The following is a 72,089-nucleotide window of genomic DNA, read 5'->3' on the forward strand; positions in this document are numbered from 1 at the left end:
AGCTGGTTGGAGTCCAACATGACACCAAGATACCTGAAGTTAGACACAACATTCAGATTCTCCTCCATTAACCAGAACAGCTGGTTGGAGTCCAATATGACACCAAGATACCTGAAGTTAGACACAACGTTCAGATTCTCCTCCATTAACCAGAACAGCTGGTTGGAGCCCAACATGACACCAAGACACCTGAAGTTAGACACAACATTCAGATTCTCCTCCATTAACCAGAACAGCTAGTTGGAGTCCAACATGACACCAAGATACCTGAAGTTAGACACAACATTCAGATTCATCCCATTAACCAGAACAGCTGGTTGGAGTCCAACATGACACCAAGATACCTGAAGTTAGACACAACGTTCAGATTCTCCTCCATTAACCAGAACAGCTAGTTGGAGTCCAACATGACACCAAGATACCTGAAGTTAGACACAACATTCAGATTCTCCTCCATTAACCAGAACAGCTAGTTGGAGTCCAACATGACACCAAGATACCTGAAGTTAGACACAACGTTCAGATTCTCCTCCATTAACCAGAACAGCTAGTTGGAGTCCAACATGACACCAAGACACCTGAAGTTAGACACAACGTTCAGATTCAAACAGTTGAATTCTGTTTGTCATATAGGAATACATCCAACTGATGGCTTCAGTGGACACATTAAAGGAGGATAGTTTGGATAGGAGGACTTCATGATTCACAGAATCAAAGGCCTTTTTAACATCCAAAAAGATTGACCTAACAACCTACGTCCAGGTTAGATTTAATGCATTTCATAAAATAGCAATTGGCTGTTTCGATAGAATGGTTGGTTCTGAATCCAAATTTCTTTTGTTGTATGGAGTTGCCCTGAATGAGGTGATCAGTCAGATGATCAGCCATCCGTCTTTCAGCTACGTTTCATACCACTGGAGGAATGCTTATAGGTGGGTCAATTCCCACCCGGGTCCCCAGATGGTAAAACAGGTCCCACTGGAGGAATGCTTATAGGTGGGTCATTTCCCACCCAGGTCCCCAGATGGTAAAACAGGTCCCACTGGAGGAATGCTTATAGGTGGGTCATTTCCCACCCAGGTCCCCAGATGGTAAAACAGGTCCCACTGGAGGAATGCTTATAGGTGGGTCATTTCCCACCCAGGTCCCCAGATGGTAAAACAGGTCCCACTGGAGGAATGCTTATAGGTGGGTCATTTCCCACCCAGGTCCCCAGATGGTAAAACAGGTCCCACTGGAGGAATGCTTATAGGTGGGTCATTTCCCACCCAGGTCCCCAGATGGTAAAACAGGTCCCACTGCAGCAGACTTCCAAGCATTGGGGGAGAATCTCTATCTGATGGACAGATTAACTAGATGTACCATGGGATCAATCAGAGAATATTTGTGTCTCTTCAGAAATACAGTGTCCAGACCAAATTCATATTTTGTTCCAGAGCTCCTGAAGCAGCTAATAATACTGTCAACTGCTGACACTGAGATTTCAGAAATTCTGAATATTGGTTTAATATTATCTATGGGAGTGAGACCTTTAGGTTTACTATAAGACCTGTTAAACAGAGTTTTGGTTGATAAACTTTTGATCCAGTTCCCTGGCTGAGTCAACAACAAAAAGGGTTAAAGGTGGTGGATTTGAAATCAGAGTTTTGAATTAGAATCCTATTAACCATTAATTCGGGATGTTTTCAGCTCCTCTCCCTGTCAGTTTGTTGAGATTTTCTCAAAATAACTTTTCCATTTCCTTTGGCTTTATTGATCACTCTAAGAAAGAACTCTGCTTTTGATTTTTTTATATTCCTATCCACCTTATTTCTCAGGGATGCAAATGTACATCTTTCAGGGTAGCCTAGTGGTTAGAGCGTTGGGCTAGTAACCAGAAGGTTGCAAGTTCAAATCCCCGAGCTGTCGTTCTGCCCCTGAACAGACAGTTAACCCACTACTCCTTGGCTGACATTGAAAATAAGAATGTGTTCTTAACTGACTTGCCTAGTAAAATAAAAATTCTGACCGGACTTCAGTTTTTTTTTTTCAAGGAAAGATCCCGTTCTCTCATCTGCCTCCAGAGGTCCTCGTTGATCAATGGTAGAGGGATTTTCAATATTGGTTTACACTGAAATTTCCTAGTAAAAGAGGTATCCGCTATGACAATAGCTGACAGAAATGTTCTGTATCGAGAATCTGGGTCTTCATTGCTTAACAGATCAGCCCAGACAATCCGACTTAAATTTGTAACGTAGTTACTCTTCTGGATTTTTTTTATACCATACTGTTGCACATTAATACGGTTATTAAATCTCTTTTTAGTGATTTTTCTAACCACCAATGTGGTCAGATATGCCAGTTAGTAAGTTACTGGAGTTAGTTATTCGATCAGGTCTGTTAGAAAACACCAGATCAATTTGAGTCTGGGATGACTGTCTTACTCTGGTTGGTCCTTGCATTATTTCAGTCATATTGAAATAATCTGTGATCTCTTTTCCTGCAAGTTTTATTTTCCCAGTTTATATTGAAATCACCCAAGATGATAATCTCCTTCTTAAGATCACATTCTTTAATTATGGCATTTAGATGGTCATAACACAAGATATAAGATGTTGGTGGTCGATATAATCTGATAATAGTGAGAGAGGGGGAGAGGAAGAAGGGAGAGGAAGAGGGGAGAGGAAGACATTCAGCCCCATACATCCAAGGTCATGTTTCCATATGATACGATTGCATTTAAAGTTATCTTTCATGTACATAAGCAATCCACCTCCTCTGCCCTCTCCCCTGTCCCTCCTGAATATGGAATATCCAGGGACATTAAAGGCAGAAAAAGGAGAATATTTCTTTAGCCATGTCTCAGAGAAACAGAAAAAAAATCAAGATTAAAGTAATTTAATAAATGTTCTACCTGTTCACTCTTAGAAATAATGCTATGAATATTCAGATGACCTCCCAATATTCCCTGAGGCTTGGAACGAGGTTCCCAGAGCATTTTAACCTGATTAATGGTTTGAAGAAGTTTTATGGTACAAGGTTTTCTAATACCTGGGTTAAAGGGAACTGAGTTTCTGTTCCGGAGCTGCGTTTTGTTTGGGACATGTATCAAGAGTTTGCATTAATAAAATGAGATTATATGCAGATTGCTAATTCTCTTGAAAAGCCATGCTAGTGACAGAGGTTATGCTCACGTACACATAAATTCTTTGTCTGCACCAGATAGTATAGGATACTCAAATAACGAGATTATTTCAATCATTCATGTCCCACCATTCATCAATGACTTGGGTCTAGATGGCTAATTTAGGGGGGACTTTTCTCCACTTCTCCCAGCATGACATCCTCCATATCAGCAGTTCTGTCTGCAGGTGACCTAACTCCTCTCTGATGGGGGCTTGGTACCCTGGGCTGCTTGGTGTTTGTTGATTGCAGATTGTTTGACTGAAGGCCAGTATTGATGTTAGGCTGCCTTCTTTTGTATTCCCCACAGAGTTGCACCACCTTCAGGGTCCCTTATTATCCCCAGAGGTTTCTATTGGGTTATGATTGTCGCTGGTCTCAGTAGCCACTTTCCCAGCTTCATTTTTAACATTTCTTTCTCTTATTCTTATTCTTTTTCTTGGATGGAGAGGTCACTGTTGCAGACTCCGGCTCACCACCAAGTCCAATGTTTCATTCACTCCGTCTTTGTCCTTGAGAGCCAAGGAATTATCCTCTTCAACCTCAGTCTCACGTTCAGCCATTTCAGCTGAGATATGTGATACGTCTGCTCTACTCAAGGGGACAGGATTGGTGTCCTGCACATGGGGTGAAAACATGTCCTCTATGCACCTTATGTTGTCCAGTGTAGTAGGAGAGTACTCTATCATCTCCTTACCCCTCCTCTAGTGTGGGACTGTACTCTATCATCTCCTGACACCCCCTCTAGTGTGGGACTGTACTCTATCATCTCCTTACCCCCCCTCTAGTGTGGGACTGTACTCTACTATCTCCTGACCCCCCCTCTAGTGTGGGACTGTACTCTATCATCTCCTTACCCCTCCTCTAGTGTGGGACTGTACTCTATCATCTCCTTACCCCTCCTCTAGTGTGGGACTGTACTCTATCATCTCCTGACCCCCCCTCTAGTGTGGGACTGTACTCTATCATCTCCTTACTCCTCCTCTAGTGTGGGACTGTACTCTATCATCTCCTTACCCCTCCTCTAGTGTGGGACTGTACTCTATCATCTCCTTACCCCTCCTCTAGTGTGGGACTGTACTCTATCATCTCCTTACCCCTCCTCTAGTGTGGGACTGTACTCTATCATCTCCTTACCCCTCCTCTAGTGTGGGACTGTACTCTATCATCTCCTTACCCCTCCTCTAGTGTGGGACTGTACTCTATCATCTCCTTACCCCTCCTCTAGTGTGGGACTGTACTCTATCATCTCCTTACCCCTCCTCTAGTGTGGGACTGTACTCTATCATCTCCTTACCCCTCCTCTAGTGTGGGACTGTACTCTATCATCTCCTTACCCCTCCTCTAGTGTGGGACTGTACTCTATCATCTCCTTACCCCTCCTCTAGTGTGGGACTGTACTCTATCATCTCCTTACCCCTCCTCTAGTGTGGGACTGTACTCTATCATCTCCTTACTCCTCCTCTAGTGTGGGACTGTACTCTATCATCTCCTTACCCCTCCTCTAGTGTGGGACTGTACTCTATCATCTCCTTACCCCTCCTCTAGTGTGGGACTGTACTCTATCATCTCCTTACCCCTCCTCTAGTGTGGGACTGTACTCTATCATCTCCTTACCCCTCCTCTAGTGTGGGACTGTACTCTATCATCTCCTGACACCCCCTGTAGTGTGGGACTGTACTCTACCATCTCCTGACACCCCCTGTAGTGTGGGACTGTACTCTACCATCTCCTGACACCCCCTCTAGTGTGGGACTGTACTCTATCATCTCCTTACCCCCCCTCTAGTGTGGGACTGTACTCTATCATCTCCTGACCCCCCCTCTAGTGTGGGACTGTACTCTATCATCTCCTTACCCCTCCTCTAGTGTGGGACTGTACTCTATCATCTCCTTACCCCCCCTCTAGTGTGGGACTGTACTCTATCATCTCCTTACCCCTCCTCTAGTGTGGGACTGTACTCTATCATCTCCTTACCCCTCCTCTAGTGTGGGACTGTACTCTATCATCTCCTTACCCCTCCTCTAGTGTGGGACTGTACTCTATCATCTCCTTACTCCTCCTCTAGTGTGGGACTGTACTCTATCATCTCCTTACCCCTCCTCTAGTGTGGGACTGTACTCTATCATCTCCTTACCCCTCCTCTAGTGTGGGACTGTACTCTATCATCTCCTTACCCCTCCTCTAGTGTGGGACTGTACTCTATCATCTCCTTACCCCTCCTCTAGTGTGGGACTGTACTCTATCATCTCCTGACACCCCTGTAGTGTGGGACTGTACTCTACCATCTCCTGACACCCCCTGTAGTGTGGGACTGTACTCTACCATCTCCTGACACCCCCTCTAGTGTGGGACTGTACTCTATCATCTCCTTACCCCCCCTCTAGTGTGGGACTGTACTCTATCATCTCCTGACCCCCCTCTAGTGTGGGACTGTACTCTATCATCTCCTTACCCCCCCTCTAGTGTGGGACTGTACTCTATCATCTCCTTACCCCCCCTCTAGTGTGGGACTGTACTCTATCATCTCCTTACCCCTCCTCTAGTGTGGGACTGTACTCTATCATCTCCTTACCCCTCCTCTAGTGTGGGACTGTACTCTATCATCTCCTTACCCCTCCTCTAGTGTGGGACTGTACTCTATCATCTCCTTACCCCTCCTCTAGTGTGGGACTGTACTCTATCATCTCCTTACCCCTCCTCTAGTGTGGGACTGTACTCTATCATCTCCTTACCCCTCCTCTAGTGTGGGACTGTACTCTATCATCTCCTTACCCCTCCTCTAGTGTGGGACTGTACTCTATCATCTCCTTACCCCTCCTCTAGTGTGGGACTGTACTCTATCATCTCCTGACACCCCCTGTAGTGTGGGACTGTACTCTACCATCTCCTGACACCCCCTGTAGTGTGGGACTGTACTCTACCATCTCCTGACACCCCTCTAGTGTGGGACTGTACTCTATCATCTCCTTACCCCCTCTAGTGTGGGACTGTACTCTATCATCTCCTGACCCCCCTCTAGTGTGGGACTGTACTCTATCATCTCCTTACCCCTCCTCTAGTGTGGGACTGTACTCTATCATCTCCTTACCCCTCCTCTAGTGTGGGACTGTACTCTATCATCTCCTTACCCCTCCTCTAGTGTGGGACTGTACTCTATCATCTCCTTACCCCTCCTCTAGTGTGGGACTGTACTCTATCATCTCCTTACCCCTCCTCTAGTGTGGGACTGTACTCTATCATCTCCTTACTCCTCCTCTAGTGTGGGACTGTACTCTATCATCTCCTTACCCCTCCTCTAGTGTGGGACTGTACTCTATCATCTCCTTACCCCTCCTCTAGTGTGGGACTGTACTCTATCATCTCCTTACCCCTCCTCTAGTGTGGGACTGTACTCTATCATCTCCTTACCCCTCCTCTAGTGTGGGACTGTACTCTATCATCTCCTGACACCCCCTGTAGTGTGGGACTGTACTCTACCATCTCCTGACACCCCCTGTAGTGTGGGACTGTACTCTACCATCTCCTGACACCCCCTCTAGTGTGGGACTGTACTCTATCATCTCCTTACCCCCCCTCTAGTGTGGGACTGTACTCTATCATCTCCTGACCCCCCCTCTAGTGTGGGACTGTACTCTATCATCTCCTTACCCCTCCTCTAGTGTGGGACTGTACTCTATCATCTCCTTACCCCTCCTCTAGTGTGGGACTGTACTCTATCATCTCCTTACCCCTCCTCTAGTGTGGGACTGTACTCTATCATCTCCTGACACCCCCTGTAGTGTGGGACTGTACTCTACCATCTCCTGACACCCCCTCTAGTGTGGGACTGTACTCTATCATCTCCTTACCCCCCCTCTAGTGTGGGACTGTACTCTATCATCTCCTGACCCCCCCTCTAGTGTGGGACTGTACTCTATCATCTCCTTACCCCTCCTCTAGTGTGGGACTGTACTCTATCATCTCCTTACCCCTCCTCTAGTGTGGGACTGTACTCTATCATCTCCTTACCCCCCCTCTAGTGTGGGACTGTACTCTATCATCTCCTGACACCCCCTGTAGTGTGGGACTGTACTCTACCATCTCCTGACACCCCCTCTAGTGTGGGACTGTACTCTATCATCTCCTTACCCCCCCTCTAGTGTGGGACTGTACTCTATCATCTCCTGACCCCCCCTCTAGTGTGGGACTGTACTCTATCATCTCCTTACCCCTCCTCTAGTGTGGGACTGTACTCTATCATCTCCTTACCCCTCCTCTAGTGTGGGACTGTACTCTATCATCTCCTTACCCCTCCTCTAGTGTGGGACTGTACTCTATCATCTCCTGACACCCCCTGTAGTGTGGGACTGTACTCTACCATCTCCTGACACCCCCTGTAGTGTGGGACTGTACTCTACCATCTCCTGACACCCCCTCTAGTGTGGGACTGTACTCTATCATCTCCTTACCCCCCCTCTAGTGTGGGACTGTACTCTATCATCTCCTGACCCCCCCTCTAGTGTGGGACTGTACTCTATCATCTCCTTACCCCTCCTCTAGTGTGGGACTGTACTCTATCATCTCCTTACCCCTCCTCTAGTGTGGGACTGTACTCTATCATCTCCTTACCCCTCCTCTAGTGTGGGACTGTACTCTATCATCTCCTGACACCCCCTGTAGTGTGGGACTGTACTCTACCATCTCCTGACACCCCCTGTAGTGTGGGACTGTACTCTACCATCTCCTGACACCCCCTCTAGTGTGGGACTGTACTCTATCATCTCCTTACCCCCTCTAGTGTGGGACTGTACTCTATCATCTCCTTACCCCCCCCTCTAGTGTGGGACTGTACTCTATCATCTCCTGACCCCCCCCTCTAGTGTGGGACTGTACTCTATCATCTCCTGACCCCCCCTCTAGTGTGGGACTGTACTCTACCATCTCCTGACCCCCCTGTAGTGTGGGACTGTACTCTATCATCTCCTGACCCCCCCTCTAGTGTGGGACTGTACTCTATCATCTCCTGACCCCCCCTCTAGTGTGGGACTGTACTCTACCATCTCCTGACCCCCCCTCTAGTGTGGGACTGTACTCTATCATCTCCTGACCCCCCTCTAGTGTGGGACTGTACTCTACCATCTCCTGACCCCCTGTAGTGTGGGACTGTACTCTATCATCTCCTGACCCCCCCTCTAGTGTGGGACTGTACTCTATCATCTCCTGACCCCCCCTCTAGTGTGGGACTGTACTCTACCATCTCCTGACCCCCCCTGTAGTGTGGGACTGTACTCTATCATCTCCTGACCCCTCCTCTAGTGTGGGACTGTACTCTACCATCTCCTGGCCCCTCCTCTAGTGTGGGACTGTACTCTATCATCTCCTGACACCCCCTGTAGTGTGGGACTGTACTCTATCATCTCCTGACCCCCCCTCTAGTGTGGGACTGTACTCTACCATCTCCTGGCCCCTCCTCTAGTGTGGGACTGTACTCTATCATCTCCTGACACCCCCTGTAGTGTGGGACTGTACTCTATCATCTCCTGCCCCCCTCTAGTGTGGGACTGTACTCTATCATCTCCTTACCCCTCCTCTAGTGTGGGACTGTACTCTACCATCTCCTGGCCCCTCCTCTAGTGTGGGACTGTACTCTATCATCTCCTGACACCCCCTCTAGTGTGGGACTGTACTCTACCATCTCCTAACACCCCCTGTAGTGTGGGACTGTGTCAGCCAGTCCTGTCAACACGCAGAACCTTGTCCATCATAAAATACTTTGATCCAGTGAGGGGCCCATCTTTACAGACCGTGTTACAGGAATGATGGATGCTGCTTCAACAACAAAACCATCTCCATTGGAGCAGTTTGTAAGTTCACCTTTGTATCTTATCATGGCCTCATCACTCTCCCCACCACCGTACAGCTTCAGCCAGAAACTCAGTCACAACACTATCATCTGATCATGGCCTCATCACTCTCCTCACCACCTTACAGCCAGAAACTCAGTCACAACACTATCATCTTATCATGGCCTCATCACTCTCCTCACCACCTAACATCTTCAGCCAGAAACTCAGTCACAACACTATCATCTGATCATGGCCTCATCACTCTCCTCACCACCTTACAGCCAGAAACTCAGTCACAACACTATCATCTTATCATGGCCTCATCACTCTCCCCACCACCTTACAGCTTCAGCCAGAAACTCAGTCACAACACTATCATCTTATCATGGCCTCATCACTCTCCCCACCACCTTACAGCTTCAGCCAGAAACTCAGTCACAACACTATCATCTTATCATGGCCTCATCACTCTCCTCACCACCTTACAGCTTCAGCCAGAAACTCAGTCACAACACTATCATCTGATCATGGCCTCATCACTCTCCTCACCACCTTACAGACAGAAACTCAGTCACAACACTATCATCTTATCATGGCCTCATCACTCTCCCCACCACCTTACAGCTTCAGCCAGAAACTCAGTCACAACACTATCATCTTATCATGGCCTCATCACTCTCCTCACCACCTTAAAGCCAGAAACTCAGTCACAACACTATCATCTTATCATGGCCTCATCTCTCTCCCCACCACCTTACAGCTTCAGCCAGAAACTCAGTCACAACACTATCATCTTATCATGGCCTCATCACTCTCCTCACCACCTTACAGCTTCATCCAGAAACTCAGTCACAACACTATCATCTGCTGATTCAGGTAGTTCTTTAATTGTAATTTGATTGGAGTTCTGGTCAGCCATGCGCGACATCAAACTGAACAGATTATTATCTTTGAACACAACATGTTTTCCTCTGACTGTTACTTCTCTGATCAGAAGCTTTGCCCTTGTTTCCTTACTGAGAAGATATATATACGCCAGAGAGCACCTACTCTCTGTACTGACCTCAAGAGGTCTGGATGAATGTCCTGTATGAGACTGTGGTAGAGCTCCTCCTCTTTAATGGGATTGGCTATGCCTTCCTGCTTCCTCCTTAGTCAGGATTTCTCTCTCCGTGATAAACATAGGTAAAACAGTCTCCTTAGTCAGGATTTCTCTCTCCGTGATAAGCATAGGTGAAACAGTCTCCTTAGTCAGGATTTCTCTCTCCATGATAAACATAGGTAAAACAGTCTCCTTAGTCAGGATTTCTCTCAGCATGATAAAAATAGGTAAAACAGTCTCCTTCGTCAGGATTTCTCTCTCCGTGATAAAAATAGGTGAAACAGTCTCCTTAGTCAGGATTTCTCTCTCCATGATAAACATAGGTAAAACAGTCTCCTTTGGGGCATTTCACAAACTTGCTCCAGGTCTCATTTTCCTTGACATCAGTTTTTGCATCGCTTTAAAAACCCACAACTCCAGCTGTCATTTTAATTCTAATGATTGAACCAATTTGTTATAACATTGTAATATATCAACCGAACTATTCAGCATTATACATTAAGAATACTTTTTGAGAAATGATGGATGGTTGATCCTCAAATAGATATTTTCTGGATAAAGTGTTCTCCAGCAATTTAAGCTTCCCAGCTGGGCCGAATACACAAACAAAAGGAGATGTAAAAATATGGACACATCAGTCCGGACCTTACAGACCGTCGGCCGATCAACCCCAAAATAATTTAAAATATGGACATATCAGTCCGGACCTTACAGACCGTCGGCCGATCAACCCCAAAATAATTTAAAATATGGACACATCAGTCCGGACCTTACAGACCGTCGGCCAATAAAACCCAAAATAATTTAAAATATGGACATATCAGTCCGGACCTTACAGACCGCCGGCCGATAAACCCCAAAATAATTTTAAAAAACAAGCAAGCAAGCCGTCTGGTGAATCAATTGACCTATTTACCACATTTAATTATCTGGCAACAGCTACGACCCCAAACCTTAATGAGCATTCAGCTACGACCCCAAACCTAAATGAACATTCAGCTACGACCCCAAACCTAAATGAACATTCAGCTACGACCCCAAACCTAAATGAACATTCAGCTACGACCCCAAACCTAAATGAACATTCAGCTACGACCCCAAACCTAAATGAGCATTCAGCTACGACCCCAAACCTAAATGAGCATTAAGGCTATTCAGCTACGACCCCAAACCTAAATGAGCATTCAGCTACGACCCCAAACCTAAATGAGCATTCAGCTACGACCCCAAACCTAAATGAGCATTCAGCTATGAGCCCAAACCTAAATGAGCATTAAGGCTATTCAGCTACGACCCCAAACCGAAATGAGCATTAAGGCTATTCAGCTACGACCCCAAACCTAAATGAGCATTAAGGCTATTCATTTAGGTGTCCTGCATCCCAATTCCATGTATTTGGAGATACAGTATCAACACAGAGCACACAGGTAGTTTCCACATCACCAGTCTCCATGACACCAGTCTCCACCACAACAGTCTTCACATCAACAGTCTCATTAACACCAGTCTCCACATCACCAGTCTCCAAAACATTTGCTTTATCTTGGCCAGGTCGCAATTGTAAATAGGAACTTGTTCTCAACTTGCCTACCTGGTTAAATAAAGGTGAAATAAAATAAATAAAAAATAACGCCAGTCTCCAGTCTCCATAACACCAGTCTACATATCACCAGTCTACATATCACCAGTCTCCATATCACCAGTCTCCAGTCTCCATAACAATTCAGTCTCCAATACACCAGTCTCCATAACACCGGTCACCTGTCTCCATATTACCAGTCTCCAGTCTCCATATCACCAGTCTCCATATCACCAGTCTCCAGTCTCCATATCTCCAGTCTCCATATCTCCAGTCTCCATATCACCAGTCTCCATATCTCCAGTCTCCATATCACCAGTCTCCATAACACCAGTCTCCAGTCTCCATATCACCAGTCTCCATATCTCCAGTCTCCATAACACCAGTCTCCATATCACCAGTCTCCATAACACCAGTCTCCAGTCTCCATATCACCAGTCTCCATATCTCCAGTCTCCATAACACCAGTCTCCATATCTCCAGTCCCCATATCTCCAGTCTCCATAACACCAGTCTACATATCACCAGTCTCCAGTCTCCATAACACTTCAGTCTCTACAACACCAGTCTCCATAACACCAATCTATATAACAACAGTCTCCATAACACAGGTCACCAGTCTCCATAGCACCAGTCTCCATATCACCAGTCTCCATAACACCAGTCTATATAACAACAGTCTCCATAACACCAGTCTCCATATCACCAGTCTCCATAACACCAGTCTATATAACAACAGTCTCCATAGCACCAGTCTATATAACACCAGTCTCCATAACACCAGTCTATATAACACCAGTCTATATAACACCAGTCTCCATAGCACCAGTCTCCATATCACCAGTCTCCATAACACCAGTCTATATAACAACAGTCTCAATATCACCAGTCTCCATAACAGCAGTCTCCATATCACCAGCCTCCATAACACAAGTCTATATAACAACATTCTCCATATCACCAGTCTCCATATCACCAGTCTATATAACAACAGTCTCCATAACACCAGTCTATATAACACCAGTCTCCATAACACCAGTCTCCATATCACCAGTCTCCATATCTCCAGTCTCCATAACACCAGTCTATATACCAACATTCTCCATATCACCAGTCTCCAGTCTCCATATCTCCAGTCTCCATATCACCAGTCACCAGTCTCCATATCTCCAGTCTCCATATCTCCAGTCTCCATATCACCAGTCTCCATATCTCCAGTCTCCATATCACCAGTCTCCATATCACCAGTCTCCATATCTCCAGTCTCCATATCTCCAGTCTCCATATCACCAGCCTCCATAACACCAGCCTATATAACAACATTCTCAATATCACCAGTCTCCAGTCTCCATATCTCCAGTCTCCATATCACCAGTCTCCATATCGCCAGTCTACCGTCTCCATATCTCCAGTCTCCATATCACCAGTCACCAGTCTCCATATCACCAGTCTCCATATCTCCAGTCTCCATATCTCCAGTCTCCATATCACCAGTCTCCAGTCTCCATATCTCCAGTCTCCATATCACCAGTCTCCATATCACCAGTCTCCATATCTCCAGTATCCATATCACCAGTCTCCATATCTCCAGTCTCCATATCACCAGCCACCAGTCTCCATACCCCAGTCTCCATATCACCAGTCTCCATATCCCAGTCTCCATATCTCCAGTCCCTATACCTCCAGTCTCCATATCTCCAGTCTCCATATCACCAGTCCCCATACCTCAAGTCTCCATATCACCAGTCTCCATATCCCCAGTCTCCATATCTCCAGTCTCCATACCTCAAGTCTCCATATCTCCAGTCTCCATACCTCAAGTCTCCATATCACCAGTCTCCATATCTCCAGTCTCCATATCACCAGTCACCAGTCTCCATATCTCAAGTCTCCATATCTCCAGTCCCCATATCTCCAGTCTCCATATCTCCAGTCTCCAGTCTCCATATCTCCAGTCTCCATATCTCAAGTCTCCATATCTCCAGTCCCCATATCTCCAGTCTCCATATCTCCAGTCTCCAGTCTCCATATCTCCAGTCTCCATATCACCAGTCACCAGTCTCCATATCTCAAGTCTCCATATCTCCAGTCCCCATATCTCCAGTCTCCATATCTCCAGTCTCCAGTCTCCATATCTCCAGTCTCCATATCTCCAGTCTCCATATCTCCAGTCTCCATATCACCAGTCACCAGTCTCCATATCTCAAGTCTCCATATCTCCAGTCTCCATATCTCCAGTCTCCAGTCTCCATATCTCAAGTCTCCATATCTCAAGTCTCCATATCTCCAGTCTCCATATCACCAGTCTCCATATCTCAAGTCTCCATATCACCAGTCTCCATATCACCAGTCTCCATATCTCCAGTCTCCATATCTCAAGTCTCCATATCTCCAGTCTCCATATCACCAGTCTCCATATCTCCAGTCTCCATATCTCCAGTCTCCAGTCTCCATATCACCAGTCTCCAGTTTCCATATCTCCAGTCTCCATATCTCAAGTCTCCATATCTCCAGTCTCCAGTCTCCATATCTCCAGTCTCCATATCTCCAGTCTCCATATCACCAGTCACCAGTCTCCATATCTCCAGTCTCCATATCACCAGTCTCCAGTCTCCATATCTCCAGTCTCCATATCTCCAGTCACCAGTCTCCATATCTCCAGTCTCCAGTCTCCATATCTCCAGTCTCCAGTCTCCATATCTCCAGTCTCCATATCACCAGTCTCCAGTCTCCATATCTCCAGTCTCCATATATCCAGTCTCCAGTCTCCATATCTCCAGTCTCCATATCTCCAGTCTCCATATCACCAGTCTCCAGTCTCCATATCTCCAGTCTCCATATCTCCAGTCTCCATATCACCAGTCTCCAGTCTCCATATCTCCAGTCTTCATATATCCAGTCTCCATATCTCAAGTCTCCAGTCACCAGTCTCCATATCTCCAGTCTCCATATCTCCAGTCTCCAGTCTCCATATCCCAAGTCTCCATATCACCAGTCTCCAGTCTCCATATCACCAGTCTCCAGTCTCCAGTCTCAATATCTCCAGTCTCCATATCTCCAGTCTCCAGTCTCCATATCTCCAGTCTCCATATCCCCAGTCTCAATATCTCCAGTCTCCATATCTCCAGTCTCCAGTCTCCATATCTCCAGTCTCCATATCCCCAGTCTCCATATCTCCAGTCTCCAGTCTCCAGTCTCCATATCTCCAGTCTCCATATCCCCAGTCTCCATATCTCCAGTCTCCATATCACCAGTCTCCAAAACACCATTCACAGTGCTTTTGTCTCTGTCTGAAGCTGAGCGATAGCACCTCTCCCTCAGACAGTAGATTAGAGTACACCCCACAAGGCACCTGATTCCCTAAGTATCGTTGAGCCCTCTTGCTTCACTCGAAGATGACAGGAAAAAGTAAAGTTACTTGGGCCCTGGTCTAAAGTAGTGCACTGTAGAGGGTGCCATTTGGGCCCTGGTCTAAAGTAGTGCACAGTAGAGGGTGCCATTTGGGACGTAGTTATAGCATGTGTTTCTGCTCTCTCCCATCATAAATCAGGGTGTGTTGGAACGGAGGAGAAAGGAGATGATTCATCTATAGCAGGGGTGGGCGAACATCGGGATTTTGAAATTCAACGGAGGGACGCATTTTTGGGGGGACCAATTGTTTGTTAAAATCAATTTGCGGGGGCCTCCCGAGTGGCACACTGGTCTAAGACACTGGTTCGCAGTGCTTGAGGCATCACTACAGACCCGGTTTCAATCCCAGGCTGTGTCACAGTTGGCCGTGACTGGGAGACCAATGAGGCGGCACACGATTGGCCCAGAGTCGTCCGGGTTAGGGGAGGGTTTGGCCGATATTTCCTTGTCTCATTGCGCTCTAGCGACTCCTGTGGCAGGCCGGGCGCCTGCACTCTGACACGGTCACCAGGTGTATGATGTTTCCTCTAACACATGCTGGCCTTCTAGGCAGAGTTCCTCTGTCCAGTGTCTGTGTTCTTTTGCCCATCTTAATCTTTTATTTTTATTGGCCAGTTTGAGATGTGGCTTTTTCTTTGCAAGAAGAAGAAGAAGAAGGCCAGCATCCCTGCAGTCGTCTCTTCACTGTTGACGTTGAGACTGGCATTTTGCTGGTACTATTTAATGAAGCTGCCAGTTGAGGACTTGTGAGGCGTCTGTTTCTCAAACTACACACTCTAATGTACTCTTCCTCTTGCTCAGTTGTGCACCGGGGCCTCCCACTCCTCTTTCTATTCTGGCTGTGCTAACATAACTGCACAAGGGTTTTCTCATGATCGATAAGCCTTTTAAAATGATAAACGTGGATTAGCTAACACAACGTGCCATTGGAACACAGGAGTGATGGTTGCTGATAATGGGACTCTGTACTTGTATTAGCTAACACAACGTGCCATTGGAACACAGGAGTGATGGTTCCTGATAATGGGCCTCTGTACTTGTATTAGCTAACACAACGTGCCATTGGAACACAGGAGTGATGGTTCCTGATAATGGGCCTCTGTACTTGTATTAGCTAACACAACGTGCCATTGGAACACAGGAGTGATGGTTCCTGATAATGGGCCTCTGTACTTGTATTAGCTAACACAACGTGCCATTGGAACACAGGAGTGATGGTTCCTGATAATGGGCCTCTGTACTTGTATTAGCTAACACAACGTGCCATTGGAACACAGGAGTGATGGTTCCTGATAATGGGCCTCTGTACTTGTATTAGCTAACACAATGTGCCATTGGAACACAGGAGTGATGGTTGCTGATAATGGGCCTCTGTACTTGTATTAGCTAACACAATGTGCCATTGGAACACAGGAGTGATGGTTGCTGATAATGGGCCTCTGTACTTGTATTAGCTAACACAATGTGCCATTGGAACACAGGAGTGATGGTTCCTGATAATGGGCCTCTATACGCCTATGTAGACATTCCATAAAAAATGTTGCCGTTTCCAGCCACAATAGTAATTTACAACATGAATAATGTCTACAATGTACAATGTACAAGGTATCTGATCAATATGATGTTATTTTAATGGACAAGAAATGTATTTTTCTTTAGAAAAACGAGGACATTTCTAAGTGACCCCAAACTTTTGAAATGGTAGTGTACATCAGAGCTGAGTCCAACAGTAGCATGTGTCTCTGCTCCTTCCTGTCAGAGTGTTGGAAGGGAGGAGATCATTCATCCACCCAACAATGTGATGTTAAATTACGTTTCAATCCCCCAGCTACTCTTCTTCTCCTCACTGATTACAATGGCTTGGATTATCTGCTGTGTGTGTGTGTTTTAATTAAAGTCCCAAGAGGACAACTGGGGTATAAAGTATAATTGATCCACGGAAGGTACAATCCACTGGCTTTCCCTGTCTTCGTCTCTCTTATCTTCCCCTGAGCTCGGCCACCACTCAGGTTATGTCCCAAATTACCAACACATCTCATTCATTCTCCAATTTAGTTCCTGGGAGGAGGTGGAACTGATGATTCCATGTCTCTTTGTTGTTTGGGTAAGACATGACAAGCCACCAACAACGCCCATCCATTCCGAGCAGCAGACACGAGGTATTTGTTCCAAATGGTCAAAGGTAGTGGACTATTTAGGGATTAGGGTATCATTTGGGATGGAGTGACTAGACCTCAGACTGACCAGGATCACACACTTCAATCAGACAGCACTCCTACTCTCCTCCTGCTTTCTATCTCTCTCTCTCTCTCTCTCTCTCTCTCTCTTTCTCTCTCTCTCTCTCTGTCTCTCTCTCTACATCTCTCTCTACATCTCTCTCCCTCTCAGAGACAGAGAGGGAGAGCCAGAGAGAGACAGAGAGAGAGAGAGAGATTGAGAGTGAGAAAGAGAGAGAGAGGGAAACAGTCCCTTGTGCTGTTGAATGCTATTCTCCTCGTCTCCCATCCCCTCATCTCCTCTTCTTCATCCCCTCTTCTCCCCTTTATCCTCCTCATCCCCTCTTCTTTTCCTCCTCCTCCCCCTGATCCCCTCTTCTCTCCCTTATCCCACTCCTTTCCCTCATCCCCTCTTCTTCTTCTTCTCTCCCTTCCCTCCCCTTCATCCCCTCTTCTTCTCCCTCTTTCTACTCCATCTGCTTTCATTTTCCCCAGCATGTATTAAAAACTGCAAAGAAATTCCACACCACAGTCCCCTCCCCTCATCCCCTCTTCTCCCCTCCTCCCCTGTCTTTCTGTTGGCAGGATGGCTCATGTCTCAAAATTAATCCTGATGACTTTGCCAGGCAGTGAGGCCCAGGCAGAGAGAGGGAGGGGGAAAGAGAGAGAGAGATAGAGAGAGAGAGAGAGAGAGAGAGAGAGAGAGAGAGAGAGAGAGAGAGAGAGAGAGAGAGAGAGAGAGAGAGAGAGAGAGAGAGAGAGAGAGAGAGAGAGAGAGAGAGAGAGAGAGAGAGAGAGAGAGGGGAGGAAGAGGTGAGGTGAAGGAAGGGGAGTTGACAGATCTGTCTCTATGTACTGTGGTAGCAGAGAGGGGAGAGATGAGGAGGTGGTAGGAGAGAGAGAGAGACCCATGGGATGTATAGAGGGGAAGCAGGTCACTGGAACATAATCTGGAGAGGCAGAGAGAGAAAAAAGAGAGCGAGACAGGCAGGATGAGAGAAGGAGAGAGAGAGAGAGAGGGAGAGACAGAGAGAGAGAGAGGGAGAGAGAAGGAGAGAGAGAGATAAAGAGTGAGAAGGAGAGAGGGAGAGACAGAGAGAGAGGGAGAGAAAAAAAGAGAGAGAGAGAAAAGGGGAGAGAGGGAGAGCGAGATAAAGAGTGAGAAGGAGAGAGAGACGGAGAGAGAGAGGGAGAGAGAGAGAGACAGGGAGGAGGAAGAGGGGGAGAGAGAGAGAGAGAGAGAGAGAGAGAGAGAGAAAAGGAGAGAGCGAGCGAGAGAGAGAGAGAGAGAGAGAGAGAGAGAGAGAGAGAGAGAGAGAGAGAGAGAGAGAGAGAGAGAGAGAGAGAGAGGGAGAGGGAGGAGGGAGAGGGGGGAGAGAGAGAGAGAGAGAGAGGGAGAGAGAGAGAGAGAGAGAGAGAAGGAGAGAAGGAGAGAGCGAGAGAGAGAGAGAGAGAGAGAGAGAGAGAAGGAGAGAGCGAGAGAGAGAGAGAGAAGGAGAGAGCGAGAGAGAGAGAGAGAGAAGGAGAGAGCGCGAGAGAGAGAGAGAGAAAAGGAGAGAGCGAGAGAGAGAGAGAGAGACAGAGACAGGGAGGAGGGAGAGGGGGAGAGAGAGAGATAGAGAGAGAGAGAGAGAGAGAGAGAGAAGAGAGAGAGAGAGAGAGAGAGCCTCTGCATTGGGCCTAGAAGAGCCAGAACATATGACCAGCGATGTTCTGGTAACTCGGCCGCAGGTTCCATTCCCTCCGAGAGGATCGTTGCCAGTGCTGCCACACTGCTGTGTTACTCTGTGGCATGAAACCATGGTTAAAGGCTATGGAAAACTCTGTGGGCTATTAGGCACTGCAGCCCTGCTGACAAATGAATAAACCACATGGAAACACATCCCTCTAAAGCACCCTGAAGAGTATAAGGCTGTGTCTGGAATGGCACACAGGACTCTGGTCAAAAGTAGTGCACTACATGTGGACTAGGGTGACAGTGGTTATTGTCAAAAGTAGTGCGCTACATGTGGACTAGGGTGACAGGGGTTATTGTCAAAAGTAGTGCACTACATGTGGACTAGGGTGCAGGGGTTATTGTCAAAAGTAGTGCACTTCATGTGGACTAGGGTGCAGGGGTTATTGTCAAAAGTAGTGCACTTCATGTGGACTAGGGTGCAGGGGTTATTGTCAAAAGTAGTGCACTACATGTGGACTAGGGTGCAGGGGTTATTGTCAAAAGTAGTGCACTTCATGTGGACTAGCAGGTGCAGGGGTTATTGTCAAAAGTAGTGCACTACATGTGGACTAGGGTGCAGGGGTTATTGTCAAAAGTAGTGCACTACATGTGGACTAGGGTGCAGGGGTCAAATGTAGTGCACTACATGTGGACTAGGGTGCAGGGTTATTGGTGGTGGTGGTGGTGGTGGTATTAGTGGTAGTGGTGGTGGTGGGGGTGTTAGTGGTAGTAGTGGTAGTGGTGGTGGTGGTGGTGGTGGTGTTAGTGGTAGTGGTGGTGGTGGGGGTGTTAGTGGTAGTAGTGGTGGTGGTGGTGGGGGTGGTGGTATTAGTGGTAGTGGTGGTGGTGGGGGTGTTAGTGGTAGTAGTGGTAGTGGTGGTGGTGGTGGTGGTGGTGTTAGTGGTAGTGGTGGTGGTGGGGGTGTTAGTGGTAGTAGTGGTAGTGGTGGTGGTGGTGGTGGGGGTGTTAGTGGTAGTAGTGGTGGTGGTGGTGGGGGTGGTGGTATTAGTGGTAGTGGTGGTGGTGGGGGTGTTAGTGGTAGTAGTGGTAGTGGTGGTGGTGGTGGTGTTAGTGGTAGTAGTGGTAGTGGTGGTGGGGGTGGTGGTATTAGTGGTAGTGGTGGTGGTGGGGGTGTTAGTGGTAGTAGTGGTAGTGGTGGTGGTGGTGGTGGTGGTGTTAGTGGTAGTGGTGGTGGTGGGGGTGTTAGTGGTAGTAGTGGTGGTGGGGGTGTTAGTGGTAGTAGTGGTAGTGGTGGTGGTGGTGGTGTTAGTGGTAGTAGTGGTAGTGGTGGTGGGGGTGGTGGTGGTGGGGGTGGTGGTGGGGGTAGTGGTGGTAGTAGTGGTAGTGGTGGTGGTGGGGGTGTTAGTGGTAATAGTGGTGGTGGTGGTGGTGGGGGTGTTAGTGGTAGTAGTGGTAGTGGTGGTGGTGGGGGTGTTAGTGGTAGTAGTGGTAGTGGTGGTGGGGGTGGTGGTATTAGTGGTAGTGGTGGTGGTGGGGGTGTTAGTGGTAGTGGTGGTAGTGGTAGTGGTGGTGGTGGTGGTGGTGGTGTTAGTGGTAGTGGTGGTGGTGGGGGTGTTAGTGGTAGTAGTGGTAGTGGTGGTGGTGGTGGTGTTAGTGGTAGTAGTGGTAGTGGTGGTGTTAGTGGTAGTAGTGGTAGTGGTGGTGGGGGTGGTGGTATTAGTGGTAGTGGTGGTAGTGGTGGTGTTAGTGGTAGTAGTGGTAGTGGTGGTGTTAGTGGTAGTAGTGGTAGTAGTGGTAGTGGTGGTGGTGGGGGTGTTAGTGGTAGTGGTGGTGGTAGTAGTGGTAGTGGTGGTGGTGGGGGTGTTAGTGGTAGTAGTGGTAGTGGTGCTGGTGGTGGTGGTGGTGTTAGTGGTGTTAGTGGTAGTAGTGGTAGTAGTGGTGGTGGGGGTGTTAGTGGTAGTAGTAGTAGTGGTAGTGGTGGTGGTGGTGGTGTTAGTGGTGTTAGTGGTAGTAGTGGTAGTAGTGGTGGTGGGGGTGTTAGTGGTAGTAGTAGTAGTGGTAGTGGTGGTGGTGGTGGTGTTAGTGGTGTTAGTGGTAGTAGTGGTAGTAGTGGTGGTGGTGGTGGTGGTGGTGTTAGTGGTGTTAGTGGTAGTAGTGGTAGTAGTGGTGGTGGTGGTGGTGGTGGTGTTAGTGGTGTTAGTGGTAGTAGTGGTAGTAGTGGTGGTGGGGGTGTTAGTGGTAGTAGTGGTGGTGGGGGTGGTAGTGGTAGTAGTAGTGGTAGTGGTGGTGGTGGGGGTGGTAGTGGTAGTAGTGGTGGTGGGGGTGGTAGTGGTAGTAGTGGTAGTGGTGGTGGTGGGGGTGGTAGTGGTGGTAGTGGTGGTGGGGGTGTTGGGGGTGGTAGTGGTAGTAGTAGTGGTAGTGGTGGTGGTGGGGGTGTTAGTGGTAGTAGTGGTAGTGGTGGTGGTGGTAGTGGTATTAGTGGTAGTGGTGGTGGTGGGGGTGTTAGTGGTAGTAGTGGTGGTGGTGGTATTGGTATTAGTGGTAGTGGTGGTGGTGGTGGTGGTAGTGGTAGTAGTGGTGGTGGTGGTGGTGGGGGTGGTAGTGGTAGTAGTAGTGGTAGTGGTGGTGGTGGGGGTGTTAGTGGTAGTAGTGGTGGTGGTGGTATTAGTGGTGGTGGTGGTAGTGGTATTAGTGGTAGTGGTGGGGGTGGGGGTGTTAGTGGTAGTAGTGGTGGTGGTGGTGGAAGTAGTGGTAGTGATGGTGGTGGTATTAGTGGTAGTAGTGGTAGTGGTAGTGGTGGTGGTGGGGGTGTTAGTGGTAGTGGTGGTAGTGGTAGTAGTGGTAGTGGTGGTGGTGGGGGGTGTTAGTGGTGGTGGTGGTGGTGGTGGGGGTGTTAGTGGTAGTAGTGGTAGTGGTGGTGGTGGGGTGTTAGTGGTAGTAGTGGTAGTGGTGGTGGTGGGGGTGTTAGTGGTAGTAGTGGTAGTAGTGGTAGTGGTGGTGGTGGGGGTGTTAGTGGTAGTAGTGGTGGTGGGGGTGTTAGTGGTAGTGGTAGTGGTGGTGGTGGTATTAGTGGTAGTGGTGGTAGTGGTATTAGTGGTAGTGGTGGTGGTGGGGGTGTTAGTGGTAGTAGTGGTGGTAGTAGTGGTAGTGGTGGTGGTATTAGTGGTGGTGGTGGTGGAAGTAGTGGTAGTGATGGTGGTGGTATTAGTGGTAGTAGTGGTAGTGGTAGTGGTGGGGGTGTTAGTGGTAGTAGTGGTAGTGATGGTGGTGGTGGTGGGGGTGTTAGTGGTAGTGGTGGTAGTGGTAGTAGTGGTAGTGGTGGTGGTGGGGGTGTTAGTGGTAGTAGTGGTGGTGGGGGTGTTAGTGGGAGTGGTGGTAGTGATGGTGGTGGTGGTGGGGGTGTTAGTGGTAGTAGTGGTTGTGGTGGTGGTGGTATTAGTGGTAGTAGTGGTGGAAGTAGTGGTAGTGGTGGTGGTGGGGGTGTTAGTGGTATTAGTGTTAGTGATGGTGGTGGTATTAGTGGTAGTAGTGGTTGTGGTGGTGGAAGTAGTGGTAGTGATGGTGGTGGTGGTATTAGTGGTAGTAGTGGTGGTGGTAGTGGTAGTGGTAGTAGTGGTAGTGGTGGTGGTGGGGGTGTTAGTGGTAGTGGTAGTAGTGGTAGTGGTGGTGGTGGGGGTGTTAGTGGTAGTAGTGTTAGTGATGGTGGTGGTGGTATTAGTGGTAGTAGTGGTGGTATTAGTGGTAGTAGTGGTGGAAGTAGTGGTAGTGGTGGTGGTGGTAGTGGTGGTGGTGGGGGTGTTAGTGGTATTAGTGTTAGTGATGGTGGTGGTATTAGTGGTAGTAGTGGTTGTGGTGGTGGTATTAGTGGTAGTAGTGGTGGTGGTAGTGGTAGTGGTAGTGGTAGTAGTGGTAGTGGTAGTGGTGGTAGTGGTAGTGGGCTAGTTTGCAGAAGAAGAGCATTTGGGAGTGAGGGAGGGAAGGTATTTATTTTTATTTTATTTTTTATTTCACCTTTATTTAACCAGGTAGGCTAGTTGGGAACACCTTTATTTAACCAGGTAGGCCAGTTGAGAACACCTTTATTTAACCAGGTAGGCTAGTTGAGAACACCTTTATTGAACCAGGTAGGCTAGTTGAGAACACCTTTATTGAACCAGGTAGGCCAGTTGAGAACACCTTTATTTAACCAGGTAGGCTAGTTGAGAACAAGTTCTCATTTGCAACTGCGACCTGGCCAAGATAAAGCATAGCAGTATGAACAGACAACACAGAGTTACACATGGAGTAAACAATTAACAAGTCAATAACACAGTAGAAAAAAAGGGGAGTCTATATACAATGTGTGCAAAAGGCATGAGGAGGTAGGCGAATAATTACAATATTGCAGATTAACACTGGAGTGATAAATGATCAGATGATCATGTACAGGTAGAGATATTGGTGTGCAAAAGAGAAGAAAAGTAAATAAATAAAAACTGTGGGGATGAGGTAGGTGAAAATGGGTGGGCTATTTACCAATAGATTATGTACAGCTGCAGCGATCGGTTAGCTGCTCAGATAGCAGATGTTTGAAGTTGGTGAGGGAGATAAAAGTCTCCAACTTCAGCGATTTTTGCAATTCGTCCCAGTCACAGGCAGCAGAGAACTGGAACGAAAGGCGGCCAAATGAGGTGTTGGCTTTAGGGATGATCAGTGAGATACACCTGCTGGAGCGCGTGCTACGGATGGGTGTTGCCATCGTGACCAGTGAACTGAGATAAGGCGGAGCTTTACCTAGCATGGACTTATAGATTACCTGGAGCCAGTGGGTCTGTTTATGAGCCCCAGAAGAGATACAGTGCCTTGCAAAAGCCCCCATTGGCGTTTTTCCTATTTTGTTGCAATAGAACTCATCAATTAAACTGATTTTTAGGGGTTTTCATGTAATGGACACAAAATAGTCCAAATTATGTGAAGCGAAATTTCAAAAATTTCAAAAAATAAAAAAATATTCAAAATGGAAAAGTGGTGTGTGCATAGGTTTTCACTTCCTTCGCTATGAAGCCCCTAAATAAGATCTGGTGCAACCAATTATCTTCAGAAGTCACATAATTAGTTAAATAATATCAAACCTACCTATCTAAGTGTCACATGATCTCAGTATATATACACCTGTTCTGAAAGGCCCCAGAGTCTGGTCAGGGACAAAGTTGTGGAGAAGTACAGATCAGGGTTGGGTTATAAAAAATATCTGAAACTTTGAACATCCCATGGAGCACCATTACATCCACTATTAAAACATTGAAAGAATATGGCACCACAACAAACCTGCCAAGAGAGGGCCACCCACCAAAATGTACAGACCAGACAAGAAGGGCATTAATCAGAGAGGCAACAAAGAGACCAAAGATTACCCTGAAGGAGCTGCAAAGCTCCACAGCGGAGATTGGAGTATCTGTCCATAGGACCACTTTAAGCCGTACACTCCACAGAGCTGGGCTTTACGGAAGAGTGGCCAGAAAAAAATAAGCAAACATGTTTGGTGTTCGCCACAAGGCATGTGGGAGACTCCCCAAACATATGGAAGAAGATACACCCCGAGAACATCATCCCCACAGTGAAACATGGAAGCATCATGCTGTGGGGATGTTTTTCATCGGCAGTGAAACTGGTCAGAATTGAAGGAATGGTGGATGGTGCTAAATACACGGGAATTCTTGAGGGAAACCTTTTTCTGTCTTCCAGAGATTTGAGACTGGGATGGAGGTTCACCTTCCAGCAGGACAATGACCCTAAGCGTCCTGCTAAAGCAACACTCGAGTGGTTTAATGGGAAACATTTAAATGTCTTGGTATGGCCTAGTCAAAGTCCAGACCTCCAATCCAATTGAGAATCTGTGTTATGACTTAAAGATTGCTGTACACCAGCGGAACCCATCCAACTTGAAGGAGCTGGAGCAGTTTTTCCTTGAAGAATGGGCAAAAACCCCAGTGGCTGGAAGTGCCAAGCTTATAGAGACAAACCCCAAGAGACTTGCAGCTGTAATTGCTGCAGAAGGTGGATCTAGAAAGTATTGAATTTGATGGGTGAATAGTTATGCACGCTCAAGTTTTCAGTTTTCTCATCAAATTTCTTGTTTGTTTTTTCACAATAAAAATGTTTATGCATCTTCAAAGTGGATAGGCATGTTGTGTAAATCAATTGATACATACCCCCCAAAAATCTATTTTAATTACAGGATATAGGAAAAATGTCAAGGGGGGTGAATACTTTCACAAGACACTGTTGCTGCTGAAGACTTCATCTGCCCAATGTTCTCCTGACCAATAGTGTAATTGATTATTTGACAAAAGAAAGATAATGACATTCTTTTTTCCCGTTGCACTTTCTAATTGGCCTTAAGCTCAAACTCAAGATGTAATTCATCAAGCGAGTTTATGGTGTAAATAGGGCTCCCCAAAACACGCTGCTTACAAGGCTGTCATATCGTATTCATCCCTTTACACTTGTGTGTATCAGGTAGTTGTTGTGAAATTAATAGTGGTGGTGTGAATTGTTAGTTAGATTACTTGTTGGATATTACTGCATGGTCGGAACTAGAAGCACAAGCATTTCGCTACACTCGCATTAACATCTGCTAACCATGTGTATGTGACAAATACAATCGATTTGATTTTGTCAGACCATGGACATTCTCTACCCTCTCTTCTCCCACTTTCTGTCTGTGTCACTAATGACACCCTCGTCCCTATATAATGCACTACTTTTGACCAGGACCCATAGGGGAAAGGTTGCCATTTCTCTCTCTCTCTTGAACAATAAAAAAACATAGAATTATGGACTATCTAGTACTAACATATGTCCAGAACATTGAACCGTAATATCCACGGTTGGAACTGGGAACTCTAAACAAAGCAGCATTGTCTTTGTTTATCCTGAGCGTTCCAGGCTGGGGAACACAGGCAGGCATTGACTGACATGGCAGAGTAAATTAAGCCTTACAAAGTGCTCTGCTCCTTCTCTGGTTCCTCTCAGTAACTCAGTAGGTGTACGTCCCAAATGGAACACTATTCCCTTGATGTTTCACTACTTTTGCCCAGGACCCATAGGGCTCTGTAGTATACTATATAGGGAATAGGGAGTCATTTGGGACTCAGCCCCTAAATGTGTTCCCTGGAGCCAAACCACAGCCTCCTTTCATTGATCAGATGCAGCAGTGAGATACAAAATGAGAGAATCTAAACCAACTCCTGTCTTTCTGTTGTTCCAGCCCAGCGACGTCGAATTCATTCCAATTAAAGAATCAACCAAGATCCAATCTGCATGTACATGAGCTCACAAGGGTTCGGTTGAATGCAGTTGACACTTTTCGGTTGAATGCATTCAGTTGGGCAACTGACTAGGTCTCTCTCTCTCTCTCTCTCTCTCTCTCTCTCTTTCTCTCTCTCTCTCTCTCTCTCTCTCTCTCTCTCTCTCTCTCTCTCTCGGTGGGCAGTGCTATTAGTCTCTAACATAACTTAATACATGTGCCTCAGGTCTTGATGGCAGACTGATTGCCTCATTCTAATTAAACAGAGTATCTGTACTCTACTTTTTGCTTTAATGGCGATAAAGGGTTTATGGGCAGTCATAGGCTCATTAAGAGAGAGAAACGAGTCTGTCCTAATCATGCTTCTCATTTGAGTGCTTCTTCACACTCCAAGGCCCCATTTTTAAAATGACAGAAAAATTGACAAAAATCATCTTCGGAGGAACAAAGAGAACCGATTCCAACGACCCCCCCCCTTCTGAAGAGGTCAATTAAAACAATATGAGTGATGGAGAACAATCAGACGTTACATGAAAGCCAATGTACTGGAAATTGTAGGAGAGGAACTATAGGCCTACAACCAATCAGGGTTTAGCCTCAACTAGTGCCACGGTGTGAAGGAACACAACTCACGACAGGAATACAAAGTCCTGAATTGTCCTACGTACTTTGTCCTGAACAAATCACATTAAAGGTTTCACAGTGACTACACCTGTCTGCAGTTTCAGGGAGGGATCTCAGGAGCCTTCTGACAGTGTCATTATGGTACCCTATTCCCTACCTAGTGCACCCTATTCCCTACCTAGTGCACCCTATTCCATACATAGTGCACCCTATTCCATACATAGTGCACCCTATTCCATACATAGTGCACCCTATTCCCTACCTAGTGCACCCTATTCCATACATAGTGCACCCTATTCCATACATAGTGCACCCTATTCCATACATAGTGCACCCTATTCCATACATAGTGCACCCTATTCCATACATAGTGCACCCTATTCCATACATAGTGCACCCTATTCCATACATAGTGCACCCTATTCCATACATAGTGCACCCTATTCCATACATAGTGCACCCTATTCCATACATAGTGCACCCTATTCCATACATAGTGCACCCTATTCCATACATAGTGCACCCTATTCCATACATAGTGCACCCTAATCCATACATAGTGCACCCTATTCCATACATAGTGCACCCTATTCCATACATAGTGCACCCTATTCCATACATAGTGCACCCTATTCCATACATAGTGCACCCTATTCCATACATAGTGCACCCTATTCCATACATAGTGCACCCTATTCCATACATAGTGCATGAATGAGCTTTCTCTGTTGCTGCTGACTTGACATTAAGAATATCCATCGTCTAGTTAATGGCTTTGATGTGTGCACTAGTCTGTCTGTCTGTCTGTCTGTCTGTCTGTCTGTCTGTCTGTCTGTCTGTCTGTCTGTCTGTCTGTCTGTCTGTCTGTCTGTCTGTCTGTCTGTCTGTCTGTCTGTCTGTCTGTCTGTCTGTCTGTCTGTCTGTCTGTCTGTCTGTCTGTCTGTCTGTCTCACATCAAAGCCATTAACTAGACGATGGATATTCTTAATGTTAAGTTAGCAGAGAAAGCTCATTCATACAGCACAGTTCTTCAAAGTACTACCGTCCATGTTAATAACTGAACGTACAACATCAAACTGGACCTAGATTACATGTCCGAGAGCATGTACGAGAGCATGTCCGAGAGCATGTCCGAGAGCATGTCCGAGAGGATGTACGAGAGCACGTACGAGAGCATGTCCGAGAGCATGTACGAGAGCATGTCCGAGAGCATGTACGAGAGCACGTACGAGAGCATGTACGAGAGGATGTCCGAGAGCATGTCCGAGAGCATGTCCGAGAGCATGTACGAGAGCATGTCCGAGAGCATGTACGAGAGCACGTACGAGAGCATGTCCGAGAGCATGTACGAGAGCATGTCCGAGAGCATGTCCGAGAGCATGTACGAGAGCATGTCCGAGAGCATGTCCGAGAGCATGTCCGAGAGCATGTCCGAGAGCATGTCCGAGAGCATGTACGAGAGGATGTACGAGAGCATGTCCGAGAGCATGCCCGAGAGCATGTCCGAGAGCATGTACGAGAGCATGTCCGAGAGCATGTCCGAGAGCATGTCCGAGAGCATGTCCGAGAGCATGTACGAGAGCATGTCCGAGAGCATGTCCGAGAGCATGTCCGAGAGCATGTCCGAGAGCATGTCCGAGAGCATGTACGAGAGAGCATGTCCGAGAGCATGTACGAGAGCATGTCCGAGAGCATGTCTGAGAGCATGTCCGAGAGCATGTACGAGAGCATGTCCGAGAGCATGTCCGAGAGCATGTCCGAGAGCATGTACGAGAGCATGTCCGAGAGCATGTCCGAGAGCATGTCCGAGAGCATGTACGAGAGCATGTACGAGAGCATGTCCGAGAGCATGTCCGAGAGCATGTCCGAGAGCATGTCCGAGAGCACGTCCGAGAGCATGTCCGAGAGCATGTACGAGAGCATGTACGAGAGCATGAGCATGTCCGAGAGCATGTACGAGAGCATGTCCCAGAGCATGTCCGAGAGCATGTCCGAGAGCATGTCCGAGAGCATGTACGAGAGCATGTACGAGAGCATGTCCGAGAGCATGTACGAGCCATGGATGTAAATCTACTCGTGATTAAATTACTTTGTTCCTCGAGAAGCAGAGAATAACTTGGCTCAAAGGAACGATAACGTCCCAAACAGCCCACTACAGTATTTCCAATAAAGTGCCTTCTGGTCACCCTGCACTAGGTAGGGAATAGGGTACCATAATGACACTGTGAGAAGGCTCCTGAGATCCCCACTGTTCCTAGGCCTTCATTGAAAATAAGAATGTGTTCTTAACTGACTTGCCTGGTTAAAGAAAGGTCAAATAAGAATCAGCTGTGCTGCCAGACTTAATTGAGATGTATTTTTGCCTCATCCCCTCTCAACCATAGAGTTTTTCAATTACTCATGAATTCATACGGATTTATCAGTTCTGAAACTCGATGACACTAGTCATACATAAACTCTGTCAACTGGTCAGTCAGTCAGTCAGTCAGTCAGTCAGTCCAAACCTAAACTCTGTCAACCAGTCAGTCAGTCAGTCAGTCCAGACCTAAACTCTGTCAACCAGTCAGTCAGTGAGTCAGTCCAGACCTAAACTCTGTCAACCAGTCAGTCAGTCAGTCAGTCCAGACCTAAACTCTGTCAACCAGTCAGTCAGTCAGTCAGTCCAGACCTAAACTCTGTCAACCAGTCAGTCAGTCAGTCAGTCCAGACCTAAACTCTGTCAGTCAGTCAGTCAGTCAGTCAGTCCAGACCTAAACTCTGTCATCCAGTCAGTCAGTCAGTCCAGACCTAAACTCTGTCATCCAGTCAGTCAGTCAGTCAGTCCAGACCTAAACTCTGTCATCCAGTCAGTCAGTCAGGCAGTCAGTCCAGACCTAAACTCTGTCATCCAGTCAGTCAGTGAGTCAGTCCAGATCTAAACTCTGTCAACCAGTAAGTCAGTCAGTCAGTCCAGATCTAAACTCTGTCATCCAGTCAGTCAGTGAGTCAGTCCAGATCTAAACTCTGTCAACCAGTCAGTCAGTCAGTCAGTCCAGACCTAAACTCTGTCAACCAGTCAGTCAGTGAGTCAGTCCAGACCTAAACTCTGTCAACCAGTAAGTCAGTCAGTCAGTCCAGACCTAAACTCTGTCAACCAGTCAGTCACCCTAGACCCACTCCAATTTGCTTACCGCCCAAATAGGTCCACAGACGATGCAATCTCAACCACACTGCACACTGCCCTAACCCACCTGGAAAAGAGGAATACCTATGTGAGAATGCTGTTCATCGACTACAGCTCGGCATTCAACACCATAGTACCCTCCAAGCTCGTCATCAAGCTCGAGACCCTGGGTCTCGACCCCGCCCTGTGCAACTGGGTACTGGACTTCCTGACGGGCCGCCCCCAGGTGGTGAGGGTAGGCAACAACATCTCCTCCCTGCTGATCCTCAACACGGGGGCCCCACAAGGGTGCGTTCTGAGCCCTCTCCTGTACTCCCTGTTCACCCACAACTGCGTGGCCACGCACGCCTCCAACTCAATCATCAAGTTTGCGGACGACACAACAGTGGTAGGCTTGATTACCAACAACGACGAGACGGCCTACAGGGAGGAGGTGAGGGCCCTCGGAGTGTGGTGTCAGGAAAATAACCTCACACTCAACGTCAACAAAACTAAGGAGATGATTGTGGACTTCAGGAAACAGCAGAGGGAACACCCCCCTATCCACATCGATGGAACAGTAGTGGAGAGGGTAGCAAGTTTTAAGTTCCTCGGCATACACATCACAGACAAACTGAATTGGTCCACTCACACTGACAGCGTCGTGAAGAAGGCGCAGCAGCGCCTCTTCAACCTCAGGAGGCTGAAGAAATTTCGGCTTGTCACCAAAAGCACGCACAAACTTCTACAGATGCACAATCGAGAGCATCCTGGTGGGCTGTATCACCGCCTGGTACGGCAACTGCTCCGCCCTCAACCGTAAGGCTCTCCAGAGGGTAGTGAGGTCTGCACAACGCATCACCGGGGGCAAACTACCTGCCCTCCAGGACACCTACACCACCCGATGTTACAGGAAGGCCATAAAGATCATCAAGGACAGCAACCACCCGAACCACTGCCTGTTCACCCCGCTATCATCCAGAAGGCGAGGTCAGTACAGGTGCATCAAAGCTGGGACCGAGAGACTGAAAAACAGCTTCTATCTCAAGGCCATCAGACTGTTAAACAGCCACCACTAACATTGAGTGGCTGCTGCCAACACACTGTCATTGACACTGACCCAACTCCAGCCACTTTAATAATGGGAATTGATGGGAAATGAAGTAAATATATCACTAGCCACTTTAAACAATGCTACCTTATATAATGTTACTTACCCTACATTATTCATCTCATATGCATACGTATATACTGCACTCTACATCATCGACTGCATCCTTATGTAATACATGTATCACTAGCCACTTTAACTATGCCACTTTGTTTACTTTGTCTACATACTCATCTCATATGTATATACTGTACTCGATACCATCTACTGTATGCTGCTCTGTACCATCACTCATTCATATATCCTTATGTACATATTCTTTATCCCCTTACACTGTGTATAAGACAGTAGTTTTGGAATTGTTAGTTAGATTACTTGTTGGTTATTACTGCATTGTCGGAACTAGAAGAACAAGCATGTCGCTACACTCGCATTAACATCTGCTAACCATGTGTATGTGACAAATAAAATTTGATTTGATTTAGTCAGTCCAGACCTAAACTCTGTCAACCAGTCAGTCAGTCAGGCAGTCAGTCCAGACCTAAACTCTGTCAGTCAGTCAGTCAGTCAGTCAGTCCAGACCTAAACTCTGTCATCCAGTCAGTCAGTCAGTCAGTCCAGACCTAAACTCTGTCATCCAGTCAGTCAGTCAGGCAGTCAGTCCAGACCTAAACTCTGTCATCCAGTCAGTCAGTCAGGCAGTCAGTCCAGACCTAAACTCTGTCATCCAGTCACCCAGTCCACACGTTAGGGTTTATAGATCTGTGTGTGCAGGTTATTATTGTTTGTAATCAACATTTACTAAAGCAAAGATACCTTTTTTTCTAGATTTTCTCTCCCCACTCATGAATTGTAATGACACAGGCAGCCCAAATCTGATCGCGTTCCCATTATTGGCAAAATAACTGATTGTTCAAAAGACCGAGTAGAAGAAAAATATCAGAATTATGCTGCCTGTGTAAATGCAGCCTTCAGAATCATGTTGTCATAGTGAGATTGACAATACTACATTTGAGCAAAAACCCTGTTTGAACTAGAAACAAAGTCAACATTTAACAACACACAGACCAAGATAAAGACAAAAACAGGTTAAACAGGAAGAATGTGTAACCAGATCGCTTCCGCTGTGTTGGGTAACCAAATGTCCCCCTGTGACCCATGGCTTACTGACTGTTTACATTCACATTTAAAGTGGGGATTCACATTCTTTCGTCGAGAGCCATATTGTCCTTTCTAATTTATGGAGCAAGCACACTTCACAAGAACAATCCAGTGTCAGAATCCTCCATTCATTGATGGCCAATCTATCTCTCTATTCTCAGGGGAGAAATCTATTCACACAGGAAGCTTTTAGAAGGCAGACGTCTGTGGCTTTACATTCATCTGTAAGAGAGGAAACTAGCTAACTCAACACCACTAGGCTGGAACCCTCTTTGATGTGATACAATACGATCTAAGAGAACGCCCACTCCACACCGCCTCAGAGGAAGGCCCTAAAAATGGCCAAAGACTCCAGCCACAATAGTCATAGACTGTTCTCTCTGCTTCCTTATGGCAAGTGGTACCGGTGCGCCAAGTCTAGGTCCAAAAGGCTTCTTAATAGCTTCTAACCCCAAAGTCATAAGAGTCCTGAACAGCTAATCAAATGGCTACCCAGACTATTTGCATTTACGCAGCTGCTACTCTCTGTTTATTATCTACGCATAGCCACTTTACCTCTACCTACATGTACATAAACTCAGCCAAAAAGTAAACTTCCATTTTTTCAGGACCCTGTCTTTGAAAGATAATTCGTAAAAATCCAAATAACTTCACAGGTCTTCATTGTAAAGGGTTTAAACACTGTTTCCCATGCTTGTTCAATGAAGAATGAACATGCACCTGTGGAATGGTTGCTAAGGCACTAACAGCTTACAGACGGTAGGCAAATAAGGTCACAGTTATGACAACTTAGGACACTAAAGAGTCCTTTCAACTGACTCTGAAAAACATCAAAAGAAAGATGCCCAGGGTCCCTGCTCATCTTCGTGAACGTGCCTTAGGCATGCTGCAAGAAGGCATGAGGACTGCAGATGTGGCCAGGGCAAAAATTGTAATGTCAGTACTGTGATATGCCTAAGACAGTGCTACAGGGAGACAGGACGGACAGCTGATCGTCCTCGCAGTGGCAGACCACGTGTAACAACACCTGCACAGGATTGGTACATCCAAACATCACACCTGCGGGACAGGTACAGGATGGCAACAACAACTGCCTGAGTTACACCAGGACTCAATCCCTCCATCAGTACTCAGACTGTCCGCTATAGGCTGAGAGAGGCTGGACTGAGGGCTTGTAGGCCTGTTGTAAGGCAGGTCCTCACCAGACATCATCAGAGAGGCAACAAAGAGACCAAAGATAACCCTGAAGGAGCTGCGAAGCTCCACAGCAGAGATTGGAGTATCTGTCTATAGGACAAATTTGAGCCATACACTCCACAGAGTTGGGCTTTATGCAAGTGTGGCCAGACAAAAATAAGCAAACATGTTTGGCTTTTGCCAAAAGGCATGTGGGAGGCTACTCGAGTATATGGAAGAAGGTACTCTGGTCAGATGAGACTAAAATTGAGCTTTTCCGTCATCAAGGAAAACGCTATGTCTGGCGCAAACCCAACACCTCTCATCACCCTGAGAACAACATCCCCACAGTGAAGCATGGTGGTGGCAGTATCATGCTGTGGGGATGTTTTTCATCAGCAGGGACTGGGAAAATGTTCAGAATTTAAGGAATGATGGATGGCGCTAAATACAGGGAAATGCTTGAGGGAAACCTGTTTCAGTCTTCCAGAGATTTGAGACTGGGACAGATGTTCACCTTCGGTTTATTAAGGGGAAACATTTCAATGTCATGGAACGGCCTAGTCAAAGCCCAGACCTCAATCCAATTGAGAATCTGTGGTATGACTTAAAGATTGCTGTAGAATCCATCCAACTTGAAAGAGCTGGAGCAGTTTTGCCTTGAAGAATGGGCAAAAAACCCAGTGCCAAGCTTATAGAGACATACCCCAAGAGACTTGCAGCTGTAATTGCTGCAAAAGGTGGGTCTACAAAGTACTGACTTTGGGAGGGTGAATTGTTATGCACGCTCAAGTTTTCAGTTTTCTCATCCAATTTCTTGTTTGTTTTTTCACAATAAAAATGTTTTTGCATCTTCAAAGTGGGTAGGCATGTTGTGTAAATCAATTGATACATACCCCCCAAAAATCTATTTTAATTACAGGTTGTAAGGCAACCATATAGGAAAAGTGTCAAGGGGGTGAATACTTTCGCAAGCCACTGTAGATAGTATAGAATATATAGTGTAGTACACAGTATATACTCATGAGATAAGTAATAAGAGATGTGTAAACATTCTTAAAGTGTCTTTATTGAAGTGACTAGTGTTCCATTTATTAAAGTGGCCAATTTTTTTTATTTATTTATTTTTTACCTTTATTTAACCAGGCAAGTCAGTTAAGAACAAATACTTATTTTCAATGACGGCCTGGGAACAGTGGGTTAACTGCCTGTTCAGGGGCACAACGACAGATGTAACTACTAGGCTACCCTGCCGCCCCAATGATATCAAGTCTGTAGGTAGGCAGCCACTGCTAGTGATGGCTGTTTAACAGTCTGATGGCCTTGAGATAGAAGCTGACTAGTGATGGCTGTTTAACAGTCTGATGGCCTTGAGATAGAAGCTGTTTAACAGTCTGATGGCCTTGAGATAGAAGCTGTTTTTCGGTCTCTCGGTCCTGGCTCTGATGCACCTGTACTGGTGTAGGTGTCCTGGAGGGCAGGTAGTTTGTGCAGACCTCACTACCCTCTGGAGAGCCTTATGGTTATGGACGGAGCAGTTGCCGTACCAGGCGGTGATACAGCCCAAGAGGATGCTCTCGATTTGTGCACCTGTAAAAGTTAGTGAGTGTTTTTGGTGACAAGCCACATTTCTTCAGCCTCCTGAGGTTGAAGAGGCGCTGCTGTGCCTTGTTCACCACACTGTCTGTGTGGGTGGACCATTTCAGTTTGTCCGTGATGTGTACGCAGAGGAACCTAAAACTTTCTCCACTGCTGTCCCTTCGATGTGGATAAGGGGGGTGCACTCTGCTGTTTCCTGAAGTCCACTCTCATCACATTGAGTGAGAGGTTCGCTGCTGTTATTTTGTTGTTGATGTTAAATTATTTTTTATTTTTATATTTTCTTATTTATCAATTTTCTTCATATTTTTTTTAAAATATATTTTTTAAACTTCAGTTTATCTTAGTACATACTGTCTTAAAACTGCATTGGAGGTTAAGAGCATTTCACTGTAAGGTTTTGGTGTATGTGACAAATATAATTTGATTTGATCGTCCCCGCAGAAGGTCTTTTGCCTTTTGGTAGGCCGTCTTAACTGACTTGCCAAGTTAAATTAACTTTCCATAAAATCAATAAAAAGACCCTGTTCAATCTATTTATTATTTATTTATATTTATACTTCTAAAGGGAAAGTGCTTCTAGTGCTTCCTGTCTGGGTGCTACTAGCCTCGAGTTATATTCCAAGTGGATTTAATGAATCAATAAATCAGTTGTTGCCCCATTGACCTTTCCAGCCATCCATTCTTAGTAACTACTTTGGTACCATTTACGACACAACTCCCTAATTGCACCCTGTTCCCTATGAAGTAGGGTGCAATAGGGTGCAATTTGGGATGAACACCAAGCTATTTTCACTTAAGAGTCTGATCATGCCCTATGACTAGAAACCTTCTTTCAACTATAATCCAACCAGAATCAATCACAGACTAATGCACAGGGAGAGTTACTCTGAATCAGATTAGAATGAGAAGGACACAGACTAATGCACAGGGAGGGTTACTCTGAATCAGATTAGAATGAGAAGGACACAGACTAATGCACAGGGAGGGTTACTCTGAATCAGATTATAATGAGAAGGACACAGACTAATGCACAGGGAGGGTTACTCTGAATCAGATTAGAATGAGAAGGACACAGACTAATGCACAGGGAGGGTTTCTCTGAATCAGATTAGAATGAGAAGGACACAGACTAATGCACAGGGAGGGTTACTCTGAATCAGATTAGAATGAGAAGGACACAGACTAATGCACAGGGAGGGTTTCTCTGAATCAGATTAGAATGAGAAGGACACAGACTAATGCACAGGGAGGGTTACTCTGAATCAGATTAGAATGAGAAGGACACAGACTAATGCACAGGGAGGGTTTCTCTGAATCAGATTAGAATGAGAAGGACACAGACTAATGCACAGGGAGGGTTACTCTGAATCAGATTAGAATGAGAAGGACACAGACTAATGCACAGGGAGGGTTACTCTGAATCAGATTAGAATGAGAAGGACACAGACTAATGCACAGGGAGAGTTACTCTGAATCAGATTAGAATGAGAAGGACACAGACTAATGCACAGGGAGAGTTACTCTGAATCAGATCAGAATGAGAAGGACACAGACTAATGCACAGGGAGAGTTACTCTGAATCAGATTAGAATGAGAAGGACACAGACTAATGCACAGGGAGGGTTACTCTGAATCAGATTATAATGAGAAGGACACAGACTAATGCACAGGGAGGGTTTCTCTGAATCAGATTAGAATGAGAAGGACACAGACTAATGCACAGGGAGGGTTACTCTGAATCAGATTAGAATGAGAAGGACACAGACTAATGCACAGGGAGGGTTACTCTGAATCAGATTAGAATGAGAAGGACACAGACTAATGCACAGGGAGGGTTACTCTGAATCAGATTAGAATGAGAAGGACACAGACTAATGCACAGGGAGAGTTACTCTGAATCAGATTAGAATGAGAAGGACACAGACTAATGCACAGGGAGGGTTACTCTGAATCAGATTATAATGAGAAGGACACAGACTAATGCACAGGGAGAGTTACTCTGAATCAGATCAGAATGAGAAGGACACAGACTAATGCACAGGGAGGGTTTCTCTGAATCAGATTATAATGAGAAGGACACAGACTAATGCACAGGGAGGGTTACTCTGAATCAGATTAGAATGAGAAGGACACAGACTAATGCACAGGGAGAGTTACTCTGAATCAGATTATAATGAGAAGGACACAGACTAATGCACAGGGAGAGTTACTCTGAATCAGATTAGAATGAGAAGGACACAGACTAATGCACAGGGAGAGTTACTCTGAATCAGATTAGAATGAGAAGGACACAGACTAATGCACAGGGAGAGTTACTCTGAATCAGATTATAATGAGAAGGACACAGACTAATGCACAGGGAGGGTTACTCTGAATCAGATTAGAATGAGAAGGACACAGACTAATGCACAGGGAGGGTTTCTCTGAATCAGATCAGAATGAGAAGGACACAGACTAATGCACAGGGAGGGTTACTCTGAATCAGATTAGAATGAGAAGGACACAGACTAATGCACAGGGAGAGTTACTCTGAATCAGATTAGAATGAGAAGGACACAGACTAATGCACAGGGAGAGTTACTCTGAATCAGATTAGAATGAGAAGGACACAGACTAATGCACAGGGAGGGTTTCTCTGAATCAGATTAGAATGAGAAGGACACAGACTAATGCACAGGGAGAGTTTCTCTGAATCAGATCAGAATGAGAAGGACACAGACTAATGCACAGGGAGAGTTTCTCTGAATCAGATTAGAATGAGAAGGACACAGACTAATGCACAGGGAGAGTTTCTCTGAATCAGATTAGAATGAGAAGGACACAGACTAATGCACAGGGAGAGTTACTCTGAATCAGATTATAATGAGAAGGACACAGACTAATGCACAGGGAGGGTTACTCTGAATCAGATTATAATGAGAAGGACACAGACTAATGCACAGGGAGGGTTACTCTGAATCAGATTAGAATGAGAAGGACACAGACTAATGCACAGGGAGGGTTACTCTGAATCAGATTAGAATGAGAAGGACACAGACTAATGCACAGGGAGGGTTACTCTGAATCAGATTAGAATGAGAAGGACACAGACTAATGAATCAGATTAGAATGAGAAGGGAGGGTTCTCTGAATCAGATTAGAATGAGAAGGACACAGACTAATGCACAGGGAGAGTTACTCTGAATCAGATTAGAATGAGAAGGACACAGACTAATGCACAGGGAGGGTTACTCTGAATCAGATTAGAATGAGAAGGACACAGACTAATGCACAGGGAGGGTTACTCTGAATCAGATTAGAATGAGAAGGACACAGACTAATGCACAGGGAGGGTTACTCTGAATCAGATTAGAATGAGAAGGACACAGACTAATGCACAGGGAGGGTTACTCTGAATCAGATTAGAATGAGAAGGACACAGACTAATGCACAGGGAGGGTTACTCTGAATCAGATTAGAATGAGAAGGACACAGACTAATGCACAGGGAGGGTTACTCTGAATCAGATTAGAATGAGAAGGACACAGACTAATGCACAGGGAGGGTTACTCTGAATCAGATTAGAATGAGAAGGACACAGACTAATGCACAGGGAGAGTTACTCTGAATCAGATTAGAATGAGAAGGACACAGACTAATGCACAGGGAGGGTTACTCTGAATCAGATTAGAATGAGAAGGACACAGACTAATGCACAGGGAGGGTTACTCTGAATCAGATTAGAATGAGAAGGACACAGACTAATGCACAGGGAGGGTTACTCTGAATCAGATTAGAATGAGAAGGACACAGACTAATGCACAGGGAGGGTTACTCTGAATCAGATTAGAATGAGAAGGACACAGACTAATGCACAGGGAGAGTTACTCTGAATCAGATTAGAATGAGAAGGACACAGACTAATGCACAGGGAGAGTTACTCTGAATCAGATTAGAATGAGAAGGACACAGACTAATGCACAGGGAGGGTTACTCTGAATCAGATTAGAATGAGAAGGACACAGACTAATGCACAGGGAGAGTTTCTCTGAATCAGATTAGAATGAGAAGGACACAGACTAATGCACAGGGAGGGTTACTCTGAATCAGATCAGAATGAGAAGGACACAGACTAATGCACAGGGAGAGTTACTCTGAATCAGATTAGAATGAGAAGGACACAGACTAATGCACAGGGAGAGTTTCTCTGAATCAGATTAGAATGAGAAGGACACAGACTAATGCACAGGGAGGGTTACTCTGAATCAGATTAGAATGAGAAGGACACAGACTAATGCACAGGGAGGGTTACTCTGAATCAGATTAGAATGAGAAGGACACAGACTAATGCACAGGGAGAGTTACTCTGAATCAGATTAGAATGAGAAGGACACAGACTAATGCACAGGGAGGGTTACTCTGAATCAGATTAGAATGAGAAGGACACAGACTAATGCACAGGGAGGGTTACTCTGAATCAGATTAGAATGAGAAGGACACAGACTAATGCACAGGGAGAGTTACTCTGAATCAGATTAGAATGAGAAGGACACAGACTAATGCACAGGGAGGGTTACTCTGAATCAGATTAGAATGAGAAGGACACAGACTAATGCACAGGGAGGGTTACTCTGAATCAGATTAGAATGAGAAGGACACAGACTAATGCACAGGGAGAGTTACTCTGAATCAGATTATAATGAGAAGGACACAGACTAATGCACAGGGAGAGTTACTCTGAATCAGATTATAATGAGAAGGACACAGACTAATGCACAGGAGAGTTACTCTGAATCAGATTAGAATGAGAAGGACACAGACTAATGCACAGGGAGGGTTACTCTGAATCAGATTAGAATGAGAAGGACACAGACTAATGCACAGGGAGGGTTACTCTGAATCAGATTAGAATGAGAAGGACACAGACTAATGCACAGGGAGAGTTACTCTGAATCAGATTAGAATGAGAAGGACACAGACTAATGCACAGGGAGGGTTTCTCTGAATCAGATTAGAATGAGAAGGACACAGACTAATGCACAGGGAGGGTTTCTCTGAATCAGATTAGAATGAGAAGGACACAGACTAATGCACAGGGAGGGTTTCTCTGAATCAGATTAGAATGAGAAGGACACAGACTAATGCACAGGGAGAGTTACTCTGAATCAGATTAGAATGAGAAGGACACAGACTAATGCACAGGGAGAGTTACTCTGAATCAGATTAGAATGAGAAGGACACAGACTAATGCACAGGGAGGGTTACTCTGAATCAGATTAGAATGAGAAGGACACAGACTAATGCACAGGGAGGGTTACTCTGAATCAGATTAGAATGAGAAGGACACAGACTAATGCACAGGGAGGGTTACTCTGAATCAGATTAGAATGAGAAGGACACAGACTAATGCACAGGGAGGGTTGAATCTGAGAAGGACACTGAATCAGATTAGAATGAGAAGGACACAGACTAATGCACAGGGAGGGTTACTCTGAATCAGATTAGAATGAGAAGGACACAGACTAATGCACAGGGAGGGTTACTCTGAATCAGATTAGAATGAGAAGGACACAGACTAATGCACAGGGAGGGTTACTCTGAATCAGATTAGAATGAGAAGGACACAGACTAATGCACAGGGAGGGTTACTCTGAATCAGATTAGAATGAGAAGGACACAGACTAATGCACAGGGAGGGTTACTCTGAATCAGATTAGAATGAGAAGGACACAGACTAATGCACAGGGAGGGTTACTCTGAATCAGATTATAATGAGAAGGACACAGACTAATGCACAGGAGGGTTACTCTGAATCAGATTATAATGAGAAGGACACAGACTAATGCACAGGGAGGTTACTCTGAATCAGATTAGAATGAGAAGGACACAGACTAATGCACAGGGAGGGTTTCTCTGAATCAGATTAGAATGAGAAGGACACAGACTAATGCACAGGGAGGGTTACTCTGAATCAGATTAGAATGAGAAGGACACAGACTAATGCACAGGGAGAGTTACTCTGAATCAGATTAGAATGAGAAGGACACAGACTAATGCACAGGGAGGGTTTCTCTGAATCAGATTAGAATGAGAAGGACACAGACTAATGCACAGGGAGAGTTACTCTGAATCAGATTAGAATGAGAAGGACACAGACTAATGCACAGGGAGGGTTACTCTGAATCAGATTATAATGAGAAGGACACAGACTAATGCACAGGGAGGGTTACTCTGAATCAGATTAGAATGAGAAGGACACAGACTAATGCACAGGGAGGGTTACTCTGAATCAGATTAGAATGAGAAGGACACAGACTAATGCACAGGGAGGGTTACTCTGAATCAGATTAGAATGAGAAGGACACAGACTAATGCACAGGGAGGGTTCTCTGAATCAGATTAGAATGAGAAGGACACAGACTAATGCACAGGGAGGGTTACTCTGAATCAGATTATAATGAGAAGGACACAGACTAATGCACAGGGAGGGTTACTCTGAATCAGATTAGAATGAGAAGGACACAGACTAATGCACAGGGAGGGTTTCTCTGAATCAGATTAGAATGAGAAGGACACAGACTAATGCACAGGGAGAGTTACTCTGAATCAGATTATAATGAGAAGGACACAGACTAATGCACAGGGAGGGTTACTCTGAATCAGATTAGAATGAGAAGGACACAGACTAATGCACAGGGAGGGTTACTCTGAATCAGATTAGAATGAGAAGGACACAGACTAATGCACAGGGAGGGTTACTCTGAATCAGATCAGAATGAGAAGGACACAGACTAATGCACAGGGAGGGTTACTCTGAATCAGATTAGAATGAGAAGGACACAGACTAATGCACAGGGAGGGTTACTCTGAATCAGATTATAATGAGAAGGACACAGACTAATGCACAGGGAGGGTTACTCTGAATCAGATTAGAATGAGAAGGACACAGACTAATGCACAGGGAGAGTTACTCTGAATCAGATTAGAATGAGAAGGACACAGACTAATGCACAGGAGGTTACTCTGAATCAGATTATAATGAGAAGGACACAGACTAATGCACAGGGAGGGTTACTCTGAATCAGATTAGAATGAGAAGGACACAGACTAATGCACAGGGAGAGTTACTCTGAATCAGATTAGAATGAGAAGGACACAGACTAATGCACAGGGAGGGTTACTCTGAATCAGATTAGAATGAGAAGGACACAGACTAATGCACAGGGAGGGTTACTCTGAATCAGATTATAATGAGAAGGACACAGACTAATGCACAGGGAGGGTTACTCTGAATCAGATTAGAATGAGAAGGACACAGACTAATGCACAGGGAGAGTTACTCTGAATCAGATTAGAATGAGAAGGACACAGACTAATGCACAGGGAGAGTTACTCTGAATCAGATTAGAATGAGAAGGACACAGACTAATGCACAGGGAGGGTTACTCTGAATCAGATTAGAATGAGAAGGACACAGACTAATGCACAGGGAGGGTTACTCTGAATCAGATTATAATGAGAAGGACACAGACTAATGCACAGGGAGGGTTACTCTGAATCAGATTAGAATGAGAAGGACACAGACTAATGCACAGGGAGGGTTACTCTGAATCAGATCAGAATGAGAAGGACACAGACTAATGCACAGGGAGGGTTACTCTGAATCAGATTAGAATGAGAAGGACACAGACTAATGCACAGGGAGAGTTTCTCTGAATCAGATTAGAATGAGAAGGACACAGACTAATGCACAGGGAGGGTTACTCTGAATCAGATTAGAATGAGAAGGACACAGACTAATGCACAGGGAGGGTTACTCTGAATCAGATTAGAATGAGAAGGACACAGACTAATGCACAGGGAGAGTTACTCTGAATCAGATTAGAATGAGAAGGACACAGACTAATGCACAGGGAGGGTTACTCTGAATCAGATTAGAATGAGAAGGACACAGACTAATGCACAGGGAGGGTTACTCTGAATCAGATTAGAATGAGAAGGACACAGACTAATGCACAGGGAGGGACCAATGCACAGAGTTACTCTGAATCAGATTAGAATGAGAAGGACACAGACTAATGCACAGGGAGGGTTACTCTGAATCAGATTAGAATGAGAAGGACACAGACTAATGCACAGGGAGGGTTACTCTGAATCAGATTAGAATGAGAAGGACACAGACTAATGCACAGGGAGAGTTACTCTGAATCAGATTAGAATGAGAAGGACACAGACTAATGCACAGGGAGGGTTACTCTGAATCAGATTATAATGAGAAGGACACAGACTAATGCACAGGGAGAGTTACTCTGAATCAGATTAGAATGAGAAGGACACAGACTAATGCACAGGGAGGGTTACTCTGAATCAGATTAGAATGAGAAGGACACAGACTAATGCACAGGGAGGGTTACTCTGAATCAGATTAGAATGAGAAGGACACAGACTAATGCACAGGGAGGGTTTCTCTGAATCAGATTAGAATGAGAAGGACACAGACTAATGCACAGGGAGGGTTACTCTGAATCAGATTAGAATGAGAAGGACACAGACTAATGCACAGGGAGGGTTACTCTGAATCAGATTATAATGAGAAGGACACAGACTAATGCACAGGGAGGGTTACTCTGAATCAGATTAGAATGAGAAGGACACAGACTAATGCACAGGGAGAGTTACTCTGAATCAGATTAGAATGAGAAGGACACAGACTAATGCACAGGGAGGGTTACTCTGAATCAGATTAGAATGAGAAGGACACAGACTAATGCACAGGGAGAGTTACTCTGAATCAGATTAGAATGAGAAGGACACAGACTAATGCACAGGGAGAGTTACTCTGAATCAGATTAGAATGAGAAGGACACAGACTAATGCACAGGGAGGTTACTCTGAATCAGATTAGAATGAGAAGGACACAGACTAATGCACAGGGAGGGTTCTCTGAATCAGATTAGAATGAGAAGGACACAGACTAATGCACAGGGAGAGTTACTCTGAATCAGATTAGAATGAGAAGGACACAGACTAATGCACAGGAGGGTTACTCTGAATCAGATTATAATGAGAAGGACACAGACTAATGCACAGGGAGGGTTACTCTGAATCAGATTAGAATGAGAAGGACACAGACTAATGCACAGGGAGAGTTACTCTGAATCAGATTATAATGAGAAGGACACAGACTAATGCACAGGGAGGGTTACTCTGAATCAGATTAGAATGAGAAGGACACAGACTAATGCACAGGGAGGGTTACTCTGAATCAGATTAGAATGAGAAGGACACAGACTAATGCACAGGGAGGGTTACTCTGAATCAGATTATAATGAGAAGGACACAGACTAATGCACAGGGAGGGTTACTCTGAATCAGATTAGAATGAGAAGGACACAGACTAATGCACAGGGAGGGTTTCTCTGAATCAGATTAGAATGAGAAGGACACAGACTAATGCACAGGGAGAGTTACTCTGAATCAGATTATAATGAGAAGGACACAGACTAATGCACAGGGAGGGTTACTCTGAATCAGATTAGAATGAGAAGGACACAGACTAATGCACAGGGAGGGTTACTCTGAATCAGATTAGAATGAGAAGGACACAGACTAATGCACAGGGAGAGTTACTCTGAATCAGATTAGAATGAGAAGGACACAGACTAATGCACAGGAGGGTTACTCTGAATCAGATTAGAATGAGAAGGACACAGACTAATGCACAGGGAGGGTTACTCTGAATCAGATTAGAATGAGAAGGACACAGACTAATGCACAGGGAGGGTTACTCTGAATCAGATTAGAATGAGAAGGACACAGACTAATGCACAGGGAGGGTTACTCTGAATCAGATTAGAATGAGAAGGACACAGACTAATGCACAGGGAGGGTTACTCTGAATCAGATTATAATGAGAAGGACACAGACTAATGCACAGGGAGGGTTACTCTGAATCAGATTAGAATGAGAAGGACACAGACTAATGCACAGGGAGAGTTACTCTGAATCAGATTAGAATGAGAAGGACACAGACTAATGCACAGGAGGGTTACTCTGAATCAGATTATAATGAGAAGGACACAGACTAATGCACAGGGAGGGTTACTCTGAATCAGATTAGAATGAGAAGGACACAGACTAATGCACAGGGAGGGTTACTCTGAATCAGATTAGAATGAGAAGGACACAGACTAATGCACAGGGAGAGTTACTCTGAATCAGATTAGAATGAGAAGGACACAGACTAATGCACAGGGAGGGTTACTCTGAATCAGATTAGAATGAGAAGGACACAGACTAATGCACAGGGAGGGTTACTCTGAATCAGATTAGAATGAGAAGGACACAGACTAATGCACAGGGAGGGTTACTCTGAATCAGATTAGAATGAGAAGGACACAGACTAATGCACAGGGAGGGTTACTCTGAATCAGATTAGAATGAGAAGGACACAGACTAATGCACAGGGAGGGTTACTCTGAATCAGATTATAATGAGAAGGACACAGACTAATGCACAGGGAGGGTTACTCTGAATCAGATTAGAATGAGAAGGACACAGACTAATGCACAGGGAGGGTTACTCTGAATCAGATTAGAATGAGAAGGACACAGACTAATGCACAGGGAGGGTTACTCTGAATCAGATCAGAATGAGAAGGACACAGACTAATGCACAGGGAGGGTTACTCTGAATCAGATTAGAATGAGAAGGACACAGACTAATGCACAGGGAGAGTTACTCTGAATCAGATTAGAATGAGAAGGACACAGACTAATGCACAGGGAGGGTTACTCTGAATCAGATTAGAATGAGAAGGACACAGACTAATGCACAGGGAGGGTTACTCTGAATCAGATTAGAATGAGAAGGACACAGACTAATGCACAGGGAGGTTACTCTGAATCAGATTAGAATGAGAAGGACACAGACTAATGCACAGGGAGGGTTACTCTGAATCAGATTAGAATGAGAAGGACACAGACTAATGCACAGGAGGGTTACTCTGAATCAGATTAGAATGAGAAGGACACAGACTAATGCACAGGGAGAGTTACTCTGAATCAGATTAGAATGAGAAGGACACAGACTAATGCACAGGGAGGGTTACTCTGAATCAGATTAGAATGAGAAGGACACAGACTAATGCACAGGGAGAGTTACTCTGAATCAGATTAGAATGAGAAGGACACAGACTAATGCACAGGGAGAGTTACTCTGAATCAGATTAGAATGAGAAGGACACAGACTAATGCACAGGGAGAGTTACTCTGAATCAGATTAGAATGAGAAGGACACAGACTAATGCACAGGGAGGGTTACTCTGAATCAGATTAGAATGAGAAGGACACAGACTAATGCACAGGGAGGGTTTCTCTGAATCAGATTAGAATGAGAAGGACACAGACTAATGCACAGGGAGAGTTTCTCTGAATCAGATTAGAATGAGAAGGACACAGACTAATGCACAGGGAGGGTTTCTCTGAATCAGATTAGAATGAGAAGGACACAGACTAATGCACAGGGAGGGTTACTCTGAATCAGATTATAATGAGAAGGACACAGACTAATGCACAGGGAGGGTTTCTCTGAATCAGATTAGAATGAGAAGGACACAGACTAATGCACAGGGAGAGTTACTCTGAATCAGATCAGAATGAGAAGGACACAGACTAATGCACAGGGAGGGTTACTCTGAATCAGATTAGAATGAGAAGGACACAGACTAATGCACAGGGAGAGTTACTCTGAATCAGATTAGAATGAGAAGGACACAGACTAATGCACAGGGAGGGTTACTCTGAATCAGATTATAATGAGAAGGACACAGACTAATGCACAGGGAGGGTTACTCTGAATCAGATTAGAATGAGAAGGACACAGACTAATGCACAGGGAGGGTTTCTCTGAATCAGATTAGAATGAGAAGGACACAGACTAATGCACAGGGAGGGTTACTCTGAATCAGATTATAATGAGAAGGACACAGACTAATGCACAGGGAGAGTTACTCTGAATCAGATTATAATGAGAAGGACACAGACTAATGCACAGGGAGGGTTTCTCTGAATCAGATTAGAATGAGAAGGACACAGACTAATGCACAGGGAGGGTTTCTCTGAATCAGATTAGAATGAGAAGGACACAGACTAATGCACAGGGAGAGTTACTCTGAATCAGATTATAATGAGAAGGACACAGACTAATGCACAGGGAGAGTTACTCTGAATCAGATTAGAATGAGAAGGACACAGACTAATGCACAGGGAGGGTTACTCTGAATCAGATTAGAATGAGAAGGACACAGACTAATGCACAGGGAGGGTTACTCTGAATCAGATTATAATGAGAAGGACACAGACTAATGCACAGGGAGGGTTACTCTGAATCAGATTAGAATGAGAAGGACACAGACTAATGCACAGGGAGGGTTACTCTGAATCAGATTAGAATGAGAAGGACACAGACTAATGCACAGGGAGGGTTACTCTGAATCAGATTAGAATGAGAAGGACACAGACTAATGCACAGGGAGGGTTACTCTGAATCAGATTAGAATGAGAAGGACACAGACTAATGCACAGGGAGGGTTTCTCTGAATCAGATTATAATGAGAAGGACACAGACTAATGCACAGGGAGAGTTACTCTGAATCAGATTAGAATGAGAAGGACACAGACTAATGCACAGGGAGAGTTACTCTGAATCAGATCAGAATGAGAAGGACACAGACTAATGCACAGGGAGGGTTTCTCTGAATCAGATTAGAATGAGAAGGACACAGACTAATGCACAGGGAGGGTTTCTCTGAATCAGATCAGAATGAGAAGGACACAGACTAATGCACAGGGAGAGTTACTCTGAATCAGATTAGAATGAGAAGGACACAGACTAATGCACAGGGAGGGTTACTCTGAATCAGATTAGAATGAGAAGGACACAGACTAATGCACAGGGAGGTTACTCTGAATCAGATTAGAATGAGAAGGACACAGACTAATGCACAGGGAGGGTTACTCTGAATCAGATTAGAATGAGAAGGACACAGACTAATGCACAGGGAGGGTTACTCTGAATCAGATTAGAATGAGAAGGACACAGACTAATGCACAGGGAGAGTTACTCTGAATCAGATTAGAATGAGAAGGACACAGACTAATGCACAGGGAGGGTTACTCTGAATCAGATTAGAATGAGAAGGACACAGACTAATGCACAGGGAGGGTTACTCTGAATCAGATTAGAATGAGAAGGACACAGACTAATGCACAGGGAGGGTTACTCTGAATCAGATTAGAATGAGAAGGACACAGACTAATGCACAGGGAGGGTTACTCTGAATCAGATTATAATGAGAAGGACACAGACTAATGCACAGGGAGGGTTTCTCTGAATCAGATTAGAATGAGAAGGACACAGACTAATGCACAGGGAGAGTTACTCTGAATCAGATTAGAATGAGAAGGACACAGACTAATGCACAGGGAGGGTTACTCTGAATCAGATTATAATGAGAAGGACACAGACTAATGCACAGGGAGGGTTACTCTGAATCAGATTAGAATGAGAAGGACACAGACTAATGCACAGGGAGGGTTACTCTGAATCAGATTATAATGAGAAGGACACAGACTAATGCACAGGGAGGGTTACTCTGAATCAGATTATAATGAGAAGGACACAGACTAATGCACAGGGAGGGTTACTCTGAATCAGATTATAATGAGAAGGACACAGACTAATGCACAGGGAGAGTTTCTCTGAATCAGATTAGAATGAGAAGGACACAGACTAATGCACAGGGAGGGTTACTCTGAATCAGATTAGAATGAGAAGGACACAGACTAATGCACAGGGAGGGTTACTCTGAATCAGATTAGAATGAGAAGGACACAGACTAATGCACAGGGAGGGTTACTCTGAATCAGATTAGAATGAGAAGGACACAGACTAATGCACAGGGAGGGTTACTCTGAATCAGATCAGAATAAGAAGGACACAGACTAATGCACAGGGAGGGTTACTCTGAATCAGATTATAATGAGAAGGACACAGACTAATGCACAGGGAGGGTTACTCTGAATCAGATCAGAATGAGAAGGACACAGACTAATGCACAGGGAGAGTTTCTCTGAATCAGATTATAATGAGAAGGACACAGACTAATGCACAGGGAGGGTTACTCTGAATCAGATCAGAATGAGAAGGACACAGACTAATGCACAGGGAGGGTTCTCTGAATCAGATTAGAATGAGAAGGACACAGACTAATGCACAGGGAGGGTTACTCTGAATCAGATTAGAATGAGAAGGACACAGACTAATGCACAGGGAGGGTTACTCTGAATCAGATTATAATGAGAAGGACACAGACTAATGCACAGGGAGGGTTACTCTGAATCAGATTAGAATGAGAAGGACACAGACTAATGCACAGGGAGGGTTAGAATGAGAAGGACACAGACTCTGAATCAGATTAGAATGAGAAGGACACAGACTAATGCACAGGGAGGTTACTCTGAATCAGATTATAATGAGAAGGACACAGACTAATGCACAGGGAGAGTTACTCTGAATCAGATTAGAATGAGAAGGACACAGACTAATGCACAGGGAGAGTTACTCTGAATCAGATTAGAATGAGAAGGACACAGACTAATGCACAGGGAGAGTTACTCTGAATCAGATTAGAATGAGAAGGACACAGACTAATGCACAGGGAGAGTTACTCTGAATCAGATTAGAATGAGAAGGACACAGACTAATGCACAGGGAGGTTACTCTGAATCAGATTATAATGAGAAGGACACAGACTAATGCACAGGGAGGGTTACTCTGAATCAGATTATAATGAGAAGGACACAGACTAATGCACAGGGAGGGTTACTCTGAATCAGATTATAATGAGAAGGACACAGACTAATGCACAGGGAGGGTTACTCTGAATCAGATTAGAATGAGAAGGACACAGACTAATGCACAGGGAGAGTTACTCTGAATCAGATTAGAATGAGAAGGACACAGACTAATGCACAGGGAGGGTTACTCTGAATCAGATTATAATGAGAAGGACACAGACTAATGCACAGGGAGGGTTACTCTGAATCAGATTAGAATGAGAAGGACACAGACTAATGCACAGGGAGAGTTACTCTGAATCAGATTAGAATGAGAAGGACACAGACTAATGCACAGGGAGGGTTACTCTGAATCAGATTATAATGAGAAGGACACAGACTAATGCACAGGGAGGGTTACTCTGAATCAGATTATAATGAGAAGGACACAGACTAATGCACAGGGAGAGTTACTCTGAATCAGATTAGAATGAGAAGGACACAGACTAATGCACAGGGAGAGTTACTCTGAATCAGAATAAGCCTAGTTCTGTAAACTCTCCCTAAATGTTTGGACCTTGCTATATTTTACAAAGCAGGCATATAGATGAGGAATAGATGATTTCCCAGCAACTGTGCTGATCTACACCCCCCCTAAAAAATATATATATTGTAATAATAATGCAAAACAAATATCACGTTTTTTTTAAGAGAGTCTGATCACTCACTGAAAACACTACCCAGAGATCAGATCACTCACTGAAAACACTACCCAGAGATCAGATCACTCACTGAAAACACTACCCAGAGATCAGATCACTCACTGAAAACACTACCCAGAGATCAGATCACTCACTGAAAACACTACCCAGAGATCAGATCACTCACTGAAAACACTACCCAGAGATCAGATCACTCACTGAAAACACTACCCAGAGATCAGATCACTCACTGAAAACACTACCCAGAGATCAGATCACTCACTGAAGACACTACCCAGAGATCAGATCACTCACTGAAGACACTACCCAGAGATCAGATCACTCACTGAAGACACTACCCAGAGATCAGATCACTCACTGAAAACACTACCCAGAGATCAGATCACTCACTGAAGACACTACCCAGAGATCAGATCACTCACTGAAGACACTACCCAGAGATCAGATCACTCACTGAAGACACTACCCAGAGAACAGATCACTCACTGAAGACACTACCCAGAGAACAGATCACTCACTGAAGACACTACCCAGAGAACATATCACTCACTGAAGACACTACCCAGGGGGCAAATCAGGTAGCGAAGATGTCATGATCTGGTTGTATAAGGAATGTTTTGTTACCATATATGGCAAACACTAGACTACACACTATGTCTTTGTCCTCACATCTGTTCATCCCCTCTCTCCATCCTCCCTCCATCCTCCCTCCCTCCCTCCCTCTCTCTCGCCTTCCGTCCCCCTGGTCAGTGGTACTGAGTGTTCCCAACAGGGTTTAATGGAAGAGAGGCAGTCAGCACTTTCCCACCACCAGAGGGTTTAGAGCTGTCTTCCTGTTTCACCATGGCTGTGTGTGTGCCAATGGCTCACAGTCTCTCCTAAGATGCCAACCAATTACTTCAAGGGATTTGATCCAGTTGTTTGTGAGCCCCGTCTCATTTATAAAATAAAAGGCCTGTGTAAACAGGCTATAGTAATCACATTACTAAGAGATGGGGTCTTGTCTACAAGCAAGCGCTGCTGGGATACAGAAGCAGGGTACATTATGGATCCTCTTTTATATACGGAATACACTAGACTAGATTTTTAAGGATATTCTGGAATACTGAAAGGTTCTGGAATACTGAAAGGTTATGGATTACTGAGAGGTTCTGGAATACTGAAAGGTTCTGGAATACTGAAAGGTTCTGGATTACTGAGAGGTTCTGGAATACTGAAAGGTTCTGGATTACTGAGAGGTTCTGGAATACTGAGAGGTTCTGGATTACTGAGAGGTTCTGGAATACTGAGAGGTTCTGGAATACTGAAAGGTTCTGGATTACTGAGAGGTTCTGGAATACTGAGAGGTTCTGGAATACTGAGAGGTTCTGGATTACTGAGAGGTTCTGGAATACTGAGAGGTTCTGGAATACTGAGAGGTTCTGGAATACTGAGAGGTTCTGGAATACTGAGAACACATCACTGTGCACAGTTCAGTCTGATTTAGAATGAGCATATTAAGGTCATGTTCATGTACAATGCCTTTCGGAAAGTATTCAGACCCCTTGACATTGTACACATTTTGTTACGTTACAGCCTTATTCTAAAATGGATTTCAGTCGTTTTTTCCCCCTCATCAGTCTAACACACAATACCCATAATGACAAAGCAAAAATTGTTTTTACAAATGTTTGCAAATGCATTTCAAATAAAAACTGCAATATAACATTTACATATTTATTCAGACCCTTTACTCAATACTTTGTTGAAGCACCTTTGGCAGCGATTACTAATCTTTCCCTCGATCCTGACTAGTCTCCCAGTCTCTGCTGCTGAAAAACATCCCCACAACATGATGCTGCCACCACCATGCTTCACCGTAGAGATGGTGCCAGGTTTCCTCCAGACGTGACGCTTGGCATTCAGGCCAAAGTTTCTCGTGGTCTGAGTGTCTTTAGGTGCCTTTTGACAAACTCCAAGCAGGCTGTCATGTGCCTTTTACTGAGGAGTGGCTTCCGTCTGGCCACTCTACCATAAAGGCCTGATTGGTGGAGTACTGAAGAGGTGGTTGTCCTTCTGGAAGTTTCTCCCATCTCCACAGAGGAACTCTAGAACTCCATCTGGTTCTTGATCACCTCCCTGACCTCGCTTCTACCCCTATTGGTCCGTTTGGCCGTGCAGCCAGCTCTAGGAAGAGTCTTTGGTGGTTCCAAACTTCTTCCATTTAATAATGATGTAGGCCACTGTGTTCTTGGGGACCTTCAATGCTGCAGCAATGTTTTGGTACCCTTCCCCAGATCTGTGTCTCGACACAATCCTGTCTCGGAGTTCTACTGACAAGTCCTTTGACCTCATGGCTTGGTTTTTGCTCTGACATGCACCTGTCAACTGTGGGACATTATATGGACAATATATTCCAAATCATGTCCAATCAATTTAATTTACCACAGGTGGACTCCAATCAAGATGTAGAAACATCTCAAGGATGATCAATGGAAACAGAATGCACCTGCTCAATTTCGAGTCTCATAGCAAAAGGGCTGAAAAATAATGTGAATACATTTTTTCCATTTTTTTGGGGGGGGGGGGAATTTGCAAACATTGCTAAAAACCTGTTTTTCCTTTGGCATTATTGGGTATTCCTGAGGGAAAAAAATATTTAATCAATTTTATTATAAGGCTGTAATGTAACAAAATGTGTAAAAAGTCAAGGGGTCTGAATACCTTCCGAAGACCCTGTATATCTAAGATGAGCAAATTAAGAAAATATTCATGTGTATCGTGAATGAGCATATTATTAAGGAAATCTTCACAGATTTTAATATGAAAATATTATTTTGTTAAACTGGAGTACAGAACCATATGTATCTGTACACGTCCCAACCATACTGAGGGACTGAGAGAGATATGGACTGAGGTTTCAGGTTAGATTGTATTGTATTCACCATCACCTTTCTTGCCTTTACCTCCCTTTTCTCACCTCATTTACTCACATCGTATATAGACGTATTTTATACTGTATTATCAACTGTTTGTTTGTTTTACTCCGTGTGTAACTCTGTGTTGTTGTTTACTCCATGTGTAACTCTGTGTTGTTGTTTACTCCATGTGTAACTCTGTGTTGTTGTTTACTCCATGTGTAACTCTGTGTTGTTGTTTACTCCATGTGTAACTCTGTGTTGTTGTTTACTCCATGTGTAACTCTGTGTTGTTGTTTACTCCATGTGTAACTCTGTGTTGTTGTTTACTCCATGTGTAACTCTGTGTTGTTGTTTACTCCATGTGTAATTCTATGTTGTTGTTTACTCCATGTGTAACTCTGTGTTGTTGTTTACTCCATGTGTAACTCTGTGTTGTTGTTTACTCCATGTGTAACTCTGTGTTGTTGTTTACTCCATGTGTAACTCTGTGTTGTTGTTTACTCCATGTGTAATTCTATGTTGTTGTTTATTCCATGTGTAACTCTGTGTTGTTGTTTACTCCATGTGTAACTCTATGTTGTTGTTTACTCCATGTGTAACTCTGTGTTGTTGTTTATTCCATGTGTAACTCTGTGTTGTTGTTTACTCCATGTGTAACTCTGTGTTGTTGTTTACTCCATGTGTAACTCTGTGTTGTTGTTTACTCCATGTGTAACTCTGTGTTGTTGTTTACTCCATGTGTAACTCTGTGTTGTTGTTTACTCCATGTGTAACTCTGTGTTGTTGTTTACTCCATGTGTAACTCTGTGTTGTTGTTTACTCCATGTGTAACTCTGTGTTGTTGTTTACTCCATGTGTAACTCTGTGTTGTTGTTTACTCCATGTGTAACTCTGTGTTGTTGTTTACTCCATGTGTAACTCTGTGTTGTTGTTTACTCCATGTGTAACTCTGTGTTGTTGTTTACTCCATGTGTAACTCTGTGTTGTTGTTTACTCCATGTGTAACTCTGTGTTGTTGTTTACTCCATGTGTAACTCTGTGTTGTTGTTTACTCCATGTGTAACTCTGTGTTGTTGTTTACTCCATGTGTAACTCTGTGTTGTTGTTTATTCCATGTGTAACTCTGTGTTGTTGTTTACTCCATGTGTAACTCTGTGTTGTTGTTTACTCCATGTGTAACTCTGTGTTGTTGTTTACTCCATGTGTAACTCTGTGTTGTTGTTTACTCCATGTGTAACTCTGTGTTGTTGTTTACTCCATGTGTAACTCTGTGTTGTTGTTTACTCCATGTGTAACTCTGTGTTGTTGTTTACTCCATGTGTAACTCTGTGTTGTTGTTTACTCCATGTGTAACTCTGTGTTGTTGTTTATTCCATGTGTAACTCTGTGTTGTTGTTTACTCCATGTGTAACTCTGTGTTGTTGTTTACTCCATGTGTAACTCTGTGTTGTTGTTTACTCCATGTGTAACTCTGTGTTGTTGTTTACTCCATGTGTAACTCTGTGTTGTTGTTTACTCCATGTGTAACTCTGTGTTGTTGTTTACTCCATGTGTAACTCTGTGTTGTTGTTTACTCCATGTGTAACTCTGTGTTGTTGTTTACTCCATGTGTAACTCTGTGTTGTTGTTTACTCCATGTGTAACTCTGTGTTGTTGTTTACTCCATGTGTAACTCTGTGTTGTTGTTTACTCCATGTGTAATTCTGTGTTGTTGTTTATTCCATGTGTAACTCTGTGTTGTTGTTTACTCCATGTGTAACTCTATGTTGTTGTTTACTCCATGTGTAACTCTGTGTTGTTGTTTATTCCATGTGTAACTCTGTGTTGTTGTTTACTCCATGTGTAACTCTGTGTTGTTGTTTACTCCATGTGTAACTCTGTGTTGTTGTTTACTCCATGTGTAACTCTGTGTTGTTGTTTACTCCATGTGTAACTCTGTGTTGTTGTTTACTCCATGTGTAACTCTGTGCTGTTGTTTACTCCATGTGTAACTCTGTGTTGTTGTTTACTCCATGTGTAACTCTGTGTTGTTGTTTACTCCATGTGTAACTCTGTGTTGTTGTTTACTCCATGTGTAACTCTGTGTTGTTGTTTACTCCATGTGTAACTCTGTGTTGTTGTTTACTCCATGTGTAACTCTGTGTTGTTGTTTATTCCATGTGTAACTCTGTGTTGTTGTTTATTCCATGTGTAACTCTATGTTGTTGTTTACTCCATGTGTAACTCTGTGTTGTTGTTTACTCCATGTGTAACTCTGTGTTGTTGTTTTACTCCATGTGTAACTCTGTGTTGTTGTTTACTCCATGTGTAACTCTGTGTTGTTGTTTACTCCATGTGTAACTCTGTGTTGTTGTTTACTCCATGTGTAACTCTGTGTTGTTGTTTACTCCATGTGTAACTCTGTGTTGTTGTTTACTCCATGTGTAACTCTGTGTTGTTGTTTACTCCATGTGTAACTCTGTGTTGTTGTTTACTCCATGTGTAACTCTATGTTGTTGTTTACTCCATGTGTAACTCTGTGTTGTTGTTTACTCCATGTGTAACTCTGTGTTGTTGTTTACTCCATGTGTAACTCTGTGTTGTTGTTTACTCCATGTGTAACTCTGTGTTGTTGTTTACTCCATGTGTAACTCTGTGTTGTTGTTTACTCCATGTGTAACTCTGTGTTGTTGTTTACTCCATGTGTAACTCTGTGTTGTTGTTTACTCCATGTGTAACTCTGTGTTGTTGTTTACTCCATGTGTAATTCTATGTTGTTGTTTACTCCATGTGTAACTCTGTGTTGTTGTTTACTCCATGTGTAATTCTATGTTGTTGTATGTGTCAAACTGCTTTGCTTTATCTTGGCCAGGTCACAGTTGTAATTGAGAACTTGTTCTCAACTGGCTGGTTGTATGTATTCATGGAAAGCTTGAACTTTTGTTTTTCTTTTGTGTGTGTGAAAATCATTACATAGGAAATGTATTTTAACAGCAATTTGAAGTTGTCAGTGTAACGGATGTGAAACGGCTAGTTTAGTTAGCGGTGGTGCGCTAAATAGCGTTTCAATCGGTGACGTCACTTGCTCTGAGACCTTGAGGTAGTGGTTCCCCTTTGCTCTGCAAGGGCCGCGGCTTTTGTGGAGCGATGGGTAACGATGCTTCGTGGGTGACTGGGTCCCTGGTTCGCGCCCGGGTATGGGCGAGGGGACGATCTAAAGTTACACTGTTACATAAGTAATCGTTTATGTTTTCTTCACGATGCCCATTCAATGTACAGTAAATGTTTACCATGTCAATAATAATTAATCACAAGTTTGAATAGTTGGTTCCGTATATAAACATCTGAACAGTTTAGAATTAGTAAATGACTAGTAAATGTGTGTTTTGTTATTTTTATCACCAAGGTAAGTAGATAATACAACATGAGAAAATAATGAAAAATAAAACATGGATTAAAAGCAAATCAAATCAAATTATATTTGTCAAATGTGTCAAATACAACAGGTGTAGTAGACCTCACAGTGAAATGCTGAATACAACAGGTGTAGTAGAGCTTACAGTGAAATGCTGAATACAACAGGTGTAGTAGACCTCACAGTGAAATGCTGAATACAACAGGTGTAGTAGAGCTTACAGTGAAATGCTGAATACAACAGGTGTAGTAGACCACACAGTGAAATGCTGAATACAACAGGTGTAGGTAGACCTTACAGTGAAATGCTGAATACAACAGGTGTAGTAGACCTCACAGTGAAATGCTGAATACAACAGGTGTAGTAGACCTCACAGTGAAATGCTGAATACAACAGGTGTAGTAGACCTCACAGTGAAATGCTGAATACAACAGGTGTAGTAGACCTTACAGTGAAATGCTGAATACAACAGGTGTAGGTAGACCTTACATTGAAATGCTGAATACAACAGGTGTAGTAGACCTCACAGTGAAATGCTGAATACAACAGGTGTAGTAGACCTTACAGTGAAATGCTGAATACAACAGGTGTAGTAGACCTTACAGTGAAATGCTGAATACAACAGGTGTAGTAGACCTTACAGTGAAATGCTGAATACAACAGGTGTAGTAGACCTTACAGTGAAATGCTGAATACAACAGGTGTAGTAGACCTCACAGTGAAATGCTGAATACAACAGGTGTAGGTAGACCTCACAGTGAAATGCTGAATACAACAGGTGTAGTAGACCTTTCAGTGAAATGCTGAATACAACAGGTGTAGTAGACCTTACAGTGAAATGCTGAATACAACAGGTGTAGTAGACCTCACAGTGAAATGCTGAATACAACAGGTGTAGGTAGACCTCACAGTGAAATGCTGAATACAACAGGTGTAGTAGACCTCACAGTGAAATGCTGAATACAACAGGTGTAGGTAGACCTCACAGTGAAATGCTGAATACAACAGGTGTAGTAGACCTTACAGTGAAATGCTGAATACAACAGGTGTAGTAGACCTCACAGTGAAATGCTGAATACAACAGGGGTAGGTAGACCTCACAGTGAAATGCTGAATACAACAGGTGTAGTAGACCTCACAGTGAAATGCTGAATACAACAGGTGTAGGTAGACCTCACAGTGAAATGCTGAATACAACATGTGTAGTAGACCTTACAGTGAAATGCTGAATACAACAGGTGTAGTAGACCTCACAGTGAAATGCTGAATACAACAGGTGTAGTAGACCTTACAGTGAAATGCTGAATACAACAGGTGTAGTAGACCTTACAGTGAAATGCTGAATACAACAGGTGTAGTAGACCTCACAGTGAAATGCTGAATACAACAGGTGTAGTAGACCTCACAGTGAAATGCTGAATACAACAGGTGTAGTAGACCTTACAGTGAAATGCTGAATACAACAGGTGTAGTAGACCTCACAGTGAAATGCTGAATACAACAGGTGTAGTAGACCTTACAGTGAAATGCTGAATACAACATGTGTAGTAGACCTCACAGTGAAATGCTGAATACAGCAGGTGTAGGTAGACCTTACAGTGAAATGCTGAATACAACAGGTGTAGTAGACCTCACAGTGAAATGCTGAATACAACAGGTGTAGGTAGACCTCACAGTGAAATGCTGAATACAACAGGTGTAGTAGACCTCACAGTGAAATGCTGAATACAACAGGTGTAGGTAGACCTCACAGTGAAATGCTGAATACAACAGGTGTAGTAGACCTCACAGTGAAATGCTGAATACAACAGGTGTAGTAGACCTCACAGTGAAATGCTGAATACAACAGGTGTAGGTAGACCTTACAGTGAAATGCTGAATACAACAGGTGTAGTAGACCTCACAGTGAAATGCTGAATACAACAGGTGTAGTAGACCTCACAGTGAAATGCTGAATACAACAGGTGTAGTAGACCTCACAGTGAAATGCTGAATACAACAGGTGTAGGTAGACCTTACAGTGAAATGCTGTATACAACAGGTGTAGAAGACCTCACAGTGAAATGCTTACATACAACTTACAAGCCCTTAAGCAACAATTAAGTTTTAAAGAAAAATACAAAAAAAATACAAAATAAAAGTAACAAATAATTAAAGAGCAGCAGTAAAATAACAATAGCGAGGCTTTATACAGAGTCAATGTGGAGGCTATATACAGGGGGTACCGATACAGAGTCAATGTGGAGGCTATATACAGGGGGTACCAGTACAGAGTCAATGTGGAGGCTATATACAGGGGGTACCGATACAGAGTCAATGTGGAGGCTATATACAGGGTATTACGGTACAGAGTCAATGTGGAGGCTATATACAGGGGGTACTGATACAGAGTCAATGTGGAGGCTATATACAGGGGTACCGGTACAGAGTCAATGTGGAGGCTATATACAGGGGGTACCGATACAGAGTCAATGTGGAGGCTATATACAGGGGGTACCGATACAGAGTCCATGTGGAAGCTATATATAGGGGGTACCGGTACAGAATCAATGTGGAGGCTCTATACAGGGTATTATATACAGGGTATTACGGTACAGAGTCAATGTGGAGGCTATATACAGGGGGAACCAGTACAGAGTCCATGTGGAAGCTATATATAGGGGGTACCGGTACAGAATCAATGTGGAGGCTATATACAGGGTATTATATACAGGGTATTACGGTACAGAGTCAATGTGGAGGCTATATACAGGGGGTACCGGTACAGAGTCAATGTGGAGGATATATACAGGGTATTATATACAGGGTATTACGGTACAGAGTCAATGTGGAGGCTATATACAGGGGGGTACCGATACAGAGTCAATGTGGAGGCTATATACAGGGTATTATATACAGGGGGTACCGATACAGAGTCAATGTGGAGGCTATATACAGGGTATTACGGTACAGGGTATTACGGTACAGAGTCAATGTGCAGGCTATATACAGGGTATTATATACAGGGTATTACGGTACAGAGTCAATGTGGAGGCTATATACAGGGGGTACCGGTACAGAGTCAATGTGGAGGCTATATACAGGGTGTTACGGTACAGAGTCAATGTGCAGGCTATATACAGGGTATTATATACAGGGTATTACGGTACAGAGTCAATGTGGAGGCTATATACAGGGTGTTACGGTACAGAGTCAATGTGCAGGCTATATACAGGGTATTATATACAGGGTATTACGGTACAGAGTCAATGTGGAGGCTATATACAGGGGGAACCAGTACAGAGTCAATGTGGAGGCTATATACAGGGTATTATATACAGGGTATTACGGTACAGAGTCAATGTGGAGGCTATATACAGGGGGGTACCGGTACAGAGTCAATGTGGAAGCTATATACAGGTGGTAGTACAGAATCAATGTGAAGACTATATACAGGGGTACCGGTACAGAGTCAATGTGAAGGCTATATTCAGGGTGTACCGGTACAGAGTCAAAGTGGAGGCTATATACAGGGGTACCGGTACAGAGTCAACGTGGAGGCTATATACAGGAGGTACCGGTACAGAGTCAACGTGGAGGCTATATACAGGGGTACCGGTACAGAGTCAATGTGGAGACTATATACAGGGGTAGTACAGGGTCAACGTGGAGGCTATATACAGGAGGTACCGGTACAGAGTCAATGTGGAGGCTATATACAGGGGGTACCGATACAGAGTCAATGTGGAGGCTATATACAGGGTATTACGGTACAGAGTCAATGTGCGGGGACACCAGTTAGTCAAGGTAATTGAGTTAATATGTAGGTGGAGTTATTAAACAGTTATTAAAGTGACTAGATAATAAAAATAGAGTAAAATGGTGCCGACAGAGATGGCCGCCTCGCTTCGCATTCTGAGGAAACTCTGCAGCATTTCGTTTTTTTTATGTACTATTTCTTACATTGTTATCTCAGGAAATGTTAAGTCTTATTGCATACAGCTGGGAAGAACTATTGGATATAAGAGAGACGTCAACTTACCAACATTACGACCAGGAACACGACTTTCCCGAAGCGGATCCTCTGTTAGGTCAACCACCCAGGACCAGTAACCCAACCAAAATAACGGCGCCGCAGAAGGGGCAGACAGAGCTGCCCTCTGGTCAGGCTCCGTAGACGTGCACATCGCTCACCGCACCCCAGTATACTACTCGCCAATGTCCTGTCTCTTGACAGTAAGGTACACAAAATTCAAGCAAGGGTTGCCTTCCAGAGAGACATCAGAGATTGTAACATTCTCTTTTACATGGAAACATGGCTCTCTCGGGATATGTTGTAGGAATCGTTTCAGCCACCGGGCTTCTCCGGTTATCGTGCCGACAGGGATAAACACTCCTCTGGGAAGAGGAAGGATGGGGGTGTATGCTTCATGATTAACGACGTATGGTGTAATCATAATAACATACAGGAACTCAAGTCCTTCTGGTCACCCGATCTAGAATTCCTTACAAATATTTTACCTACCAAGAGAATTCTCGTCAGTTATAATCACAGCTGTTTACATTCCCCCTCAAGCGAACACCAAGACAGCCCTCAAGGTCCTTCACTGGACTCTTTGTAAACTGTATACTATATTTAGTTATATTTAATCCCCAGCCATCTTTTGTGGCTGGGGATTTTAACAAATCTTAACAGATTTCCCTTCGGCAAATCCGACCACGACGCCATCTTGCTCGTTCCGTCTTATAGGCAGAAACTCAAACAGGATGTACCAGTGACGAGAACCTTTCAACGCTGGTCTGACCAATCGGAAGCCACGCTTGAAGATTGTTTTGATCACGCGGACTGGAATATGTTTCGGTCAGCCTCAGAGAACAACATAGACCTATATTCTGACTTGGTGAGTGTGTTTATAAAGAAGTGCATTGGAGATGTTGTACCCACAGTGACTATTAAAACCGACCCTAACCAGAAACCGTGGATGGATGGCGGTATTCACGCAAAACTGAAAGCGCGATCCACCGCATTTAACCATGGAAAGAGGTCTGGAAAAATGGCTGAATATAAACAGTTTACTTAATCCCTCCGCAAGGCAATCAAACAAGTGAAATGCCAGTACAGGGACAAGGTGGAGTCGCAATTCAACGGCTCAGACATGAGACTTGTGTGGCAGGGTCTACAGGAAATCACGGACTACAAAAAGAAAACCAGACACGCTTCCAGACAAACTAAACACCTTCTTTGCCCGCTTTGAGGATAATTCAGTGTCCCCGTCGCGGCTTGCTAACAAAGACAGTTTCCTCCCCCCCTCTGATGTGAGCAAAACTTTTAACTCGTTAACCCTCGCAAGGCTGCTTGCCCAGACGGCATCCTTAGCCGCATCCTCAGAGCATACGCAGACCAGCTGGCTGGTGTGTTTATGGACATATTCAATCTCTCCCTATCCCTCTAAGATCAACCTCAAGCTGGAGGCGCTGGGTCTCAAACCCACCCAACTGAGTCCTGGACTTTATGATTGGCTGCCCCCAGGTGGTGAAGGTAGGAAACAGCATCTCCACGTCGCTGACCCTCAACACTCCCCACAAGGGTGCATGCTCTGCCATGTGCTCCCTGTTCACCCATGACTGGGTGGCCACACCTCCAACTCAATCTTCAAGTTTACAGACGTCACAACAGTAGTTGGCCTGATCACCAACAATGATGAGACGCGAGACGGCCTACAGGGAGGAGGTGAGGGCAATCGGAGTGTGGTGTCAGGAAAAAAACCTCTCACTCAATGTCAACAAAACAAAGGAGATGATTGTGGACTTCAGGAAACAGCAGAGGGAGCACCCCCCCCATCCACATCAACAGGACAGCAGTGGAGAAGGTGGAAAGTTTTAAATTCCTCGGCGTACACATCATAGACAAACTGAAATGGTCCACCCACACAGACATTGTTTTGAAGAAGGCGCAACAGCACCTCTTCAACCTCAGGAGGCTGGAGAAATTTGGCTTGTTACCAAAACCCTGACAAACATTTACAGATGCACAATCGAGAGCATCCTGTCAGGCTGCATCACAGCCTGGTACGGCAACTGCCCCCCATAACCGTAACCAGAGGGTCGTGAGGTCTGCACAATGCATCACCAGGAGCAAACTACCATGGCAACATCAGCATCCGATGTCACAGTTAAGGCCAAAAAGATCATTAAGGAAAACAACCACCCGAGCCACTGCCTGTTCACCCCGCTATCATCCAGAAGGCAAGGTCAGTACAGGTGCATCAAAGATGGGACCAAGAGACTGAAAAACAGCTTCTATCTCAAGACCATCAGACTGCTAAACAGCAGTCACTAACTCAGAGAGGCTGCTGCCCACATTGAGACTCAATCACTGGACACTTTAATAAATGGATCACTCGTCACTTTAAACAATGTCACTTTAAATAATGCCACTTTAAGTAATGTCACTTTAATAATGTTTACATATCTTACATTACTCACATCACATGTATATACTGTATTTTATACCATCTACCGCACCTTGCCTATGTCGCTCGGCCATCGCTCATCCATATATTTATATGTACATATTCTCATTCTCCCCTTTCGATTTGTGTGTATTAGGAAGTTGTTGGGGAATTGTTCGATTACTTGTTAGATATTACTGCACTGTCAGAACTAGAAGCACAAGCATTACGCTACACTTGCATTAACATCTGATAACCATGTGTATGTGACCAATACAATTTTATTTTATTTGAATTAGAGAGTAGTAGCAGCATAAAAGTGAGGCTTTGGGTCTCAAACCTGCCCTGTGCAACTGGGTCCTGGACTGGGGTCAATGCAAATAGACTGGGTAGCCATTTGATTAGATGTTAATGAGTCTTATTGCTTGGGGGTAGAAGCTGTTTACAAGCCTCTGGAACCTAGACTTGGAGCTCTAGACTAGCAGTATTAGTATGGTCTGGCCCACTAACAACTAGACTATCCGTATTAGTATGGTCCACTAACCACTAGACTAGCAGTAATAGTACGGTCTGGTCCACTAACCACTAGACTAGCGGTACTTGTACGGTCTGGTCCACTAACCACTAGACTATCAGTATTAGTATGGTCCACTAACCACTAGACTAGCAGTAATAGTACGGTCTAGTCCACTAACCACTAGACTAGCAGTATTAGTACGGTCTGGTCCACTAACCACTAGACTAGCAGCATTAGTATTGCCAACTAACCATTAGACTATCAGTATTAGTATGGTATGGTCCACTAACCATTAGACTAGCAGTACTAGTATGGTCTGGTCCACTAACCACTAGACTAGCGGTACTTGTACGGACGGTCTGGTCCACTAACCACTAGACTAGCAGTATTAGTACGGTCTGGTCCACTAACCATTAGACTAGCAGCATTAGTATTGCCAACTAACCATTAGACTAGCAGTATTAGTATTGTCCACTAACCACTAGACTAGCAGTATTAGTATGGTCTGGTCCACTAACCACTAGACTAGCGGTACTTGTACGGTCTGGTCCACTAACCACTAGACTAGCAGCATTAGTATTGCCAACTAACCATTAGACTAGTAGTATTAGTATGGTCTAGTCCACTAACCACTAGACTAGCAGCATTAGTATTGCCAACTAACCATTAGACTATCAGTATTAGTATGGTCTGGTCCACTAACCACTAGACTAGCAGTATTAGTATGGTCTGGTCCACTAACCATTAGACTAGCAGTACTAGTACGGTCTGGTCCACTAACCACTAGACTAGCGGTACTTGTACGGTCTGGTCCACTAACCACTAGATTAGCAGTATTAGTACGGTCTGGTCCACTAACCATTAGACTAGCAGTACTAGTACGGTCTGGTCTACTAACCACTAGACTAGCAGTATTAGTATGGTCCACTAACCACTAGACTAGCAGTACGAGTACGGTCTGGTCCACTAACCACTAGACTAGCAGTATTAGTATGGCCAACTAACCATTAGACTAGCAGTATTAGTATGGTCCACTAACCACTAGATTAGCAGTATTAGTACGGTCTGGTCCACTAACCACTAGACTAGCAGTACTAGTATGGCCTGGTCCACTAACCACTAGACCAGCGGTACTTGTACGGTCTGGTCCACTAACCACTAGACTAGCAGTACTAGTATGGTCCACTAACCACTAGACTAGCAGCACTAGTATGGTCTGGCCCACTAACCACTAGACTAGCAGTACTAGTATGGTCTGGTCCACTAACCACTAGACTAGCAGTATTAGTACGGTCTGGTCCACTAACCACTAGACTAGCAGTACTAGTATGGTCCACTAACCACTAGACTAGCAGTACTAGTATGGCCTGGTCCACTAACCACTAGACTAGCAGTATTAGTACGGTCTGGTCCACTAACCACTAGACTAGCAGTACTAGTATGGTCCACTAACCACTAGACTAGCAGTACTAGTATGGCCTGGTCCACTAACCACTAGACTAGCAGTACTAGTATGGTCTGGTCCACTAACCACTAGACTAGCAGTATTAGTATGGTCTATTCATAGCCTGTTCAGTTTTTTGGTATGATAACTTATTAAATAGGAATACCATATCAAATGATTCAAGATTCCCTTTGGTTCTGTTCACAAAAACAAAATGTCATGTACAACAGTTCTTCCTGTAAAAGCTGCAGCACACCTTGCGGAATGCAGCATAATTCTATGGCAGGTTATTTAAGTGTCAGCCATGGTTGACATTAATGCTAGTTAGTGCTAGTTTGACCTCCAGAGGGCATCTTTCAGAAGCATTTGATGGTCTTCAATATTGGCTGTAATAGAGAATTTACATTTTATTTTGCAAGAACATAGTACATTGGATTGATTTTAAGAAACTTGCCCTAATTCATTTGATTAATAGTATTGTGTTTCTACTCCAAGAAAAGTAAAATCCTCAGGGTTTCCGTTAGTAAAATATGGCGCTGTACAAAGTGCCGGTCGGGAGTAGACTACAGTACTAAGAGCAGAACATTTCCACACCCTAATTGTAGTCTAACCAATACCCAAGCAGAGATTCAGTGAAAATACAAATCTCATTGATTTATCAAGACTAGTCAACATGCTTGTCTCAGAGCAGTGCGAAATGGGGATTAAATGATGGACCACACGCGGGTAGGCTATTGCTTCAAATCCTATTGCCTCTGACTTCAATATGCATTTTAAATAAATAAGACCTACACCACTTTTAACAGCACATTACGTATTAACACCAGTGAGACTCATGCCGCCGACTGTAGGCCTACAGTATATCTAAAAAATATATGTTTTAATGACCTGACTCTCTGCCAATAATTACATTTTGAGGATTGGAGGATTCTACATTAATATTTAAGGGAAATGTTTCATTAGGGCAAATCTGGTCGGTGAGAATATCTAAGAGGCTTTTATAACATTCTAAATGAATTAATAATAATAATAATAATAATAATAACAATAGCTTTGTTTAAAAAATAACAATATTTTTGAGATTATTTAGTTTTCAAATAACCGAAAGTGAGCGATTGTAATCTGAATAAAGGTCAAAATAATATTTATGTTTTTTTTTACATGGAAAGAAACCAAAAGACCAAATTATTCAAGATGTTGCTGGTTCGATACCCGTGCCGGCCGTGACTGGGAGACCATTAGTTGACTCACAGTGTAGTCTGGGTTAGGGGAGGGTTTGTCCGGCCAGGGCGTCCTTTTCCAGGTCTCCCAGTCACAGCCGGGTATCAAACCAGCAACTGTAGCAATGCAGTTTGCACTGCAATGCTGTGTCTTATATCACTGCGCAACTCGGGAGGCACAAACCACAACGTGTTTAATGCTGATCAATTGCCTTGCACAAAGTATCGAAATACATAGAGGCAAGAGTCTATTGTCCTGCTAATAGCCATGATGGCGCTGTACAACGTGACCGGTCGGGAGCATGCTTCAGTACTACAGTAAGAGCAAAATAATCTTAACATTTCCACACCCTTATTTAGCAGACAGAAATCTTTATAATATCATGCAATATAATTGAACATTTTCATTTGTCTTAGAATAAAAACCTTAGTGTAACAACAGTTTTAGTAAGTCATTCTGATGAGTAGTAACAAAACAATAAGTATATTTTTCAGGGTGTGCGAGTGCAGGACAGAGGAATAGCAATTCCTACACTATTGTTCTAAATTCAATCACCTTCTTCATTCTCATCATTCAGTTCATCGAAATTTAATTTTGAAGTTGTGCACAATTATCCGTTTCTATTTGGTTTATGTCACCCATTCATTAATTGTCTGTTAGAAACACAGTAGCGCCTTGGGACCCAAAAGCATAATCAGTGCTCTAACTCCCCCTTGTGGGGGTCTGGAGTAATGAAGTGGTGATGCAGGGTGCCGTACTTAACCACAAATCACCTCTAAATCCCTCAGTGTCCATGTGTTTAACACAAGAGCTAAATGTTCATTGTCAAGCAAAGTTTTCTTTTTAAGAGCAAAACTTAACAAACACAAGTGCCAAACGGGCTTCAGGAAGAAGCATAGCACAATTACAGCAGCCATGAAAGTTTTAAATGACATCACTGAAGCCCTTGACTAAAAACAGCACTGTGTCTCACTTTTTATTGATCTCTCTAAGGCTTTTGATACAGTTGATCATGCTATACTGAGGCAGAGATTGTCGAGTGTAGGTCTTTTGGAGCATGCAGTTTCATGGTTTGCTAACTATCTGTCTGATAGAACTCAGTGTACTCAATTTGATAGGCTCATGTCTGTTAAATTGTCTGTCTGTGATGGTGTGCCCCAGGGCTCTGTAATTGGTCCCATCCATTTATATAACTCATTCAGACAAAAATGTGCAAAATGCGTAACTTCACTTTTATGCAGATGATACTGTTATTTACTGTTGTGCCTCATCTCTCACAAAAGCATTAAAGAACTTGTAAACTGCTTTTTATACTGTTCAACATATAGTGGGGCAAAAAAGTATTTAGTCAGCCACCAATTGTGCAAGTTCTCCCACTTACAAAGATGAGAGAGGCCTGTAATATTCATCATAGGTACACTTCAACTATGACAGACAAAATGAGAAAAAAAATCCAGAAAATCACATTGTAGGAATTTTTATGAATTTATTTGCAAATTATGGTGGAAAATAAGTATTTGGTTAATAACAAAAGTTTATCTCAATACTTTGTTATATACCCTTCGTTGGCAATGACAGAGGTCAAAAACTCAAATCCCAATCTGCCATCAAAGCCTCTATTGGGTAATAATGTGGTCTTTGAGTGACTGGATTAGAACAGCTGCAGTGGAAGCCTGGTCTTTGAGTGACTGGATGAGAACAGCTGCAGTGGAAGCCTGGTCTTTGAGTGACTGGATGAGCGCAGCTGCAGTGGAAGCCTGGTCTTTGAGTGACTGGATGAGAACAGCTGCAGTGGAAGCCTGGTCTTTGAGTGACTGGATGAGAACAGCTGCAGTGGAAGCCTGGTCTTTGAGTGACTGGATGAGAACAGCTGCAGTGGAAGCCTGGTCTTTGAGTGACTGGATGAGAACAGCTGCAGTGGAAGCCTGGTCTTTGAGTGACTGGATGAGAACAGCTGCAGTGGAAGCCTGGTCTTTGAGTGACTGGATGAGAACAGCTGCAGTGGAAGCCTGGTCTTTGAGTGACTGGATGAGAACAGCTGCAGTGGAAGCCTGGTCTTTGAGTGACTGGATGAGAACAGCTGCAGTGGAAGCCTGGTCTTTGAGTGACTGGATGAGAACAGCTGCAGTGGAAGCCTGATCTTTGAGTGACTGGATGAGAACAGCTGCAGTGGAAGCCTGGTCTTTGAGTGACTGGATGAGAACAGCTGCAGTGGAAGCCTGGTCTTTGAGTGACTGGATGAGAACAGCTGCAGTGGAAGCCTGGTCTTTGAGTGACTGGATGAGAACAGCTGCAGTGGAAGCCTGGTCTTTGAGTGACTGGATGAGCGCAGCTGCAGTGGAGGCCTGGTCTTTGAGTGACTGGATGAGCGCAGCTGCAGTGGAAGCCTGGCTGGGATAGTAATGAGCCCTCTGCAGATGTCTGCTGTCTGCACTCCAGATGGGTCTGTCTGTTTACACTCAGTTCACTGCAAGGATTTTTCTCACCGTCTGTTTACCAGAATTGTGGACTCGAGTCACATGACTTGGACTCGAGTCACATGACTTGGACTCGAATCACATGACTTGGACTCGAGTCACATGACTTGGACTCGAGTCACATGAGTCTGACTCGAGTCACACATCTGATGACTTGGGACTTGACTTTGAATAACACAAAATAACTTGAGACTGGATTTGGAGCCTCAAGAATCGGGACTTTGGCATGAAACTAATGACTTGAACTTATTTGACCAGGTTTTGTAATGTTTTGTCACTCATTTTGTGGCATAAAGTCTAAGTGGATTACTCAACACGCAGCCAGAGTCGCCGCAGCATAGCCCTTGCAAAAAAAACCTGCAACAGATTGGCTAGTGAAAATCACACTCGATACTCTGATTGGACCAGCAAATTGTTAACCAACACAGGTCGGGTGGTGAGGTAGCAAACAGATTGCTGATTTGCTGTACAGCTATAAGTTCGGGTGCAGATCAAATGTCTAAATATAGGGAGAGAGGAATTCCGTAATAAATAAAGATGCAGTTTACCCCAAAAATTGTGAACAAAAACTGTTTACTTTGAAACTCATCATCAATGGGGCAACATTTACTAGCATAGGTCTACCGGTATTAACTAGCATAGATCTACTGTTATTAACTAGCATAGATCTACTGGTATTAACTAGCATAGGTCTACCGGTATTAACTAGCATAGATCTACTGTTATTAACTAGCATAGATCTACTGGTATTAACTAGCATAGGTCTACCGGTATTAACTAGCATAGGTCTACTGTTATTAACTAGCATAGATCTATTGGTATTAACTAGCATAGATCTACTGGTATTAACTAGCATAGATCTACTGGTATTAACTAGCATAGATCTACTGTTATTAACTAGCATAGATCTACTGTTATTAATTAGCATAGATCTACTGGTATTAACTAGCATAGGTCTACTGTTATTAACTAGCATAGATCTACTGGTATTAACTAGCATAGATCTACTGTTATTAACTAGCATAGATCTACTGTTATTAATTAGCATAGGTCTACCGGTATTAACTAGCATAGGTCTACTGTTATTAACTAGCATAGATCTACTGGTATTAACTAGCATAGATCTACTGTTATTAACTAGCATAGATCTACTGTTATTAATTAGCATAGGTCTACCGGTATTAACTAGCATAGGTCTACTGTTATTAACTAGCATAGATCTACTGGTATTAACTAGCATAGATCTACTGTTATTAACTAGCATAGATCTACTGTTATTAATTAGCATAGATCTACTGGTATTAACTAGCATAGATCTACTGTTATTAACTAGCATAGATCTACTGGTATTAACTAGCATAGGTCTACCGGTATTAACTAGCATAGGTCTACTGTTATTAACTAGCATAGATCTACTGGTATTAACTAGCATAGATCTACTGGTATTAACTAGCATAGATCTACTGTTATTAATTAGCATAGATCTACTGGTATTAACTAGCATAGATCTACCGGTATTAACTAGCATAGGTCTACCGGTATTTACTAGCATAGGTCTACCGGTATTTACTAGCATAGGTCTACCGGTATTAACTAGCATAGATCTACCGGTATTAACTAGCATAGATCTACTGGTATTAACTAGCATAGATCTACTGGTATTAACTAGCATAGGTCTACCGGTATTAACTAGCATATATCTACTGGTATTAACTAGCATAGGTCTACCGGTATTAACTAGCATAGATCTACCGGTATTAACTAGCATAGATCTACTGGTATTAACTAGCATAGATCTACTGGTATTAACTAGCATAGGTCTACCGGTATTAACTAGCATAGATCTACCGGTATTAACTAGCATAGATCTACCGGTATTAACTAGCATAGATCTACTGGTATTAACTAGCATAGGTCTACCGGTATTAACTAGCATAGGTCTACCGGTATTAACTAGCATAGATCTACCGGTATTAACTAGCATAGATCTACTGGTATTAACTAGCATAGGTCTACCGGTATTAACTAGCATAGGTCTACCGGTATTAACTAGCATAGATCTACTGGTATTAACTAGCATAGGTCTACTGGTATTAACTAGCATAGATCTACTGTTATTAATTAGCATAGATCTACTGGTATTAACTAGCATAGATCTACTGTTATTAACTAGCATAGATCTACTGGTATTAACTAGTATAGATATACTGGTATTAACTAGCATAGGTCTACTGTTATTAACTAGCATAGATCTACTGGTATTAACTAGCATAGATCTACTGTTATTAATTAGCATAGATCTACTGGTATTAACTAGCATAGGTCTACTGTTATTAACTAGCATAGATCTACTGGTATTAACTAGCATAGGTCTACCTGTATTAACTAGCATAGGTCTACTGGTATTAACTAGCATAGATCTACTGGTATTAACTAGCATAGGTCCTACTGGTATAAATTATCATAGGTCTACCGGTATTAACTAGCATATATCTACTGTTATTAACTAGCATAGATCTACTGGTATTAACTAGCATAGGTCTACTGGTATTAACTAGCATAGATCTACTGGTATTAACTAGCATAGGTCTACTGGTATTTACTAGCATATGCCTATTGGTATTAACTAGCATAGGCCTACTGGTATTAACTAGCATAGATCTACTGGTATTAACTAGCATAGGTCTACCTGTATTAACTAGCATAGGTCTACCGTTATTAACTAGCATAGATCTACTGGTATTAACTAGCATAGGTCCCCTCAGTTTAAGGTAAGATCCACTTAGTTTAAGGTAAGATCCCCTCAGTTTAAGGTAAGATCCCCTTAGTTTAAGGTAAGATCCCCTCAGTTTAAGGTAAGATCCACTTAGTTTAAGGTAAGATCCCCTCAGTTTAAGGTAATATCCCCTCAGTTTAAGGTAATATCCCCTCAGTTTAAGGTAATATCCCCTCAGTTTAAGGTAAGATCCCCTCAGTTTAAGGTAAGATCCCCTCAGTTTAAGGTAAGATCCCCTCAGTTTAAGGTAAGATCCCCTTAGTTTAAGGTAAGATCCCCTCAGTTTAAGGTAAGATCCCCTCAGTTTAAGG

Source organism: Oncorhynchus keta, unplaced genomic scaffold, assembly GCF_023373465.1.
Source record: "Oncorhynchus keta strain PuntledgeMale-10-30-2019 unplaced genomic scaffold, Oket_V2 Un_contig_1320_pilon_pilon, whole genome shotgun sequence".
NCBI classification, from domain to species: Eukaryota; Metazoa; Chordata; class Actinopteri; order Salmoniformes; family Salmonidae; genus Oncorhynchus; species Oncorhynchus keta.